The sequence below is a fragment of the Canis lupus genome, chromosome 4 (assembly GCF_003254725.2).
Source record: "Canis lupus dingo isolate Sandy chromosome 4, ASM325472v2, whole genome shotgun sequence".
Taxonomy (NCBI): Eukaryota; Metazoa; Chordata; class Mammalia; order Carnivora; family Canidae; genus Canis; species Canis lupus.
This window is the reverse complement of record NC_064246.1, coordinates 51,103,746-51,175,834: the sequence shown is the minus strand read 5'-3', so window position 1 is coordinate 51,175,834 and position 72,089 is coordinate 51,103,746. Positions and strand designations below refer to the sequence as shown.

Below are 72,089 nucleotides of genomic sequence, written 5' to 3'. Positions count from 1 at the left end.
CTGGCCTAAGCCCAATCCACTTCCTCTCACCTGGCATTGCCCTTCTAGACCAGAATGGCAGGAAAGACCAACTGGATCCATTTCAAAACCAGCCCACTACATCTCAGAACCAATGGGACCTTCACCTTTTTAGGAACCTGTCCAGAATGGACTCTGAAGAAGAAGACATGCCACCAGGTACTGTGCTAAGTGCTTTACCAACAGAACTTTGTTGAAGCTTAACAACCCTGGTAGATGCCACAGCTACCTTCATTTCATAGAAGAGGACACCAAGACTGGAGGAGGTCCAGATCACAAAGTCACCAGAAGCAAAGCTGGCATTCAGGTCTTAGGCCTCCAAAGCTTGCACTCGACATTTACAGTCCCAGCCTTCCCTAATGTCATCCCCATCCTCTCCTAGGCATTCCAGAGACCTGTTCTATGCAACTGCACTAAAATCCTAACATAGCAGTTTGCTGGGGTTGTGCATGTGTCTTCCTCACCCATCAAACTATGAGCTCCTAGAAGACACAACTCATGTTTTAATGGTCCCAGAAGACTCTAAGATCCATGAAAACAGGGATCCTTTGTCTTGTTCTGTGTCCCCTTCATAGAATGTAGTGCCTGATACCCATAGGAGATGCTCAGTAAATATTTGTTGAATGAATGAATGAATGGATAATGGGCAAAAGGATGGCTGAGTGTCCACCCCATGAATCTGGTATCCTGGTACCCAGTGCAGTGCTTGGCACATACAAGGATCTCCAGGAAGATTTGTGGAATCCATAATGACATCTGTTACTTGAAGATTAAGCAGAACAAAGATTTTATAATTTTATTTCCTAGAAATGAATGCAGTTTAAATGGGGCATTCTTCTGCTTAAGTAAATAAATAAGCAAACAAGCACCGACAGGCAAAGGAAGAAGAAAGAACACTTTCCAATTCAGTTACTCAAGATCAATGTAGACAAGCTTAAAACCTTAAAAGCCTTGGATCTGAAACCAGACCTGAGCCTGAAAGGAGTCATCTTTTCAGCACCATGTTGCCACAAGAACGCTCGCTATAATTCCCACCGCGTGCATCAATTCCCCAGAGACGGATGGCATCGACCAATTTTAAGTGATTAAATGTGTTCCTGGAATTCTCAAGTGTTCCTTCTGACTCAGATGGAAGGTTCATGCTCTGGGAGGAGAGGACACATCTGATGATTTATTGTTCAGGGAATGTGGGTGTGGAAGTGTGGGGAGGAAAGGTAGGGGCACAACAGGTCCCTTATTTTGCAGGATTTGGAAACATAATATTATGTGAAACCAAGTGCATATTGAAGAGCACATTAAGTCCTCTGTCAAACCCATTCTTGTTTTACGATGTGATCATCTCAGGGTAACATACTCATCAGCCTCGCTCCACTGGGATCTTAAGTGTAACCACCCCCTCGACAAAATGCTCAAGGACAGAGAGCACCGCCCAGCACAGGGCAGGAAAAGCACCTATTTCTCCTAGTCACCACAACAGAATCTCAGTGCCCCGTACATCAGAATCCAAAAATTCCCTTCTGTGATAATGAAAGAGCTCCATGGAAGAATTCTGTCCAGATCCCAAATAATTATTTACATAATATGGAGCAATTTGGAAATTGCTTGCATTTTTTTTCCTTTCCTTTTTTTACTCCCCAGCAACCCTTTAAGGCCAACTGGCAATGGTTTAATTGTCCCCCCACGCAACTGAAGAGGAAATCAAGGCTCAGCCCAGCAAGCCGCTAACCAAAGTCACACGGCAAGGAGGTAGCAGAGCCGAGATGGACATGCAGATTCTGGGACTTGGGGCTATTTTCCTGGATGCCTCTGCCTCTCTCACTGGCTTATTTGGCTATGTCTCAGACCAGTCCCATGCATGGATAAAGCAGATTGTCATTGAAGCAGATTTTTTAAAACTTTTCTGCCCCAAAACATGTTTCTTTCAATGGCCTTCCAAGGCACCTGAGATCCCTATCCACCTCTCTCCAAGGTCAAGAGTCAACGCATTACCCTCCACAGAATGGTTCCATCTGAGTCTTCAAAACAGCCCAGGACTATCTCTGTTGGTGGAACATCTGAGTCAAAATTTGGCTTCCAGGGCAGCCCGGGTGGCTCAGAGGTTTAGTGCCGCCTTCAGCCCAGGGCATGATCCTGGAGACCCGGGATCTAGTCCCACATCAGGCTCCCTGCATGGAGCCTGCTTCTCCCTCTGCCTGTGTCTCTGTTTCTCTGTCTTTCTCTCTCTCTCTCTCTCTCTCTGTGCATCTCTCATGAATAAACTAAAAAAAAAAAAAAAAGATTTGGCTTCCAGGCTCCCTTCATCTTTCATATGAAAAGTCTGAATCACACAATCTTCAAAGTCCCTTCCTACAGAGACATTTTCTGTCACTCTGAGGTAAGCAGGCATCTTAGGAGTTTGGCCACCTCTTCTAGGTCCACTTATTAAAGGCCCAATATCAGGATAGGGATAAGGGACACTGGCACCTGAAAAGAAATATCCCTGCCAGAGCCTGGTATGCCTGGACACTCGGAGGTTGGCACAGCTCCTGCCTCCAATGCCCTCGAGCTAATAACACACGCTGCCCCTTCCTGCTCCCTCCCCCTCTCCTCACTCAGCCTGACAAGGCTGGCAAACCACAGGCCGAGAAGTCCTGTGCAAAGTGTCTCTGCTGGCTCTATCTATGACTCCACTCAAAGAAACCAGTTGTCTTAGTATCTGTGACCCTGCCCAAATATGTTTGGCTGCTTCTGGATTGCCAGAGAGAACCACTGAAGGACGGCCCCTTCTGGCCTCTGCCATAACCACAACCCTGCAAGTTTGCTGCTGTCCTCTAAAAACAGAGATGAGAGAGACAGAGACTGAGAGAGATAGAAGGTTTGGGGAAAGAGAAAAAAAGAAAGACTGACTCATGAGATAGCCATAAGACCTAAGGACAGAGACAATTACTGCATAGATTTTAAAAGCCACTGGATCCCAGAACCTGATTCCCAGGAGGGGTATGTGTGTGTCTGCGTGTCTGCGTGTGGCAACTGAAACATTGATAAAGCTCTAGTTCTCAATAATACTCAATAATTTCTGCCTCTGACTTATTCTCATAATCTAGGGGTTAGATCAAGAATATAAACATTAGGAACACCTGGGTGGCTCAGTGGTTGAGCATCTGCTTTGGCTCAGGTCATGATCCAAGGGTCCTGGGATCGAGTCCCACGTCGGGCTCCCTGCATGGAGCCTGCTTCTCACTCTGCCTATGTCTCTGCCTCTCTCTGTGTGTCTCTCATGAATAAATAAATAATTTTTTTAAAAAAAGAATATAAACATTAGGCACTGTTGGCACATCAGATATATGTTTATAGATTCCAACAGGGTGATTTTAAAATATTTTCTTATTGTTTTAAATTACTAACTATTGACTATTTGCAAGATACCCATCACTATCTAAGAACTTCGTTTACATTATCTCATTTAATCCTTAAAACACTTCTTGAAATTATCATGGCAGTACTGATTGCTTATTTTGGGGGGAAGTTTCCTCACTATCTGGTGCTAATATCAATGAATAGAAACTAAGGTAAAAGCTTGGGAGGAGTATCATTCTGAAGACAGATTTGAGCTACCCATTTTAGAACAGGAAGGCAAATAGATATTAGCTTAAGTGCCAGCTACAATTGAAAACTAGTGGGAACCTAAAGTGTTGGTTTGAAAAAGATTCTGTGATTAAGTCTGAGTTTAGTAGGAAAGAGTGACATGATTGACAGGGAATGCATGTCATGGATATTAGCGAGAGAAGTGTCACTACATGCGACAAGTATTTGCCATCCCTGCTAAAAAACAAATTCCAGATCTATTCTCCTGTGCAGGACTCCAAAATATGCCTGTCTAGAGAGCACCATTTATATAGATTTTTATGTAAATGGAACCCCCAGAATTGTGCAGTCCATAGCCTGTACAACTGTACCTGGCAGCCCTGCTCCTATTATCTCTCATGGACATAAAACTTGAGGTAGGAGATGATGACCCAGGTGTAGAGATGGGTCCTTAAAGGGTAGGTGCTTTAGTGCAAAGAGCTCTAAATGGGAATTTAAGAACCCTTGGCTCTGCTCTTAATTTGTGGTGTGCCCTGTGGTGAGCTCTTTTCCTTTTCTAGATTTCAGATTTCTAGCTTATGAAATGAGCTGTTTAGACCACAGGTCCCTGAAATCCCTGCCAAACATGTATGTTGTGACCTTTGCTGCTGATTTTGCCACCCAACATCTCCCCCTCTTGTGACATCATAGCCCAGTTTTGTTTGGGGGAGCTGACCTCACCACTCTCAACTTCTAAGCTTTACTCCAGTTGTGAGCATATCACTAAACTAAACCAAGCAGTGCATCTCATGCACCCCGTAACCCCCAGCCAGTGACTGGTTCAGAGTTGGACCCATAACTCAAATAGGGCTGTGAAACTGAAGTCCAGAGAATTTTTAAAACTAGCACAGAAAGGGGTTTTCATCTTTTCTACTGGATATAAACCTGGAAAGATGTAGTAGCCCCAAGAAGTGTTGGCAGTAATTTGTGGGAACATGATGGGAAACCTTGTTTAAAAATAGATCCCTGGGGTGCCTGGGTGGCTCAGTCAGTTGAGCGTCTGACTCTTAATATCGGCTCAGGTCATGATCTCAGAGTTGTGGGATCAAGTCCCGAGTCGGGCTATGTGCTCAGCAGGGAGTCTGCTTGAGGTTCTCTCTCTCCCTCTGCCCTGCCTCCCACTTTCTCTCTCCAAAATAGATAAATAAGTCTTTTTTTAAAAAAATAGGCCTCGGACACCTGGGTTGCTCAGTGGTTGAGCATCTGCCTTCAGCTCAGGGCATGATCCTGGGGTCCTGGGATCGAGTCTCATATCGGCTCCCTGGGAAGAGCCTGCTTCTCCCTCTACCTATCTCTCTGTGTGTCTCTCATGAATAAATAAAGAAAATATTTTAAAAATAAATAAATAAAAATTTAAAAAATAGACCTCTTATGAAAGAAGCAAATTTTTTTAAAAAATAGAGAATCTGTATTCTGGTACTGTTTGAGCCCTGTATCAAGCTTCACCTGAAGACAGAGATTCTTTGACATGAACCAATAAATTCTTTGTGCTTAAGTAGGCTGGCACAGACTTTCCACTAAAAGAATCCTCACTGAATATATCTGAATTCGTGAATCTATAGAGTGAAATTTGCACCCTTGACCTCTGGCTAAAACTGGCCTTGGTATAACTGACAAGAGCCCAAGAGAAATGGGAAGTCTGCATGTCGCTGTGAGATGCTCAATATGCATCCCAAATTCCATCTATGTGCTTCTCCCACACATATCACTCACATACAAAGGGACTGGGGAAATGAAACAAGTTATTGCCATGCTTACCAAGACTTCCCCTTCTAAGTGAGTGCTCTTATCAAAGCAGCTAACCGGGGAGGGAGGCTGTGGATTTATTTCTTAATGTCAAAAATGCTTCTAGTACTCTTTTTTGAAGTAGTACAGATAGAGTTTGCAAAAACCCCAATGAGAATGCTGTAGATCAAAATTACAACAAACCTTCACTGACCACCCATTAGGTGTAAGGGGTTAGGACAAGCACTAGGAAATGAGAAACAACAACAAAAACATCCACGGCCTCAGAACATTTATAATTTAGAAGGAAAAAATAAGGCAGCTGCCCAATCCATCCAAACAGTGTACTCCTGCTGGCTCTTAATAGTTTTCAAGTACTGAGTGGTTTTGTAGGCAAACCCTTCCTGCTTTTCTCTCCTCCATCCCATTTTGGATCCTTATGTGCTCTAGTGAATAGCTGTGAGGCACCTCTTTCTATGGTCACCATAGAAGTCATCTCAGAATAATGTGACACCCCCCTTTCCCCTGACAAAGGTGGATGGCCCGGGGCTGGTTACTTACCCAACCTGAGCCAATCATAAGACCCATTTCCCAGAAATAGCCAACTGGCCCAGAGGCAGAACCTCTGACCCAAGCAGACTTGTCTGAGCCCTTCTGTGGAAGTTTGGGAACAAGATGGAAAGAAGCCAGGCTTTTTGTGGCTGCCTACATTCTAAGATGTAAAAATGGGAGTTGTTTTGTGGTTGTGTTTCTCATCATGTGGATCAGAGGAAAAGAGGTTTCATCCTGTGAAGGGAAACAAAGCTGAGATACAGTATATGAGGATTTATCCAAAGGGTCTTGAAGCCCTGGTTCCATTTGCTACTGAAGCCCAGATACATGCCAGGTTTTGAATTGCTTATTATATTCAACTGACTTATAATAAATTATTGGTTTTGCTTAAGCTAGTTGCAGCTGATATTCCATCAACTAGAGCAAAGAGTCCTTACAAAAATGTGGGCCTGATAGATCTGATGTCTAGTCCCAGCATAAGTCTGTCAGCCAGCCAGATTTGGTTCTCTCCCTAATTCCTGCTTTTGGACTTTTGTGGTTGTAAGCATTGCATCCCCCTCCAACATGATGCCTTCCAATATCCCAGGTAGGGCTTCCCCACCTGTATCTCAGCCCATAAAACTCCACTTTGATGCTCCTGCAAATGCAGGGTCGGGGGTATTAAGACAAGAAATTCCCAAGAAACTACTGCACCCAGCTGCAGGTGTGGACTGTGCTATAGCAGTGTCTGACGTGTGCTGGGAGCACTGAAGAAGGACAAAGCAAATCTGGCTGCAAGGCTGGGGACGGTGTTTGGGAGAGGGGAGTTCCTGCTGGGATTTAGCCAACCCTCAAAGGCTGAGTGGGATTTTAATAAGTGGAAAAGATTGGGATTGTTAGGGGGAAGTCATCTTGGAAAGAATATTTCTAGCTAAAGGAACAAAATGGGCCAAAAAGTTTGTGGAAAAATGGTTAAGTACCATTTTAGTGAAGCTGTAAATTAAAAAAAGCCTCCCATCTTGATTCCAGATTTGGATACAATTGATTTTGTCTTTCCAAAATTATTATTATTTTTTTTAGAAGAGGAGGACAATTGATTACATGTCTGTTTTAAAAGGGGAGGGGAAGCCTTTAGAAAACAGGGGAAATTATGAAACCTTCTATAATCCCTCTACCTACTCCAATATAATCCCAGCTAATGTATTTGTTATATGTTTATCACCTCTTTTAAAATCACCTACACATTTCTATATGTATTGTAACAGCAGACTTTATTCGTAAAGTTTGTCATCCTAGTTTTTTTCACTTCCAATATTTTCTGGAAAGGCTATTCATTTAGTATATACTACATCACAATTTTCCATCTCTGTCCTCTAAATGGCTGCATTGCCTTCTCCGAATGCTTTAAGCAATTCCCTACTAGCAGACTTTTAGGATGCTTCCAACTAGGTGTGAGTGTGTTTGTGTTGATTTGTTTTTATATCAAAACTGTGATAAACAGATCTTTGTGCATTTGTTTGCTAGTTTCTTTAAGGTAAATTCGAAGAAGTGGAATTGTTATGTTAAAGAATACACATTTGCAAGTCTTATAACACCTCTTGTCAAACTCCCTTGACAAATGTGCCGATTTACACACCTATAGACACTGTATGGGATGATCAATTTTCTCTCACTCTTTCCAGACTTTTCAGACTTAATTTTATTCCTTTCTATCTGTCCAGTAGGTAAAAACTAGATATTTATCACTACACAAATTTGTATATGACTATTGATCATCAATATATTTTATTTAAGATTTATCCATTCACGTTCTTTTCACATTTTTATTTGGATGCTATTCATCTTTTCCTTGTTGATCTATAAGGATTTTTGAATATCTAGAATATTAATTATCCTTATTCATGTAAGTTGAAAATCTTTTTAATACTTCCTTTGTGTTTTAACTTCATAATGTAGGAAATTTTGTTATATGCTTCACATTTTTATTTATATTTGTAGTTGTTTATGTCATGATTTCTAATGTTGATTGTTAAAAAGAATTTCACTAACCCTAAAGAACTAAAACTATGTACCTAGACTTTCTTCTAATATTTCTATGATTTAGATATTTTACATTTAAATCTCTAATTTATCTGGAGTATATAATTCATGTAAAGTGAGAAGTAAGGCTCTAACTATTTTTTTCCAAATATTTAAAATTTTCACCATTTGTGAAAAACGGAAATGTCATCTTTTTACATACTAATTTTCATGCATTGTTGAATCTAGTTTTAGATGATCTGTTCTATTCTGGGGATCTGCCTGCCTAACCTCTGCCAGTCACATGGTCAAGCATTTTAATCTGGTAGGGCAATTCCCTGCACATAACCTTCCTTTCTCCAAATTTTCTTGGCTATTCTTAAGCATGTATTCTTCCAAAAGCACTTTGGAATCATTTGTTAACTTCCCTCCAAATCTCATTGATATCTTTTTTATGTAATTGTCTTCAATTAATAGATTAAACTGTGGGGCATTGACATCATTACAATACTTCCAGAAGTGTAACATATCTTTCTATTTATTCAGGTCCGCTTTAGTGCTGCTCACTGAAGTTTTGTCATTTTCTCCGTAGAGGTCCCATACATTTCTTGTTAAAGAATAACTTCTGTTTCTCGTCCTGCTGCCATGCTCCCCTCTGACCAAACCCAGCTGGAAGCAAGGGAGGTGGCAAGGGAGCCTGGAGGATGGGTGGGGTCAGCCCTCAGCCTTATAAAACAGCACAGGGGAAGTCATGGATGGATCTGAGACAGACCAGAGCTAGGTACCTAGGACTATCAATTCTAAAAATCACATCTGCTCTCAGATAATGGATATTTGACTCCACCATGATGGATGCAAGAATGTGCATTGGTTTGAGAACAATATTGGAAGAGGAGGAAAACATAGTTTTAATTGAATTATTGAAACAAGCTTATTGCCTGCTGAGGTTACTATTCTGAAAGAGAAAATCTACATTTGGGTGTATTTTTTTAAAGATTTTATTTATTTATTCATGAGAGACACAGAGAGAAGGCAGAGACATAGGCAGAGGGAGAAGCAGGCTCCTCAGAGGGAGCCTGATGTGGGACTTGATCCCAGGACTCTGGGATCACATCCTAAGCCAAAGGCAGGCGCTCAACCACTAAGCCACCCAGGCGTCCCCTACATTTGGATGCATTGAAATTACTTTTAAGTAAGTACATTAATGTAGACTTATTTACTATGTAAACTATGTGTGCTATTCCAACAAGCTCCTAAGGAGTGGAGACCAAAGATGGTTCACTCTCTACAGCAACCCAGTCAAATCTTCTTTTTCTCCCTCTGTCTTAGAGCAGCATGTTCACCTTCCTCAGAGGGAAAAGTGAGGAGACTTCTCAGCAGGTGCATCCCCTCCTGCCTCCAGCACCAGCCAAATAGGCCAAATAGAATCCCAATAGGAACAATACTTTAAAAATAAATAAAGACGTGCTAACTACCAGCATGAACAATGAACCTGCTGTAAAATGTAATTTCAGTTCTGTAACATCCAACTATCTTAAAATCATCCAGATGTTACCTTGTAAAAAAAAAAAAATCCCAAAACCTTTCTAGAAGCTTCTTGAGGGATTTCATGTTCATCTCAGCTTTCCTTAGGACCTAGTAGATATCAAAATAATGAAATGAAATTGAACCTATTTTTTGTTACTGGCAAAATGATTTTTGTATTGACACTTGGTTCTTATAATAACATCCAATATGCATTCTGTTCTTCCAGTGCTGCAGCTGGGACTGCATCGGATCAAGAATGTATGTTGCCGGAGTCTCCCTTGAGAAGTATGGGGGAAGCTGGTGGTAAGAGAGACACGTTGAATTCTCTTTGGGACCTATATGCAGCCAGGTGGAGAGTTGCAGCAGGTGCCTTGGCTCTGATAGGGGGTGGAGAGGCAATCTCAGCCCGCCTGTAAAGAATTCCTTGCCCCCCAGCCCAAAAACGTGAACCTATTTAAATAAAAATGATTGGCATGCTAACTCTTGAGGCCTTTCCACACTTTTCACATCCCACCCTGGTGACAATTCCCTGTTGCACAGCGTTATTCCCTTTGCTTAGTCAATAGCATCGTTGATGGCAGTCTGTGCTTTTTCCGTATTTGTGATTCCCAGGCCATCTAACATAGCCTGGCACCAAGTTCAACCAATGTTTGCGAAATAAAGGAGCAGATGGAATAGGGCCTCAATGTCCCCATCTATAAAATGGGAGCCTTGAGCATCTGACTTTTAAACAGTCTGCATGATGGATCCGTTCCTCTCGGTAACTCCTCTCGGTGTCTCTGTTTGTGGGAGGTGAAAGTGGGGGTTTTCCTTCCTTTTGTGCCACCCACATGTGTCTGTTCCCTGCCCAATGAGTCATCTGGGAGCCAGACACCATTGCTTTCGGACAGAACATGTCAGATACTTGCTCAGGAACGGCAGGGCCATAAATCTGTGCCGCGTCCCCCGTGGTTACCTAGGGAACACTGGGGCACAGCCAGGAAGAAGGATGCTGCAGACAGAGAGGGCTCTGGCCAGTGTCCCAGCCCTCTCAGCGACAGCCCAGCGGGCACTTCCCAGTCTCTAGTCTGGAACCAATGTCCTGTCCCCTGCAGAGGGCAGAGGTGGCTCCCAGCCAAGAGGCCCAGAAAAGCACCAAGATCCCCCTACCTAATGTTCAAAGAAGCAGGAGGGATCAGTTAGCAAAATGACTGACAGGAATCAGGGCAGCTGGAATCTGGTCCCGCATCTCAGTCCTTCACTGTTACGCAAGCAATCACACACAACAGATCCCCCTTCCACTCTCTGTGGGTGTGAAGATTAAGTGAAACAATATATTAAACTGCTTGGCATAAGTCCTGACCACAGCAAACAATTAATAGAGGCAGCTATAAATTTAATCATTATTATTGCTATTGGTAGTACTAGCAGTAGTATATTATCTTCACCGTAGTCTCCCAAGTATTATCCCATTTTACAGAGGCAGAAACTGGGCTCAGAGAGATTAAGTCACTCATTCAAAAGTTCTACTAAGAATTGGATGCACTTGTAACAGTCAACTAGCCACTTTAACGCACAGGAATTATTCTGGTGACTCCTGTGGGAGTGTGTGAGGACAGACGACATCACTCAGTTCCATTCATGTCCACAGCCCACACTGTGGTCACATGATGAATGGAATACCCGGCCATACCTTACTCCAAACCTTCATCCCCACATCTTCTAATCCCTTACCAAAAGGGTCCTTGAGCTCTCTCTGGCTCTGATGGGGTCAGTGTCTCCCCCTCTAGAGCCATAGGGGACCATCAGCCTGGGTCTGGCTGTGGGGAACTCGGGAGACAGTTGTGGGTACAAGGGGAACAGGGGCTAGGCACCCAAACAAGATGCGCTTATATGTGTGTGCATGCATATGTGGGCATACCTGCACATGCATGTGCATATATGAGTGGAAAGTCTAGAAACCATTTGCCAAAATATTTACAGTGATGTTCTCTCTGGTCAGTGGAATAAAGGGCAATTTCTCTTTGGTTCTCTGTACCTTTCCATAGCTTTTACCATAGGAACAATTTACTTCAATAATTGTTTAAAATCTATTTCCTTCGGTTTAGTGATTAAATAATGCAAATAAAAGTTATATTAAGTATATCTATTTTTAAGAGTCTTGGGCTAGACCTTAGAGGACTCAGTCCTGGTTCTGGCTCGGAGTGACCCTAGTCACATCATTTGTCTTGCCTTGGTTTCCCCATCTGTGACATGAGGGAAGGGCCACACAACCTCTCCAAGCCCTTCCAGCTTTGGTTCTGAATGCCTCTCTTCTTCCAGTTACATCGAGCAAGTGGATCAGTTGGGTTCAAGGGGACCAGATTGAACACAAAGAGAATAATTGTTTCTAGATAGATATTCATTCTGAATGAAAATGGGTGCATTTATGGAGTTGAAAAAAATTACTTTGAGAGTAGAATATACTCCCCCAGAGCCCCAAAGAGAGCACCCCTCCTCTGCAGAGACCAGCTAACCTAGTCAGCCGTGGGAAATCTCTTCCTCCCTTAGAAGGAAGAAGAATTGACATTATTGAGTGGACCTACTATGTGTCAGATCCAACACAAAGCACATTACACACACAGTCTAATTCAAACTCATAGCATTTGCGATTGCCATCATTTGTGTGACAAATGATGAGATACTGAAGATTTTAGAAGTGTTATTTAATGCCACACTGTTATTAAATGCTAGTTTATGACCCACCTTCCCATAAAGATCCTTGTGGGGAAGAAATATTCTTTATTCATCCTGGACCTCACTTCAGACCTACTGGATCAAAATCTCTGGGGCTGCATCTTAAGGCTCACTCTAGGTAACTCAGGCCCAGTAAAGCTTGAGCATCACTGGCTCTCTAAGCAAACCTTTGCCGGCTCAGTGGCTCCATATTTCTTCCTTTCTAAATTTCTAGGCTTCCAACAGAGCAGCACCCAGAAGGACTAAAGTGGGCAATACCCCAGACTGAGCAAAAGAACATTCTAATGTTTTAAGGTGACAATGAACGACTGAACTTTTATACCTGGAGCTGGTCCAGCTGTTTTAGGGACAAGTTCTCCAGCTTAACTTGAGAGAAAATAGCTCTAGACTGAATACCTCATTTTCTTTTCACTGCTCTACTCAAACCTCAGAATTTAATTTAAAATGTGTATTCACTGGAGTTTGTTCCCTGCCTTTTCCCACCTTCTCTTCTTCCCCTTCTCAGGGATCTAGTCCTTTCTGCAGTGTCCAGGGCAGGTGGAGGTTCATGAGTCCCCCTTTCTTCCCTATCTAGGGCACAAATGGTTGGCCTCTGATATGATGGTTTATGGTTTGTGACCCTCTTCAGTCTGATACGCGATGAAAATTCCTGTTGACACTAATTATACCAGTGGCCAAGAATTATAGGCCAAGAGCCTGTCGCCCTGCCTGCCAGACCAAGCTGGTTCCCTTTACCTCTGCACACAGCAAGCTTCTGGGGCTAATGGCCTACTACTCCCCACTTCCCGAGCCCAACGGTACCTACCCTGGCTCAGTCTCCATTATCACTAGGAGTTCTCTGCATGAAGAAATATTTCCATCAAGCCCTGGGCTCTGAGTGTAATAGAGTTATTTTCATAAGTTGCATCTCAAAGGTCAGATAGATATTTCCTCCTACCTGATAGGATTCTAGTGTTAAGATGAGATGGGGTGTGCAAAGCCCATAACACAAGCCTAGCATGAAGTAATTTCTCAAAAAAATGATAGCTATTGTTGTTTATATTATTGCTATTTTTCTAGCCACTGTTTTTTCAGAGCTATTTGTATCAGAAAAAAAAAAAAAAAAACAAAGGAATCAGTTGCATGAACTAGCAAGTGAAGGGTTGAAAGTATCACTGAGAAATTAGCTAGGAAAATTTGTGCCTAAATACTCCAGATACTGAGAAACTTAGTCTGTATTTTTAGGATGATAGAAAATATCGATGATAACTAATATTTACTGGGAGCTTTCTAGGTGCCAAAGCCTCATTTAATCCTTATAACAACTTGATACGGGGTAAATATTATTAAAATCCCCATTTTACAGATAAACAACTGGGAGCTTAAATAAATGAAGTAACTTTGCCCAAAGTCACAAAACTAGGAAGTGGCAGGAACTAGAATTTGATCTGATATTTGATAAGCTACTTCCTGAGGTCCAGCTGGCATCTCTCATGCTCTTTGGAGTTTATATATGTGCTTATACTCTCTCTCTCTCTCTCTCTCAATCTTTCCCTTCAATAGTTGGTTACCATAATGGGACCAGTAACATAAACTTTGCAGTCCTTAAAGACAATTATTGGATCAGGTCTCCCACCCTTCCACTTGGAAGAATTCAGATTCAAGCCTGAGCTCACAAGGATGAGTTAGCAAGAGAGATGTAGTCCTTAGATCCAACTCCAGAAAAAGATTCATGTTTGTATTGTGTGGTAGCACATGGCCCAAAGTGACTTCTGCCTCTCTAGATCTCTGTGCCCAGCCCACTGAGGTTTGCCCAGAAATTCCTGTAGTTTTGTTTAGCAGTGAGGTCAGCCTGCAGCCAAATTTGGATTATCTGGGAGGTGAAAAGCATCAACTTTGAGTCAAACTGCCTCTGCACTAATCTCATCTCTGAGTAACCTTAAGCAAGTTTATTGATGTCTCTTATCCTCAGTTTTCTCATCAGTAAATTGGAACCAACAATATCTTCCTCCAAAGTGCTGTTTGGAGAATCAAATAAGATGAAGCCTGTGAATTAGCTTTGCATATGCTTGGTGCAGAACTGTACTTATAGTTAATTAAAATAGGGCCATGGGAAGAAGGCAATACTTACCTTTAAATGGAGAGCACTCCAAAGGGCTGGGAGACATTTGGAAGTCCCTCCAGAAACTTGCAATTCATACCATGTGGCTAATAGCCATTATACTAGGTGCTCTGTCTAGAAGTTTCCACAACATCTTCCCCATACCACCTACCTAAAAGCACTTACCAGGGAAGTCCCACAAAAGGCAAGAAAAATAAATAAATAAACAAACAAGGCTCCTCCTCCTTCTTCCTTCATCTTTTCAGGACTCCTGAGGCAACCTTCCAAATTTGTCGGGTTGGCGTCCAGTAAATAGCTGAGAAACGCTGGACATTTCCTGTCCCAGCATTCTTCAGTCTATGGCAGAGATAGGCAAAGAAAACTGCCTCTTTCTCACACTCCTCCCTCCTTTGCCATGCCCACAGGACCCACAGGGATGGCACACTCTTTTCCCAAACATGCCCATCCTCACCCCAGGGCCCTACGCTGTCATCTCTGTCAGAGAATGGAATAAGAAGACAGAAATCATCCTCTGACATCACTTCCTCGCTTTGCTCCCCAGAGGCCGGGTCTGCCCTCTCCAAAGCTGGTCTCTAATAGCCGATACAATTTTTAGATGCCCCAAGGAAAAAGCTTCCCACCACTTCCTTTAGACCTTTCTGAACTTGGTGGCCAACGCAAGTGAAAATCCCCCAAAAAAGGTTGGATGATTTGGTTCAGACAGTACAAAAGAGGAAGAAGAAGGATGGAGAAATTCAAGACCTATGCCATGTATTTGTTTCTTTATTTAACTCACATACATGTTCAATGTCAGACACAATTCTCTATGCACCCTCAGATGCACATTCCCGTTATTCATCTTAGACCATGAGGTCTGGAAAGACAGAGTAAGTCAGCATCCACTCACTTTATTCAGTTCAAGTGTTGCTCCACGATGAAAGGTAAAACACTGGATTCATTCTGTTGCCCAAGAGTGAAAGATGTCACACCAAGATAGAATTAGAGGGAGAGAAGCCTAGCAAACAAAAATAAGAAGTAACAGAGTGGAGATCAATTGATCAAGGGGACCTGACAGGAACCTGGCACTGAGAAAGCTCCTATAAAAAATTCAGGCAAAGTGTGGAATAAAGCAATGTGTCCACAGCTCTCAGTAGACCCCCAACAAAGTCTAGGACCGAAAAAGTTAAAGAACCAGTGGTAAGGGGTAGCCCTTTCCTTCATGAAATGTGGCAGGGGTAGGGGATAAGATTAATACATATAAAATCACAGAGGACACCAATAATAGTAGCACACTTTTTTTATTGTGCTTTCTTATGAGCCAGTTCCCATCCTAAAGTGTTATATACTATAGCTCCTTTAATTCTCACAACCACCTAGTATGTGCCTTATCTCAAGGATGCATTATCCCCAGGTCTCGGGTGAAAAAAATGGAAGCTGCAAGAGATTACATAGCTTGCCAAGGTCTCACATCTCATCAACTATCACTGGGATTCAAACTCAGAACCCGCACCAGGCTGCAGAAACAGAGGTAAAAAACAAAACAAAAAACCAGTGGCAAAAAACAGTCATGGGGATGGGGTCAAACATCTAGGCTACTAACACTGGCTCTGTTTTAGGCAAATCCCTTCCCCTTTCTGTGCCTTTTGTTCCCACATGTAAAATAACAGTGTTAAACTAGATCAAGGGTCAACAAACATCTTCTATAAAGGATCAGAGAGTAAATAGTTTAGGTTCTGTAGGACAGATCATTCTACTGCAGCTACTCAACTCTGTCTTGGTACCATGAAAGTACCCACAGACAAAACATATGTGAATGAGTATGACTGTTTTCCAATAAAACTTTATTTACAAAAACAGGCATGGGCTGGGTCTGTTTCACCAGCTATAGTTTGCTGAGCCCTGAACTAGATGGTCTCTAGGGTCCTTCTGATTCTGACATCTCAGAAGTTGGTGATCCTGACTATACCAGAAGAGCTCAGAGGGGCCAGTGACTTGAAAGTCAGCTGTAAGGAGCCTATTGCCATAAATTTTGCTTTGTGATGTTTTCCATTAACTTTGATGGTTTTAACAAATCTGGTTGGAAAGTAAATCCTGGCAGTGGCAATACACAGGCATCTTGGGAAACTCCCAACAGCTCCCCACCCTCGGTCTTTGTTATGGACAAGGGCATCGGGCTTGTGGAGAGCACAGCGCAAACACAGCCGCCACCCGCCTTCCAACCAGATCACAACTTAAAGGCTCTTTCTGGAGAAATTTTGGAACCACCATAGATTCCTGGGCAAAATGATGGGCGAAGCCCACAGCCATAAAAGCACAGCCAGAGTCATTTGAGAAAACTGCACACACTCCGCTTTGCCCTCCAGGCTGCAGCACGCGGGTTGGCGTTGGCAACCTGTTTACCTTGTCCTACCAGAGGAGCTGCTGGGGCATAAGGAAGAAGGGACCGGTTCCCTGGTTCCAGAGTACGCAGGTTTTCACACTCTGTGTTCTGGCACCCTGTGCCCTCACACTCCAGCCCCCAGTTCAGGGTTTCCAGACTTTCCCTGAGCACGTGATATGAATTCAGCCCCTGGATGACTTGGCAATTAATCTTCACCAGCCTACTGCACAAAGGACTGCTACAGAGCTCTACCTTAGCGGGCAATGCTGTGCTACCGGAAGTTCAGGGCTGGGGAACCCACACCAAAACTGACAAATTGTAATTACCAGAGAGGACAGGTTTGCCCAGAGGGAGCTGGAATCTCTCAGTTCTGGGATCCTCTGACCTGCTGCCTTTGGAGGCAAAGGAAATGCCTCTGCTGTAGCCAGTGTCCCCTGTCCAGGAGAAGGGGTGCTTCTCATCTCTCCCATCTGTGCTACATCAAAGGCAAAAATTCTCCTTCAAGTCCCTAAGACCTCAATCTACCTCATGAAGCAGACGCCTCACACACCTCCAATTCTTTTTTCATTTTTACCCTCATTCGCTGGGTGCATTGTATTCCAGCTCTGCCACCTGCTAGCCCTGCAGCCTTGGGCAACCACTCTGAGACTCATCTATAAAATGTCATTCATAATAGCAAAAGCACCCACCTCATAATATTATTATCAGGACTAAATCAGGTAATGTATATATGGCATTTGGGGCACAATGCCTAGCACCTAGTAAGCCCTTCATAACTCTTGACTGATACTGTTACTATTACTCTGTCCTAAGCACTTTACACACATTGTCACATTCAATCTTCACCTCAGCCCAATCTGAGTTAGGGACTATCCTGATCTTCATTTCACAGATGAGGAAACTGGGGCTCAGAGTGATTAAGCAACTTGCCCAAGGACACACAGCTAATAAATTAGCAGGACTGGGCTATAACCGAGGTTTGTTTGATGCTAGAGTTCACTTTATTATCTTGCCCAAGGTCACATTGATAGCTATTAAATGAGGGAAGCAGGATTAGAATCCAAGTCGGCAGACCGAGTGCTGTCCTAGGCAAGGAAGACTGACCTCAAGAGTCCCTCTGCAGAGCCCTCTCTTCTGGACAGCTCTGCCTTGCCGTCCCCTCCCTGACCTCTGCTTTGCTCAGGACCCTGATCACATTCTGTTTTCTGCTGTAATTTCCTTCAGGGCTAACAATGAACCTTCCGCCACTTTTTTTTTTTTTTTTTTTTTTTTATCTCAGTCTGGTGCAGAGAGAAGGATGCAAGCTTTGGAGCCAGACAACAATGCTTCGAATACCAATGCTGCTTACTCAGTGAATGAACCTCTCTGGACTTAAGTTTCATCATTTGTAAAACGGGAACAATTCTTACCTTGCACCATTGTGAAGATTTGAGTAAACACACATGGGGTACATAGTACAGTGCCTGGCACATAGCAGGTACTTTCTGAGGGGCGCTTTACCATCATCATCCTCTCCCACAGCACCTAGCTCAGGGATAGGTCATCGCTTGCTTGATTTAACTTATCTTTGATTTGCCCACAGTACCTAACATGATACCTTACACAGAGCAGATGTCGCTGTTTGCAGCTGGTTGAGAGAGTTAGAGAGGAAATGCCATGAAAAACTGCTTGGTCACAGGTGAGAGATCTCCTCCCATCAAGCGTATAAGGTGATCTCGGGACCTCCCATAGCTTTGGTCTTCCCACAGGTCAAACTCAGTGACAGCTTCTCCTAGAGGGCTCACAGAAATGGGAGTCTGCAACATCAGAAGTTTCTAATGTAATCAGATGGATAATGAAAAGGTTCTTCTTCCCCAAGCCTCGAGTGAGTCAGAGCTCTATGCTTGGCTCTGCCCCAGGGAGTACCGAGAAAATGAAATATCGTCTGTATCCTCATGACACCTAAACAAATGGTCAATTCCATGGGTCAGATATCAGCCAGAGGGGTTAAGAGGCATCTCCAGCAAAGGGAGGGGAGGAGCAGCAAAGGTTGCTTAGTGGGGTCCTGGTACCTGACCACTATTAAAGCTAATACCTGTTTGCCTTATGGTAGGATGTTTGTTTTGCTTTCATAAAAGACACGGGTAAATGCTAATATGTCTAAAATCTACACGGATTTTGAACTTTTTGATCTGGCTCAATAATCTCTTCCACATTCTGATACCTGAACCAAGTCGTGAGTGGCTATCATGTGTGACTTCCCTCTGGGGCAGAGGAAGGAGCACTACTCTGTGGTCTAGGGGAAATGGAGTTTGATAACCAATTCTATACTTGACTATCTATGAGAGTTTACCAATTCCCTCTGCCTCCTAGACCACCTCCAAAATGGGAAGATGGGCAAGTGAAAGCTCTGTTAGCTCTTGAAGAGCTAAATCACTATAAACCTGTGAATCTCTTATTTTAGAATCTTCAGATACAATTTAAGCAACTTTAATTGAAATAGGAAAAAAAATCTGTTTTCAGGGCTACCACATATTTCTTAATCTTAGGGAACCCCTTGAAACTGTATATTTTGTGCATTTGGGAATCTCTGCATTTTGGTGGAGAAGATTAAAGCCTTAGATTAAAACCTTCTATAGATGTGCAATAACTACCTACTCCCCAAATACATATATAAAGGTGTTTCTATTTTTATTATATGTTTATATAATTTTTAAAAGAGGTTAAGAACCTACCTCTAGGTTGAGGAGTTTAAATGTAAATCACCCTGAGTGACTTTCCTCATTCCTCACCCCTGCATATCACGTTATAGTGATTATCAAGGGCAGACAGTGGGAAGCCCTAGATGTGGGCTTCTGGACAACAGGAAAAGAAGGCATCAAGCTTTACCTTTCAGTCTGCATCTGTCACTCTGTTGCTCTGCCACATGACGTCAAAAATGTACTAATTCTCTTAGAACCACAGTTTTCTCATCTGTCAATGGGCAATGGTTATGCCCCTCTCAAAGCATTGTCATGAAGAATAAAAGAAAATGAGTAAATGCTTGGCTCTCAGTAGGAGCTCAATAAATGTGAATTCCCTTATAGCACTAGTCACTCAGGTCCCAAAGTTTACTACTTGGAGGACAACTCCCTCTACTCCCCCTCTCCAAATGTAAATTGGTAGAGTCACTTCCGAAAATAGTATAGAGGTCCCCCCAAAATTAAAAATAGAACTATGACCTAGCAATTCCACTTTGGATATATAGCCACAGCTAATGAAAACATGATCTCAGAGAGGTATCTGTACTTCCATGTTCATTGCAGCATTATTCACAAGAGCCAAGATAGGGAAACAACCTAAGTGTCCATCAACTGGTGGGCAGATTGAAAAGATATGGTACACATATGTAACGGAATATTATTCAGCCGAGAAAAAGAAGGCAATCCTGCCACTTGCGACACCATGGATGAAACTCGAAGGCATTATGCTAAGTGAAGTAAGATAGAGATAAACACTAGATGATATCACTTATATGTGGAATCTAAAAGCCAAACTCATAGCAACAGAATTGAGTGGTGGTTGCCAAGAGCTGGAGACCGTGAAATGGGAAGATGTTGATCAAAGGGTACAAACTTCCAGTTACAAGATAAATAAGTTCTGAGGATCTAATGTCCAGCATAGTAATTATAGTTAATAATACTTATTATATACTTGAAACTTGCTAAAAGAGTAGATCTTAAATATTTTCACCACCGAAGAAATAATATTTATGTGACATGACAAGGATGTTTGCTAACACTATGATGGTAAATATTTTGCAAATATATCAGATCAACACACTGTATACCTTAAACTCACACAACGTTATATGTCAGTTATATCTCAATAGATCTGGGGGTGGGGTGCGGAAATCCAGCCCCTCAGTGGCTTCTAGGGGGGAAATGTGACACCGCTGCTTGGTGCTCAACTCTAGATAGACCTGCAGTTGGGTTCAATTCCTAGTTTCTCTCCATGATGGTTGTGTGGACCTGGGCAAAGACAAACTTCACTATCTTGTCCCATCCACGAAATGGAAATAATGATAAGAAGAGCCCTTCTTTCTTAGGATTGTGAGAAAATGCAAAATGTACCTAGCGTGCTGTTTGGCACATAACAAGTGTTGAATAAATGTTAACTAACCTAAGGCTGTCCCTCAACCCGTATCTTCTCTCCTAAGTACCATACACCCACCTCTGGGAGTGTGTCCCTACAACTGCATGTCCAACATGAATATCAGACAGAAAAGGAAAAATAATCAATAAATAACCCAGATTTCACAAGTCCCTTCCCCAAATGCCTGGAGATCTCTTATGCTGTCACCACCACCGCCCCCCTCACCCGCAGATAGTCCACTGGTTTGTTCCTCCCTACTTTCAGGTCTTGACTCAAGCATCACTTCAGTGACATGGGGAGAACCCATTTAAAACCTCCAATACCCTTCCCCGCAACATACATCACCACGCCACTTCTCCTTCCTGGCTTTATTTTCTGTCACACCTGTCAGTGGAGGACGCACCTCGTAATTGGACCACTTATGCGCTCATTGTCTGTCTCCTCCCAGTAGAGTGCAAGCTCCTGGAGGGCAGGGGTCTTTGCCGACTTGGTTCAATTGCTATGTCCCCCAGTGCGGGCAGCGGGTCCTGGGTTAAAAATTCGTTGAATGGATGAATGAGGGAGGGAGAGAGAGAGAGCAAGTAAACGAATGAACGAAGAGAAGCGTCTGGGCTTTATTATGAGACCAGAGAGGCTTCCCAGGGGAGGTAAAGGCGGGGGGTGGGGGGTCTCAGATGCCACTCAAGTCCCTCTCACCTGCCTTGCCTCGCGATCCTTTTCTTTCCAGGCGCCACGCAAGTTGCGCATCCCCCCTAAATCTGGGTGCCGCCTGCAGGCGCGCCCCCATTAGCAGCAAGCGCCCCATTCCACTCTTGGGACTGCAGCAGGGGGACTAGAAGGGGCAAGAATCCCGCCAGGCCACCTCGGGGTGGGGGGACACGGGTCCCCACTCTCGGGTCGCTCCTCCCCCCTCCTCTGCCCGGGGCTCGCGTCGGTTGGGGGTTGGGGCGGGGGCGGGGCGGGGGGCGCGGGGCCGGCGGCCGCCCGGGGTGGCGGCGGCGTCGGGGCTGCGGGCGCCTTGGCTGGGCCCGCATTGCCCCCTAGTGCCGCGCGGAGTCAGGGCGCCGGGCTCCCCCGCCTGATGTCACCGCCGAGCAGTCAGCCCAGAGGCGGCTGGGTGCGAGCAGACCCTCCTCGGCGCAGGCTGGGCCGGGCCGGGCGCCGCCGCCCCCGCCCCCGCCCCCGCCCCCGCCCCCGCCCCCGCCCGCGGGGCGCCCCCCGCCCGCGCCCCCGGCCGGCCCCCGCGCGCCTGACGCGCACCATTAAACTTGGAGCCGGCCGCGGCCCGTGCGTCGGCCGCCTCCCCTGACAGCCGGCGGGCGGCGGGCGGCGGGCGGCTCGGTGCGCGCAGGAGCCGCGCCGCCGGGGAGATGCGTCCTGGCCGCGAGGGCGCCGCGGGGAAGCCGAGCGCGGGCCACGCCGAGGCGCGGGGCAGCTGAGCCGCGCGGCCGCAGCCCTTCCAGCCCGCTCGCCCGCGCTATGGAGCGCCGACTCTAAGATGAATCCCGACCTGGACGCCGGCCACAACACATCCGCACCTGCCCACTGGGGAGAGTTGAAGAATGCCAACTTCACTGGCCCCAACCAGACCGCGAGCAACTCCACACTGCCCCAGCTGGACATCACCAGGGCCATCTCCGTGGGCCTGGTGCTGGGCGCCTTCATCCTCTTCGCCATCGTGGGCAACATCGTCGTCATCCTGTCGGTGGCCTGCAACCGTCACCTGCGGACGCCCACCAACTACTTCATCGTCAACCTGGCCATCGCCGACCTGCTGCTGAGCTTCACCGTGCTGCCCTTCTCGGCGGCCCTGGAGGTGCTCGGCTACTGGGTGCTGGGACGGATCTTCTGTGACATCTGGGCCGCCGTGGACGTCCTGTGCTGCACGGCCTCCATCCTGAGCCTGTGCGCCATCTCCATCGACCGCTACATCGGGGTGCGCTACTCGCTGCAGTACCCCACGCTGGTCACCCGCAGGAAGGCCATCCTGGCGCTCCTCGGCGTCTGGGTCTTGTCTACGGTCATCTCCATCGGGCCTCTCCTTGGGTGGAAGGAGCCCGCGCCCAACGATGACAAGGAATGCGGGGTCACCGAGGAACCCTTCTACGCCCTCTTCTCTTCCCTGGGCTCCTTCTACATCCCGCTGGCGGTCATTCTGGTCATGTACTGTCGCGTGTACATCGTCGCCAAGAGGACCACCAAGAACCTGGAAGCCGGAGTCATGAAAGAGATGTCTAACTCCAAGGAGCTGACTCTGAGGATCCACTCCAAGAACTTCCACGAGGACACCCTCAGCAGTACCAAGGCCAAGGGCCACAACCCCAGGAGTTCCATAGCCGTCAAACTTTTTAAGTTCTCCAGGGAGAAGAAAGCAGCCAAGACCTTGGGCATTGTGGTCGGTATGTTCATCTTGTGCTGGCTACCCTTCTTCATCGCTCTACCGCTTGGTAAGTTGGGGACTGCTGGAGGGGAACCGGGTGTTTTCAGATCTTGGGCTCACCGATGAGCTTACCGTAAAGTTTTGTGGGTGTGGGTGTGTGTGGGTGTGGGTGTGGGTGTGTGTGGGGGGTTGTTTTTTATGCAGTCTGTGTGTGTTTGGAGATTGAAGAATACGGTTTGTTCTGCAAAGGCTTTGCAGATTGGGCAGCTGGCTAAGAACCGACTCAGGTGTTAGGGGAACACAGTAAGTAAGGTGCTAGTCACTCGAAATAGAACCACAGGAGGAAAATCTGGTACGTAGCATGACTCATTCAACAGCGTCAGTTTAATAATTAAAAAGGACACTGGACTTGAACATCACACCAGCGTTATCTCAGTAGTAATGATGTGCCGGCTAAGGCAGCGTCACTAATGCAGCATACAAAATAGTTTGTAGTTACCGCAGACGCGGCATTTGGGAAGCAGGCAGGCAGCTCGTGTACGCAGAGAGGCAGTTTTCATTCAGCATTTCCAGGGCTCTTGCAGAGACCCACGCTCCCCGTGAGCTTTGCAGAGGCTGCGTTCTCCCCTCCTCCCTTCACTGCCTGCTCTCACCTCAATGCACTTCCCTTCACTATGAGTTAATAAGAACATTTTAACACCCGCACTGCCCCAATCAGCCTTTGAGTTATCCAAAGCTTGAGATTTGAAAGAGAAGGAGGACAGCCAGAGGGCCACATGTTTTCAGTTTTTACCCAAAAATGTTCCTAACTCTGGTGACTCATGGAATACCCGGGTTTAAAGTACGGCGGCCCCTCACCTTAGGCTGCCAGACACCAAACCCTGCTGGGATGAAACGGAGTTCTTCCTCTCCTATACAAATATGTCCATCTTCTTTTGTTTAGTGGTCTTACTAAGTTATTCAAAAAGCTTCCTGATTTTTCCTAAGAAGACAAGGTCTGGTTAGGAGGTAAACCTACAGGAGGGCACCGTGACATGCTGTCCACAAGGCTTGGGAAACACTCGTCCCTTCTCTAAGGCACGGATCTGCTTTCGTTTCCTCTCCCATCCCTGGGGGACACTCCAGAAAATGAATGGAGGGAGGTGATCATTGCAAAGTCATGTGCCATGATATCAGAAGAGGTAACGGCTGCTACATGCCATGCACCATATATGCCTGTGATCACACCCGGGGCTCCATTAGCACTGAACATAACCAAATCCCTCAAATAACTAAAATTCTGGAGACACACTGCTTTCACGAGAAAAAGGGCAAATGGAAAGAAAGCAAACTGACATCACGAGTTTCCATTTTAAAAAGATAAAGGGAAAAAAAGGTGTTTAACCTACTCTCCATGTTGTCATTTCTAAGGCAGGCTTGCAAGTTAAGTTAATGCCTTTGGGAAATATTTTTAGTGTGTTACGTGGAAAGCATTTGAAGCTGTACCCCACCCCCAGGAGTGGTCACATCTCACTGCAGAGAAGCTTTCTTTTTTTTTTTTTCCAAAGTCTTGGGGTCCTCTTGCAGGCTTGTTGGGTTAAAGTGGGTAACAGTTCACACTGGTTTGGGCTATGTAAAGATCATGGTTGTACATGGAAGTGATTTGGTCATATACTAGCTATAGACCTTGGGCAAATGACTGATGGTCTGTGAGCCTCAGTTTCTCCATCTGCAAAATAGGGCTAATTATTGTTTGCTCCATGGGGTTTGCACTAATGCATGGAGAGGACTTAATGCAGTGTCTGGTGCACAGCAAAAGCTTAATGAAAGTTAGCGTTGTACTACAAACCAAATCCCAATCGCCCCTCAGCTATAATTGTGTTTCTCCTTCTCTACTCAGTTGCCAATCCCACACCGCTATTAAAGGCTCAGAAGAGAATTGAGTCTTTCTCCTTTCTTCCTTCTGCCTCTGCCCTCCAGCCTGCAGAGGCTATGACCAGAGCATCCTCAGGAAGGAGAAGGCCACAGCAGGATGCAGGGAATGGATCAAAGGTGCAAGCTTTCACTTTAGGGGGCAATGGAAACAGGTCCAAATAGGCGCAGAGGCTGCCTGCATGCTGAAAGGGAAAGAGCACTGCCCTGGGGGCCAAGCGCAATGGAGTCTTCCTGTGAGGTTTGCCATCAGTCAGCTCTGTTACCCTAGGTTTGTTGCTTAACCTCTCTGGACTTCAGATCTCACTTCCAGGGAACAAGAGAGTTGGACTTAATCAAGGGCTCTCAGATTTTAATAAAGATCAGAGTCATCTGTGGAACTTGATAAACATTCACCGTCTTAGACATAATCCACAGACAATCTGATTCAGTAAATCGGATGGGTCCCAGGAATCCTCATGTTTAACCAGCACACCAGGTGATTCTGAAGAAGTGGTCCACAAATCAAGGCTTTGAGAATCACTAGCCAGAGGACCTCTCAGCAACCTTCAGGCTCCAGCCTCCTGGACACCAAGGTTTTAAATGCTGCAAAGCTTAACCCTTCCCCAGGCACGTGGTGGTACAGGATGATGTGGTTTCTCTGTGGGTCCTGCTCTTCAAACTCAGTTTCTCTCTCAGTTTCTTCTCACCAATGCTAGCTCCTCCACTTTTCCTCCCTTTCTGTTCATGACTTTCTGAGACTTTAACCCCCTGACGTCTCAGGTCCCTGGCCTCCGTGGCATGCTCTCAGAATTTGTTTCTCCTCTCCTTGCCATGAAACCTTTCTGAACACCCCTGACACTGCCTCCTGGAGATCTCTTGGTGTGCTATCCCTAAGCTACTCTACCCACCTCTTCTCCCTTGGCTTCCCAAGTCTTGACAGGTACAAAATATGGACTTCAGGCCTTGGGTTTGAGATGGACTCTGAAAGGTACTCAAGAGCTTCAAACAGAGAAGGTGCTTAATTAACGTGTTCTTAATAACTTAGGGAGAGTATCCCAGCAAAAGGGAGATATGGGTTTCTACTTCCCCTGAGTTCAAATAACACCCAAACAAAAGGAGCATGATGTAGAACAATAACTCTTTGGAATCTGAACAAGGTTGCAAATTCAAAATTTTCCATGAAATGCTTCTCACTCACAAGGAGAGAAAGCGGATCTAGGGGGAGCTGGTCATTGGCAAGCAGAGAAGTGCAGGTAGGAGTACCTTCCAATTAGTGACAGACTTCCAGGTTCCTGGATGGCATGAGATTTCCATAGCTGTGTTTGTCTTCTCTGTGGGAGAGAAGGGTTGGGATCCCTCCTGGGAAGGAGAGAAAATATCCGTGCCCTCTATGGGGTACTGGTCAGGGGGCCCCAATTGTTTTCCTTCCTCCCTTATTTTTATTTTTGGGAGCAGGGTTGGGTTGCATGCAGGGCTGGGCTTCTCATCTCCTGTGGTGCTCTCCCCACCTGTAACACCCTCCCTACCTCCTCCCCACCCTTCCCCTGTGGCCTTAGACCAAGTTGGGCCAGGGACCAACTCTCACTCAGGAGCAGGGATGGACTCCACCAAACAAGGACCTCTTTATGCGGCCCCTGGAACTGGGCCATGGAGGGACAGGAAATAATTGGAATATAATACAGCAGCATTTCTACTCAATGGGCCATGTGCAAGATGTCCAAGGAATCTTCAGCTGCCAGGCCTAAGAATGAAGCCTAGCTCCCACCCACCTGGGGAAGACCTGGGCTGGTCAGGGTCTCAAGGAGCAGCTGGGCTACTGAGGGATGTACACTGCATTGTGGGGATAGATTGGCGGGTGGGGGGTGTGGGGGCAGGAAGTGCTGGGCAGCCAACTGGTAGCTGAGTTTAGTGCGTTGTTTAGAAAACACTGGAACCTTGCCTTGCTCCAAATCTTTCTTCCGTCTTTTAAAATGCTGAAAGGCACCAGGAAGCCATTATTGAACTAACTGCTTTCCCCTCCAAATAAATGAAGGTCAATTTCAAAGAAACAGTTGTGTTCTCATAGTGCTGGGACCAAATAGGAATCCCTCTCTCCGTTGATTTGTTTCTCTGCTCCTCTCATTCAAATCGAGGCTGATGAGGCTGACGAATCCCTGCCTCCCACAAGAGCACAAGGGAGGGCAAGGGTCTCAGAGATGACTCAGGACAGGGCCACCGCCACAAATATACACACTAACCCTTTGGCTCTGAGGTTTCAAAACACAGGAATTTGAGTTGCTCACAAAGCAGTCGGTTTGAATGAGGGAGAAATTTTTAGACACAGGGAATCCTTCCTGGAAAAGGAAATCCTTCTGAAGGAAAATACATTCAAGCATTTATGAAATCATTAACAAAGACTTCCTAACACACCTACTAAGTGCTATGTGGCCTCCTCCTGCAGGATGTTTACAGACTCATGAGATCGTATTTTTATGAAGCATGTACTATGTGCCAGACATTCTTCTAGGCTCTCCACAGACATTATCTCATTAATCCTCACAGCTACCCTGACAGGAGAGAGTAATTGCTCCCTCTCTAACGATGAATATGCAGGAGCTCAGAGAGGTTAGTCTTCTTGTCCCAGGTCGCACAGTAAGTAAGTGATAGAGCCAAGGGTTGAATCCCAGTCTGTCAGGACAGGCACAGACCTATTCCACTGCAGCTGGGAGATGTCTGGCCTTCTTGGTCCCTAGTCCCAATCTGCTCCCATGGCAAATATGCTCCAAAACTCCAGAGCCACCGTATCGAAAGCTGGGTATTGCGCTTCTCTTACAAGACCCTGCCTTTCTTCCACTCTCTGCTCATCCCTGCAAAAAGACTCACCCAGAATATGTCAGCAAAGTCATCTACATTCTAGCTCAGGGCTACATTTGCTCCACACCTCCAGTACTGCATAGGATGTGGGTCTCCCAGTGCTTGGCCTTTCATCACCGCAGCCAGAGGAAACAGTGAGACCTTGCCCTTCATCTAAGAATCTAGATCTACATCTTTAATCATTCATTCATTCATTCATTCATTGAATAAGTATATATTTATTGGATGCCTACTGGGTCCAGGTGTTATGCTAGAGATACAATGGTGAGCAAAACATCTATGCTCCATGTCCTCATAGAATTTAGTTCTAGTGGGAAACAGATCATTGGAAAAACACATGCACACAATTAAACATGAACACAAATTGTAACAGGCAACCTGAAAGTAAAGGGGTGAGATGCTATTAGAAGTAAATAACAAGGGCAGCCTGGGTGGCTCAGCAGTTTAGTGCCACCTTCAGCCCAGGGCCTGATCCTGGAGACCCAGGATCGACTCCCACATCAGGCTCCCTGCATGGAGCCTGCTTCTCCCTCTGCCTGTGTCTCTGCCTCTCTCTGTGTCTCTCATGAATAAATAAATAAAATCTTAAAAAAAAAAAGTAAATAACAAGAGTCAGCATATCACAGGGGTCCCTGAGTGACATGGTGTGGAGGGGCTAACTCAGTGAGTGAAGGCGGCAGGTAGAAGAAGAGGGTCCAAGCAGAAGGAAGGGCGTGCCCAAGAGTCCTGAGGCAGAAGCTGGTGGGGAAGTAGCAAGCCTGGACAATATGGGGAGCCAGGGGCAAGTCAGGGCTGCAGGTGTGGGAAGAGGCCAGGCCAGGCAGGGATTTTAGGCCACTTCTAGGACTTAGGATTTTATCTTAAGCTACACTGGCCACGACTGAAGCATTTGAAACAGACAAGAGATACCATCTGAATTATATCTTGAGAAGATGAATCAGGCCTCACTATATGGAACACATGCCAAAGGCACGGCAATTAGATGTCCACCATCCCAGTGAGAGCTGATGGTAACTTAGACTCAGCTGGGGGCAATGAAGGTGGAGAGAAATGGACAGATACAAGGACTTGGAATTAGTTGGTTCTATGATTTAGGAGGGTTAGTGAGAACAAGAAATGTGTCTGGAATAACTCTGAAGTTTCTGAGCAATGCAGGTATCATTCGTTGAAATGCCAACAAGACACAGCCAAGAGGATTCCTCCCGGGACCTTCCTCAGACCCTATTCATCAGGGTTCATAGGACAGCATGCTAGGAGTGACCTGCCAGACATTCTTCCGAGTAGATAAAATGTCCCAACTCAAAAGCTTGGAGCCGTAACCAATTACTGACCAGCTATTCATCAGAAACATCTAGCTCTTCCCAAAAGCATAGATTCTTGGGCTCCATCACAGACCAACTGTTTCAGAATTTCTCATGAGGGGGTGGAGAACTGCCATTTTTAACAAGTTCCCAGGTGATTCCAATGCAGCCAGAATAGCGCCAGTCCTCCCCATGCCTGGGAAACCCTGGAATGAACACCCCATGGGGAGCCAAGAGAACTTGCTTATGCTTCCCCCAGTGAGGCCAGAAGTACTTCCAATCCTGCCTAGTCCCTTGGGTTAGTCCACATGGAGAAAGGCAGAAGGCTGGCAGGAAGGAAGGTGAATTCTTTAAACTAGAGCTTCCCTGGAGAAGAGAAGAGCAGAAGAATAGAAGCAGCTCTTCAATGTACTGGGTACACTGCTCAACACTGAATGTGATGTATTGCTCATAATTCTCACAACCCCCCTCTGGAGAGCAAGTATCATCATCCTTGTGTTTAAAGGTGAGGGAACAAGAGCTCAGAGAGGTTTGGTAACTTGCCCAAGGCCACACAGCTAGTAAGTGGTCAAGTCTATCAGACTCCACATTTGACACTCAATAAGCATTTGTTATATTATTCTTGTCGTTACTGCAGTACTTTCTGAACATTTGTCTGGGGTCTGGTGCCGATGGATGTAACATTTTCACTGGCTCATGACAAAATGAGAAAAAAATTAGAAAAATTCTGTGTTTTTCCAAATGTATTCAATATAAATGACTGTCCTTTTATTCTAAAGATTATGTCCTTTCTATTTTGGGACGCTGAAATAGCATTTCTTTGATGGAATGATGGTAATAAGTAGTGATGATAGTCATGTGTGTACGTGTGTGTTAAATGTCCTACTTGGCAAAATAACAAGTTGGTAGCCCTATGCCTATCCACACCAAAAATGTTTTGAAATTTTACTGTGAGTCTCATAAAGTCCTGGAATCGTAGAAGATACCATGGTAGTTAGATGCAATACATGTTTGTGGAAGAAAGCAAGACAAAAAAGGAGGGAAGGAGGGCAGAAGGGAGGGAGGGGATGGATAATGAGTTAGCCTCCCTTTTGTAGTGACATTCAAAGGACTGGGGCAGAAGGGCAGGAGGGGGAGGGACAATATGTGAAGGATACGACAGGATGGGGGGCCATTTGCGGAGGTACCGAATCCTGCTGGGGCAAAACAGGCCACAGAAATGCCAACGGGTGTGTGTGTAGCTGCAGTGCCATCACAGATGGGCCCGTTCGGATCTCTAATGCAGGAAATGCCTTTACCTGAGTGTGTGCGTGGCTCATAAAAATAACTGATGGCCGCTGGGCCACACTGGGAAATTGCTTTCTCCGATATCTGCAAGATGTTTCCGCAGTCACTGTGCTCCCAGACCACATCTGATAATAATAATACTAATAGATCCCATTTATTAGGTCTTGCTATGTTCTGCACCCACTGTGCTACACAGGGCTGAGGGGTGCTTCTCTGCGTTCTCTCATGAACTCCTCTCTCCAAAGGTTTACGAAGCAGGCACTGTTACTGTCCTCATTTTACAAATAAGGAAACTGAAGCTCAGAGAGGTTGAGTGATTTGCCTCAGGCCACTCAGCTGATTAGGGATAGAACCTAGATTCACATGTAGGCAATCAGATAATACTAAAGGGTCATCACTGGGGGTACCCAAAGTGTGGAGCTCTGAGCTTCAATTTATGAAACCCCAAAAAAGGAGTTGGGGGAAACCAGAGTTTATTCAGAGAGGAGGAAAGGAAGGGCAAGTGACTGCCTATCATTTGGCAACTGAGAGGCATCATGTCCCGGTGAGAACATAAATATAAAAATGATTAGGTCTTTCCTCTAGCAAGATAACTCAAAATTTACCTTTTATTATGGATACTTAGACATTTTGCAACCTTATGATTGGTAATTTCACATACTTTTTTAAGGATTTTTATAAAATTTGAGGGCACCTAGGTGGCTCCCTGGTTAAGTGTCTGACTCTTGATTTTGGCTCAGGTCATGATCTTGGGGTCATGAGATCAAGCACTACATCAAGCTCCACGCTCAACATGGAATCTGCTTATCCCTCTCCCTATGCTCCTCCCACTGCTCTCTCCCTCTCTCTCTTGCTCGTTCTCACTCTCTCTCAAATAAATAAAATTTTTATTAAAAGATTTTTATCAAATTTGGGAAAATACAGAACTTGGAAGACTTTTGCACAATTTAGTTTAGTTTCTGTCTAGATATATTTCAGACCATGATTCACCTCTGCTACCCACATACATGTGGTTGTAGCACCATAGGACTTATCATATCATGACTCAGCCTCCTACCCCTCTTGATGCTACGACCTCTTGATGCTACGAGTCCAGGTGAGTCAGCATCATGAACAAGAGAGTATTTCGAGAAGCTATCTTTCCACCTTACAAGTTAGTGACTAGTGATGACCAAGCTATATAGAATGAAAAGTCTGCAAATTATAAATATATATATATATATGTATATAGTAGAACTCAAATGAAATACATCTCAACTCTTAATAGCTCCCAAAAAATGCTTGTGGCCCCTATCCTAACGCCGATGTGAGGGGAAATATGACAGAAGTCAAAGTGGAAACAGACAGTGGCCCTAATCAATTGCACCTAATAGATCTTACTTTCGAAAACTTTACAAAATCATACAACTATGAGGAAAATTCCTGAGGGTCCCTCCCAAGACCTTGGAGTTCTCATAAAGAGAGGAACCCTGGGGTGCCTGAGTGGCTTAGTTGGATAAGCGACCAACTCTTGATTTTGACTCAGGTCATCATCTCAGTGTCGGGGGATAGAGCCCCACATGGGGCTCTGTGCTCAGCAGAGAGTCTGCCTCTCTCTCTTTCTCTTTTTTTTCTCTCCTTTTCTCTCTGCCCCCCCAAATAAATAAATAAATCTTTAAAAGAGAGAGAGAAAAGAACACCAAGGCTAGGCAGATGCCCTTCATTCACACCCCAGCACTGCAGGGATGCTCTCCCTAGCAACCTGGTAACTAACTGATCACTTACCTCTCTCCTCTACAAACTGTGACTGTCTTGTCGTGTAAGCAGTGACTTCATCTTTCCTCTCTGCCTAACATGAGTGTTCACAAAAGCTAAGCAAATGAGTAAATGAGCAGCAGTGTGGGTTTAGCAGAAGAATTAGGAGTGTACTATAACTCAGAATTAGTTGTAGTTTCCCAAATACACCTTGCATCTTCTTTCCCAGTGCATTTGCTCAGATTGTTTCCTCTTTACTAGAAATGCTCTACCTGTACTCTCTGAATATCCCAATCCTGCCTATGTGTAAAACCCCGGTTCTGTGGACACCTCTCTCATGGAAGTTTCCTTGGTTCCCATGCCTTTCCTGGCAGTGACCCCCCCCCTCCGGGTTTCTGATGCTGGCTACATCTGTCTATGGGGACCAGGACGATGTGCACATTGTTGGCAGTGCTATCAGGCTCAGACCTCTGGAGGACAGGGTCCAGGTTTGACTCATCTCATCCTCCATGCCTAAAGACATGTACCTAGTAGATTCTTGGTAAAAATATCAATTGCAGCTATGACTCATATAGTGCATTCCAGACTTTATCTACCACTTTCCCATCAGATAGGTATTAGGGTCTTACCCGTTTTATAAATAAAGAAATGGGCTTAGAGGCATTAAATGACTTATCTCATTCCCAGAAATGATCACAAGCACATTGAAAGGAGACTATCATGAATGCTTCTAGTAAAACCAATGCCAATATGGGCCTGGTCATAGGGCCAATGAAGAAAGATGGGATATGTAAAGACCTGAGGGGACACAGGCATGAGCTTGCAAATTGAACAGCATCTTCATTCTTTATTAGAAGGTTATTATTCCACCCACCTTAGAGGGAGACTTTGTCCGGTACCAATTGACCCCATTTCCACTCACCTTACTGGCCCCTGTCAAGTGCCTCTCACCTCTTGGAAGGATATGGCCAAACATGGTCCCCAAAGAAGAAGGGGAGGAGACAATTCTGGTGACTTTATGGCAGGGCCAGATTAAGACCTTTAGTGAGGCCCAAGGTAATGAGAAGTGAATGCTGCTCCCACCTCCAACTATAATTTTAAATTAAAATACATACATGCACACACATGCATGCCCAAAATAAATGTTAGGTCCACAACATTCTGATTAATTCATGAAAACTATTTGATTTCTTTAATATCAAACTACTTCCCAAAAATGTGGACATGTCACAGGTTTGCTAATGCACTAAAGATCACTGGGTCTGATTGTTGGGTAATACAGTATTGCTTTATAATGAAGTGACCAGATGTCCCAGCCTCCATTATTATGTTACCAACACATGATCATGATCATGACGATGATAACCCCCTCTTATTCTCAGAGTGAATTTATCACTCAAAATTTGAGTGCTAAACATACCTCCCTACCTGAAACCCTAGAGTAAGAGCATTTACAGAGAAGCATATAACAGTGCCTCAGGTCACTGAGCACCTGAAGTGGGGAGAAAAGAGAATCTGGTACCCACAGCCTCAACCATCTGAAGAATGACGAATCATGAGAATGAAGTGAAGAGCAATTTCAAGGGGAAAGATGCAACTTCATTTGTCTATTTTTTGTGGGAAAGAGGAGTTACTAAAAATGTTGATTTGAAATTTTTAGATATTCATTTAGCTGACTTACCCTGGTTACACAAGTGATGTAGGTGGGGTCTGAAACCATGGCTGGCTGGCCTTAGATACTTAGTAAATGAAGGAATGGATCCATCTCACCCAAGAGAAGTGGTGTGATCTAAAGGACACATGTCTCCAGAATGCAGAATAAAGACAAGGGGTAGGGCGAAATGATACGATCTGGGGAGCAGAAGGGAGAATAAGCTGTGTCTAAAGGACTCCAAAGGCTGGAATATGTGTGGGCCATCTTCACTCCATCCATCACCCCCATGGATGGCATGACGGAGCATGGCATGACAGCATGAGTCAGCCCAGGATATAGTCCTCACTGGCAGGCCTGTGTTCCTAGGACTCTGTCAAGATTACATCTAACCACACCCACCACCAGCAGCACATCTGAGCCCCGTTTGAACACTCAAGCATCCCTCTGGTGTGAGCACACAAACTGTGTGCATCAAAGAGCAGTTCAGGCCAAAAAGTTCAGAACAGAATGTTCTAGCACACACAAGGGACCATTCCTCACAGAGCCCCATTTAACTTTTTCCAGGGGTATCTGCTCACAGCATCTTGCTCCCCTAAAGCTGGGATGCATTTGGGGCTCTGGCTTCACGATTTTTGAAGTTCTTCTTTAAGATAGAGTTTCTTGCCAGGCTGACGTGCACTGCTCAGAGGCTGAGCTCAGCACCCTGGCTGTGCCCCAGAAGAAGGTTAAAATGGGACCAAGGGCAAGCCGGGCTTACTGTCATTCGCCGGCACGGGCCCCAGGGCTCACACCACCAGCACAGCCGGGCAGAGGTCCAGGGAGGCAGCTGGTGGGGGGAAGGAAGGTCCACCAACTGGAACAACAACAACCAAATTACATCTCCAATTTATATATTCAGGCCATAAATCGCCCCCTGGCATCAAAAGAATGTGGTAGGGCCCCTCTCCCTGCTTGCAGGTATACCCTCACAGCATCCCTTTGTGACTTCTTGTCTCCAACCCTTCAGAAGGTATCTTAACACAAGGGCTCCTGGGCCTTCTTGCTCCCTGGGCCCCTTCAGCAATCTGGTGAAGCCCCTTCTCACCAACAATACATAAAATAAGAGACAAGATTGCAAAGAAAACCAATTATGTTGAAATAGTTATTCTGATGTTGAAAAAAAACCAAATTTATGATTGAGTAAAGAATGTTCTTCTTTATTAACATATTAAATAAACAAGATCTAGCAGCAAGTCAAATAAATAACTACTATAATTTTGAAGTAGTGACAAGTGCAAATATTTCAAGATATCTGCAACAAATGTAATGTGATATCATAAATCTGATTTCTATTGGTGACAAATCCTGCTAGTAATTCTGCTATGGTTTGCTGCCCACATTCCTACTGAAGGAAATGCTAACTTTCAGCCAAAAGGTTAGTTTAAAAAAATTTTTAAGTGATTTTCCCATCCAAGTTCACAGACCCCACCCCGCAGCCCCAGAATAAGAGCCCTGCCACACAACATTGTAAAGATGTACTTCAGGATGTGAAGTTCTCTAATACATTTTTCTTTCAGATGGTGCAGTCTTAGGACACAGGGAACTTGGACTATGTCATCATGCTTTGTAACTATTTTTCATAATAGTTGTAGCAACTTTTTATCATCTAACTTTTTTATTTAAAAATAATGCATAAATTTTTAAATCGGAAAGAAGAAAAAAAAAAGCAATGAATAAAATTCTTCTGCCCTCAGGAGACCCAGGTCTGCCTATATTGTGCACCCTAAGTCTTTTTCCCAGAAGCAACACTATTATCCCAGATTGTGTATGCTTCCAGAAATATTCTATTTATTTGTAAGCATACATATACATAACTGTATGTCCATATACTTGAATGTATATGTGTATGGAATCTGTTTCTACCCTGTTTACCTTTACTAATGGTATCATTTTGCAAAAGCTATCAGATAATGAAGGTTATGTTTTACACTCAACAAGGTGTCTTGGACACAATTCTATGTCAATGTATAGTTACTGCTTTCTTTTTCATGACTATATAGAAATTCATTTTATGGAGCATCCTATTGTACTTACCAGTTTCCCCATTGATTGACATTTAGGTTGTTTTTGCCCTTTTACTGCTACAAACACTATTGCAATGAATATTTTTGCATACATGTCTGTGTGCACATATGCAGCATAAATTTCTAGGAATGAATCACTGGTGCAAGGAATGTTCAGTATTTTAGGTTTAGCCTGATTATGTTCGATTTTATGTAAATAAGAAATTTAAAATATAGTAAAATAAGGGTATCATTAAAATAAATAAGTTAGGGGCCACTGGGTGGCTCAGTCGGTTAAGTGTTTACTCTCTTCATTTCAGCTGAGGTCATGATCTCTGGGTGGTGAGATCAAGCCCCTCGGCTCCACCCTCAGTGAGAAGTCGGCTTCTCTCCTTCTCTCTCTCCTTCTGTCCCTCACCCCACTCACGCTCTCTTTCTCTCTCTTTCTAAAATAAACAAATAAATTTTTTAAAAAAATAGCCGTAATAGGTTAGATCTATGTCTACCAATCTGTTATTTAGGAGGGTGGCTCAGGATACTTAGTTTAAAAAAGTAACTCATAGAGTAACATGTAATACCATTTTTCAAAGCCATTAATTCAATCACCGGCAGGGTTAGAATGAAGGGAAAAAGAGTTGATTATTAACTTTTTTTATATACTTCTGTATGATTTCACATGTTACCATGAGCACATATTCTGCTTGTGATTAAGAAATGTGATAGAATATAAATTGAGTTTCGATAGAGTTATGATGGGGCTCTTCATTTTTTATGATTTTAAAAAAATAATACCAATGGCCAAAAAGAAAAAATTGCACTTTGTGATTTTTAATATAATTTCACTTTGCTTACATTTTATATATTTTTCTTGATAAACATATACATATATGTGTGTATATATGTATATATGCTGTTATGTGATCACCAGCTCTAGAACACTTAAAAATTACTTTGTCCCCTCTCTGTTGGATACAGCCCTGCCCACTGCCCCAGTTGTCAAGTTGTTTGTTGATTTTTGGTTTTGTATATGTTTTCCAAAATGGGAAGAATATTGTCACTTTTGGTAGCAAAAAATAATTTGCTACAGTGAGAAATAAAAAAGAAAGGAAAAGTCACCTATAATCCTCTATATAATCATGTTTTAATATTTTTTCCTATGGAACTTTCCAGAATTTTCTATATGAGTGTGTGTGTGTGTAAACAAATTCCATCACCTAGTGCTTTTATCACTAAGCATCAAGCATCTGACTTCTTTCCATTTTAATAAATCTGAATCTTTTCATTTTCTTATTTATTTTTCACATTTTTAATGCTGCATCGCTTTCCATAATGGAAGGTGCCCTAATGTATTTAACCAATCCACTTATGACAACCCATTTAGGTAAGGAGGTGAGATACACGAGGTATCACATTCACGAAGTGTAGAATGAGAAGTATGTCCCTCTCACTTCACTGGCCCCCAGCCATCTGCTTCCTCTCCCTGGAGGCAGTTGTTGTCAATTTTCTGCATAGACACTCAGGGATATTCTATGCATATAAAAATATAATTATATGTTCTTTTTAATGGAAATCACATACTAAAAAACACTTTTTGGCACTTCAGTTTTTTTTTCACTACATGATTACCTTGGAGATCTTCCCACTTCAGTATAAATACAGCAACGTCCTTTTTTAATAGCTACATAGTATTCCATGGTGCTTTTTTTTTCTAGTAGGCCTCTATGGAAGGATATTTAAGTTGTTTCAAAATTTTTGTTATCACAAGCAACACTATAGTAAGTATTCTTGTACTCAATTCATTATTTTCTACATCATCTATAAGACAAAAATCCTGGAAGTGGACTATTCTGAGTAAATTTTTACATTTTTATAAATATTGCCAAATCATCCTCCATAGGGATTGTACCAATTTGCATTTCCATAACTGATATTTGAGAGTGTCCACACATTCGCCAAGCATTCTGATCTTTGCCACCTTGACAGGGGAAATGAGTCTAAGCATCTTTTTGTATGTTTAGAATAATCCATCCTCTCTTGATGTACCTTTATTTTGAGTTTTCAGCTGTGACAAATATTCTTCTATACCCATTTTTCCTTTAGGATCTTTTTGTACCTGCCTTTTAGGTTTTCCTTGGGATAAAGTCCACTTTGAATGGCTAGATCAAAAGGTAGATTGAGGTGAAAGGCATCAGACATACATCATCACCATACACCTTCCTGTAGGAAGGGATAGCAATTTCCACTCCCACTAAGTGTGTTTCAGCATAGCTGAGGAAACTACTTTTTATACTGATATTGCCACTGGAGAAATTTCAGGCATCTGCATGACAAGTCAGCTTCTCCTCAGAGGGGATAAGATGGCTTGAAAGGTTCAAATCCTTCCAACTAATTTGGTGTCAGCTTCCCAAATTCAGGGCTAGCAAGCTGCCCTCTTGGAATGCAACACCCCATCCATCAGGGGAGCCAGAGCAGGCAGCGGCTTTGGAATGTGTGTTATTTTACCCAGGATGTAAGAACAAAAAGCAGTCACCCACGGTGTGTAAACGGATTTGATCTTTTGCAAGGCTGCCAGGCCCACCATTGTCCGCATCAGTGGTTCAAGGCTCCAGGGCTCCTGATGTAAATCTATAACAATATAAAACAAAATGCTGCCCCCCCCCCACCCTCCAGGAAAACACTTGAGTTTGAGGCATTTGGAGGATGAGTTAACAAGAAAGGATTCCTCTGGGCATCCAAACTTGCCCCACCCCACCATGGGGGCCTGTTGCAGATCCAGGGAATGCAGTGGACGGTCTATATTTAGATGAGAGCATAGTAAATGCACCACATTTTACTTGCAAAATTCAAATTGGCTCTGGAAGATGCCAGCCTCATGAACTAAAAATTGAATTGAGCACTGCTCAAGAAGCAAGGAGATGGCCTGTTGAGCACATTCTGCTGTGAAAGGAGGCTTTTCTAGAGGCAGTCAATGGGTCCTGGTCAGCCAGGGGTGAAATTTAATACTGACCTTGAACTGCTGATCTGGAAGGAGAAGCAGGGTTATTTTCAGACTGTACTAAATCTAGAGGTGTTGGAACCAGCATCTAGGACAGGGCAGGGACAAGACGAACTTTGACCCACTGCCACAGGACCAGAGATGAAGAAGAAGCTAAGCCAGGTGCCTGCGACCAGCCAGTGATTCTCAGAACCTGACCAGGAAAACCTCTCCTGCCACCTGTCTTCTGCCACTGCCATCTCAGCCAGTGGAAGGAGCTGGCACCTTCCCTTCTCTGGGACAGCCTCACAGCCCTTGGTGACTCCTGTTTGAGTGGCCACTTACAGTACTAGAAAGAACAGGGACATCGGAATCAGACAAATCCAGGTCTGGAGTGCTGGTTCTGCAGCTCGTCTAAGTCTCAATTAATTTATCTGTAAAATGTGACCCAAATCATCTGCTCATAGGATTGTAAGTGAGGAATAAATAAGGAAGGATGAAAATGACTCAGCTGGGCACCAAACACTAGTAAATATTTCATAAATATCAGCTACTAATATATGTGAAGGCTCTAACACACTATCCACTTTGGAGGAGATATTAAGTTCCTGTCGATATTGTCATGATTATGACTTCTGCAAAGGAGCTATGCCTTTTGGGGAAACAAAAATATGATTGATTCCTTCACACAAGAAGGCTGGGGGATCCCTCTGTTAAGAAAAAGGAAAAGAATAAAAAAAAAAAGAAAACTAGGTAAACAGCGTGCCAAGTGTGATGATCACATGCTCAGAAAACATCAGAAGATATTTACATTTCTACTTGTGTTTCACTCTTTTTAAAATTATTTTGATATTTAATTATGAGATATCTCAGTCATTCCAAAAAAGTACAAAAAATAATTTGAGAGAGACACCCATGACTCCTCCACCCAGATTTAACAAATGTTAACATGTTGCTGAATTAGCTGTTTTTTCTTTTAAGAAATAAAATGTTACAAATACATCTAAAAGCCCCTACTGGGCTTCCAGTTCACCTCTCTCCTTCTCGGAAGCAACCACCAGGATATATGTATGCGATTAAATAGACTCTCCTCCCTACAATTTCTTAAATGTATACTCTTAGAAGCAAGAAGAATAACCAAGACTGAGGCTGTGGATTTCAGTCCCGAGTTCAGATTCTGTTCCTGCTCCTTTACTAGCTGTGTGGCCGTTGGCAAATTGCTTGACCTCTCTGTTCCTCCTTTCCACTCTAAACTGAGACAAATAACACATCCTCCATTGGGTCCTTGTGAGGATGAAATAAGATTACTCATGTAAAGCAACTGTTCTTTACCAAGGATGACCGCCCCTAACCCCTAATAGGACATTTGGCAAGGTCAAGAGGCATTTTTGCTTGTCACAACTAGAGTGTGCTACTGGCATCTAGTGGGAGAGGCCAGGGATACAGCTAAACATCGGACACTGCAAAGGACAGAAAACTATCTGGCCCAGGATGTCAATAGTGCCAAAGTAGACAAATCTTAATGTAAAGCATGCTGTCATATTTTATAAAGGCTCAAAAAACATTTGTCTAATAAACATAGCAAATCATTTTTTTATTTCACTATCATTCTCACATCTACTTTTATTTCATTTCACTGGTATCTAGTAAGATGTCCCTTCTTGATAAAAAGAATGATAGAAGGCAAGCACTGTTGTTTCTCCATATCTGAGAGTATCTTCTCCTGTTAAGCCAGTGATAATGTAAATTTTCAGGCTAATAGATCAATTACAAATTGTTACTTAGAGCCTAGACCCTCCCTGCTCTCTGTGAAGAACAAATTGTATCAGCACATTCTGCTACAAAATTGGTTCATTTAAACCACAAATACCCCTTCCACCTTAGCAGGCCCAAAGACTGGTATGGCAAAAAATAAGTAAGGCTGTCATAACTAAGTGAACATTTTTGGCCCCTGTTTGCAAGAACGGGCTCCCAGTGGCTCAAAAAAGCACAGAAGCAGAGTAAAAACATGGGGAAGAGCTCTGCTTCTCTCCTTCATCCCAGGCTCTGAAGGACTCAGAATATTATGCCCATGGCCATCTCCAGGGTTGGAGCGACCATCTATGTTGGTTAGAGACCATGCCCTATGAGTGACCTTATCCAATGAGTTTCCAAGTGTGCTGCAGGGTCAAGCAGCACCAGCACTGCCCAGGAACTTGAAAGAGATGACACTCTTGACTCCTGCCCCAGACCTACTGAATCAGAGACTGAGGTTGCACCCCGGGGTTGGTGAGGTGTCTCCTGAGCCCTGCAGGTGAGTCAGGTGTGCACTCAAGTTTAAGAACCACCAGCCTAATAAGACATGATCCTCCTCTTTCCTGCGGGTACATTTCCTGTTGCCCATGGCCCTCCCACTGTAGCCACACTGCTCATCAGTTTAGAAGTGGAGGAGGTGCTACTTGCTGGCACTTTCTTTGGACTGGATGCTTGATATACAGCCTGTAACTTTCACAACAGGAATATGAGGAAGACACCTGTATCTCTTTTTCCAGATGAGAAAATCACAGCTGAGAGACTTAAACAGCTTGCCCAGGTTCATATCTACAGAAAAGAGCTGGAACTGGCCTCTGAGTGTGTGTCAGCCTGAGGCCAATCCCATGCTCTTAATGATGCCAGCATACTGCCGGTTGATGACAAAGAGAGACAACACAAACACATCAGCTCCACCAGGGCAAACCTGGAGCCCAGTCAGGTTTGTTTTTAGTGCCCCTCAATCACTTGTCCTGGGTTTTACCTCCCATAGGTAATTCCCTCCCCTCCCAGTCCCAAGTACTTAATTCAACCCCCAGTGTCCTGATACTGACCCCTAGAGGCCAAGTATCTTCCACCCTCTCTGAGCTTTTCCCTGATGTCCTAGGACTTCAAATCCCCATTTTCCTTCTTGCTAGCTGTGCACCTTTGACACTGACTCAGCCTCTTTGTGCTCTGTTTCTCATCTATAGATCAGTTATAATAATGCACGCATATCAAGGTTTTAAGAGGATTAAATGGGGGATAATAAATGCGGAAGTATCTAGCCCAGTGCCTGATACATAGTAGAAACTAACTCTTGGTTTTTCCCCATCCTGCTCTACACACCAACAACTATCAAAACTACTCACTCCCAGGATTTATTTTCTTGAGTCTCATTTATTGGCCAATTAGCTAATATTATGAGCTAATCTTCAGTAAGATGTTAATTCATAATAATGGTGTTTATTTCCACAACACCATTGGCATTTCAACCAGGGGCCCTTAGTCCTCAAAATTATGCCATTTGGGAGTGATTTAAGGTAAAAATATTAGGGAATATGGGAGGCCAATGGGATAGCCTTTCTCTATCCTTCATATCATTCCAATACAACTCCAGTGTACAAGGAATCCCAGAGAAATAGGAAATTAGATTAAAAAGGGAAATATGCCTTCAAGGTTGCACCTGGCTTTGAAGAAAAAAACAAATCAACCACAGGCATCTGCATATCAGGAGGGGGAGGGGAACCATGCAAAAAAAGTAGTGAAATCAAAGACTAATGGGTCATTTGCCAACATTTAATACAATTGCTTGGGATCTGCGTAGTTGAATGTAATAAAGCTTCATTAAAAAGTAGTTATAACAGCTAATAAGACCTTAATTAAATTAGCTTTAACTGGGCAAGCTGCTTGTGAGGTCCTAATTAGGTTATTTGCTTCTATTGGCCTAGTCTGCAAACAAAAGAAGATTCTGTTAAATTTTCAATGATGCCTAGAAAGCCAGATCTCTGGCCTCGTGCAGGAAAGGCCAAGAGGCTCTAAAATCTGGGGGCAGCCAGTCTCCAACTATCTCAGTTCCTCCAAAAATCATGGTGTGCAGCCACAGCGGAATCCCTTAATAGGTCCCACTGCTTTTAGGAGAATTTTAAAGATGGAAAGGGTGTTTGAACACAGAAATTCCAACAATTTCATTTTGCAGAAGAGGAAACTGGGAAGTGATTTGTTCAAGGTCTCCCGGCAAGGAGCTATGTCTTGTGCCCCTCAGCCTTCTTCCACTGTGGTCTGGAATAGACACAGAACTCAGGCTGCTGGTACAGAGCTTCACTGCAGAAGGGAGAAGGCAACAAAAAGTGCTGGATTCTCAGAGGCTCCTATCATTGAAGCTGTGGTGTGTGTGTGTGTGTGTGTGTGTGTGTGTGTGTGTGTGTGTTTCAATCCCAGGTAAATTGCTGACCTGCTTACAGTATGGGTAGAGCTGTCTGTGCATTGCAGCCACAAAGAATCTCTCTAAAACGCAGACCCAATCACGCCAGGATCCTGCTGACCTAGCCGCGAGGTAACTTCTCAATTCCTTGCACACGGCAGAAAAGTCTCTTCACAACTGGGCTTCAGCCTACCTCCTTTCTCAAGACTGAGCTTTGTGCTCAACAAATCAGAATTCCAGCTCTGCCCCTCACAAGCTGTGCAACCTTGGGCAAATTACTTAGTCTCCCTTAGTTCCCACTCTCTGCCTATAAAAAAATGAGAATGACAACATTTTATTTATCTCATCAGGAGAATAGGAGAACTCAATGACACTAACGCAGATAAACCACACGTGACCCATACTATTAACCCCTCCGACTAACAGGAGCAGTCTCTTCCCTGAACATGTCCAGCTTATCGTTATCTTATGCCTTTTCACATGCTATTCCCTCTGCCTGCAACAGCCTTCTCCTTCTTCTCTTTGTCATAAATTCTTCCAATTCAAATGTCTGGCTCAAATGTCACTTCCCCTTTGCAGACTTCCACAACTCCCCAGGCAGAAGCTACTCCTCTCCTGGGCTTTCTCTGCTCTCACTCCTCCCTACCCCCTATGAGCACCTAATCATGCTGGGATGGAATGGATTTTTGATATCTAGCTCCCCTCAAGAGACTTCAACTCACCAAGCACGGGCCTGGCACACAGTGAGAACGCAGTAAGTGCAATGAAATCTTCTCACAGGAACTGTGAGGAGGAAGACTGGTTCCAGTGGCACTTCTATTCCTGTCCCCAAAGCTGAAATAAAAACAGATTCTGTGTAGAAACACACACACACACACACACACACACACACACACACCAAGATATTAACAGTAGTTGCCTCGGTCATTTTTATGTTCTTCTCATGCTTCTCTACAGTGAATATGTATTCCTCTTGTAATAAGAAACAAAACAATAAAACCAGTTCTTTAAACCAAGTGAGCTTAAGGAGATATACAAAGTGCCAATTTCCCAAATAGTCCCTGAAAAAGTTGAGAGTTACCTGAATGTCAATGTGGTGCAGTTCTAATTTAAGGCATCATAGTCTCCAAATCTATTCTCTGTAATGTCTGTGACAGGAGCTAGTTTGGAGCTGTGAGATACAGACCAAGAGGCATATCACTCTCCCAGTAAATTAAGGCAACTATTTTGGGAACTATACAGACAGGAAAGATTAAGGACTCTGCAGACCAACACAGTAGCCACTAGCCACATGGGGCGAATCAAATTTAAATTTGTTAAAATTAAATAAAATTAAAAATTCAGTTCCCCAGTCAGACTAGTCACATTTCAAAAATTCAGTAGTTGCATGTGCCTGGTGGCTGCCACATGAGACAGCGAAGATTTGGAACATCTTCATCGTTACAGAAAGTTCTACCAACAGCACTAAGTTAGTATGTTTCTCAGCTTATTCCACACATGGTTGATGTCTCAAGTTAATCAACACATCCATTTGTCCCATGAATATATTCTTTCTTGTTTAAATATATATATATATATATATTATATTCATGGCAATGTAAAATGATGCAGCAACGTTGGGAAACAGTTTGGCAGTTCCTCAACAAGTTAAACACAGAGCTGCCTTAAGGATCCAGCAATCCTACTCCTGATATATACCCAAGAGAACCAAAAACATATACTCACCCAAAAACTTGTACACAACTGTTTACAGAAGGTTTGTTCGTAATTGCCCCAAAGTGGAAATAAACCAAATGTCCATCAGATGAAAAATGGATAAACAAATTCCATATATACACACAATGGAATGTTACTTAGTGCAAAAAAGAAAAGCACTGACTCATGCCACCACATGGATGTAGCTTGAAAAGGATACCTGAAGGAAAGAAGCCAAGCAAAAATGTCCTCTGTTGTATGATTCCACTATATGAAATGTCCAGAACAGGCAAATCCACAGAGGGGAAAAAAGTAAATTAGTGGTTGCCAGAGGCGGAGGAGAAGAGGGATGGTAGGATTTGCTAATGGGCACTGGGTTTCTTTTGAGAGTGATGAAAATGTTCTGGATAGATAGTGGTGATGCTTGTACAACTCCTAAACACACTAAAAACCACTAATTGTACACTTTAAGATGGTGAATTTTTTGATATGTGATATGTCTCAATAAAACTGTTATTTGAAAACAGGGCACTTGAGTGGTGCAGTTGGTTAAGCACCTGACTCCTGATTTTGGCTCCTGTCATTATCTCAGAGTCATGAGATCGAGCCCTGTGTGTAAAGCCTACTTAAGAATCTCTCTCCCTTTCTCTCTCTGCCCCTTCCCTGCTCATGCTCTCCCTCTCTCTCTAAAAAAATAAAAAATAGAAAAGAAAAAAGTTATTTAAAATAAAATATTCTTCATATTGGAAAACAAGCCAAATGGCCATGTATAGCAAGTGAGGAAATTAATCCCGACATAGCTGAACAGTGGACTTTGTGCAATAGTTAGAAAGAATGAATTAAATGTGTATACTAATTAATAAATATCTTCCAAACAAATTGCTTGGGGGAAGAGGGAAGAAAATTTCAGTGTTGCATATAGTATGAAATGTTACCAAAAAAAAAAAAAACACAAAAATTCCAAATATTCTATTTTCTATGAGTATATATGTATGAAAATGCATAGAAAAAAAACCTGGAAGATTATGCACAAAAAGATAACAAGCATTTCCTCTGAAGGAAGAGTTCAGAATTATAGGTAGTGGTCAAAAGATATGTTGTTAATTTTTAGAAAGAAAAACATTATGTGTGCAACTAACAGTTTTAAAGCCCTCTCTATTTAAATAAAAGCATAAATTAGATCTCTGTGGGGAAGAAAGAGAAATATAATAAAGAGCAAGTTTCAAAGAAATTCTACCTCAGTATAATCAAATATTTTGTTAATCGAACTCTTCTATTCCCCCAGGGAGAACAAACCGCTTTTAAACATTGCCTTGCTCTGAAAATACCCACACAGGGCCACTTCCTCTGGTTTCCCTGACGAAAGAGCCCCAGACCTAAAGGTCCCTGACTCCCTAGCTCCAAACTGATTAAAAGCTGTTAGTTGGATGACTTCCTCTCTGTGTCACCTGTCATCATCTCTCAAGAACCAGATCTATCTAGGTAATGCCTTGAAATTCTTTCATGCTTCCTGTAGCCTGGGCCCCCACAGAGATGATTGAGGATGCTGCATGTGACCTAGTTAGGGGATTTTTTTTTCCTAGGGGTTGGGGAAAAGAAGAGATTTGCTTTTCATTTGACTTTTTCCCTTTTTTTTTTTTTTTTTCAATCTTTTCTTCACTAGATCATAAGGGGGAGAAAAGATAAAATGAAAAAGAACACAATGAACACTTTCTCGTTTTGCAGCTAAAATTTCGTGATGATTTTCTTCCAATCAGTATATTATTACCTGGGTGGCTGACTTCCTATCCTACCACAATTGGCTCATTTTCATTCTCTCTCTCTCTCTCTCTCTCTCTCTCTCTCTGACTCTTGCTTCACGGATTTTATTTTTCTGGGTTCTCTCTTGCTTGCAAATCAGTAGCTTTTATCATTCAATGATATTCTTCACCCAAGATCTGCCCATTAATTTACATCAGCATCTCACAGTGACCACTCTTACCTCTGTGAACTTCTTAAAGCACACAGGTCCTGTCCCCTCTGAACTTTTGAACATATTTTTGGTGGTTTTTTGTTTGTTTGTTTTTACAAAACACTTCTAAAGATACCAGTTTACTCCAGTCAAGAGCCCTGGCAATATGCTTTCTCACCAGCCAGCCGTCTCCTGGCCCGAGTGTCCTGCTCCTGTGTTTTCATTTCTTATGTATCTGGTCATAGCCAGGGTCCTGAATGCTGCTCATTCTTCTAGATACAAATCCCATCTACCCTGTCTTATAAAGGATGAGCAAAGTAGCACAAGGTCTCTATTAATCAGTCAATAATTGCTCAGCACACAGAGAATCACTAACAGCCAAAGAAACATCAGAATAATGTTGGGAAAGCTGGCCTATCAACATGCCATATTACAATTTCATCAAAGTACCCCTAAAAAACATGGGTTTCTTTTCTCATGATAAATAAATCAGAGGCCTCTGGTGGTTATAAGGCTAACAAAGCCCTGCAATTAGCACCCAGGGAACACAGCCACCATTTATACAATGTGCCAAGTATGGTACTAAGTGCTTCACATACTTTATCTCCTATCACCTTTACAACAACCCTAGGAGTAGGAGGAGAGGCTTATTAGTAGCCTAATGTTACAGATGTGAAAATTGAAGGTCAGAGACTGAGAAGCTTATAATGATCATACAGATTCTATTAAGTACCTACTCTGTGTCAGGCACTTGTAAGCAGTGTAGATACAAAGTGAACAAGACAACAAAGTCCCCACCTTCATGAGGCTCCCAGCTTTGGCGGGGGGTGGAATACATGGACAAATAGTACATATACAAATGAACCATATGATATCAAATCATTGCAAGTACCATGGAGGGAATAAAATGAGGTGGTATGCTAAAGAGGGACAGGAGGGTGAAGATCATGAGAATGCCCAAGAACATGAGAAGGGAGGGAGGGAGGGAGGGCTGGTGAAGGCCATGGATGGGAAGCTGAGTGAGACTGGAAGGAACCAGCCCTGCAGGGATCTGGGGGGAAGCCCTGTAGGCAGCAAGGATAAGAAACAGAGGCCCTGATGTAAAGATGTGTTTGGCATGGTTGAGCGGGAACAATGGCAACCAGAATGCTGGGGTGAAGAGAGAAAGGAAAGAGGTGACAGGTGATGCCTGATAGAAGGATAGCATGGACATTTTGTAAGGTCTTGTAGGTCATGATAAAGAGCATAGGGTTTTCACTACATGCAATAGTAAGTCACTAAAGGGCTTTCAAAAGGGAAGTAATATAACCAGGTTTATGTTTTTTAAAGACTACTGTGGATTATAGAGGGTCAAGAGTGGAAGCAGGGAGGCCACTCAAGAGGGCATAGCAGTGGTCCCAGAGAGAGTCGAAGGCAGCTTGGGATTGTCCTCTGTTTTTTTATGTATACCCAGATCAGGAGTGCTGAGGTGGCACGGTCTGTTAAGTGGCCGACTCTTGATTTTGGCTTAGGTCAAAATTTCAGGGTCCTGGGATCAAGCCCTGCATCAGGCTCCACGCTCAGCAAGGAGTCTGCTTCAGGATTCTCTCTCTCCCTCTCTTTCTTCTCCCTTTTTAATTTTAAAAAATTAAAGAAAAACCTAAACCACCGAGGAACAAGTATCATCTAGGATTTACAGAGAATCTCCCACCTTTCTCAATACACTGACTTGAGACATTTTTAGGCCCTCCCCATCTAGTACTGAATGTGTGCCAATGGCTTGCCACTTACTTTTCTTTAGACTTTTTAGCAAAGTTTACGTACACACAGAAAAACCCACCAGTCATAAGGATAACACCCTATCTGCTTTCACAAAGTGACCACATCTTCTGCAGCCAGAACAAGAAAAGGTTATACCCCCCTGCAGGGGGGGCTCCCCACATGCTCCCTTCCAGTCACTCACTAGCATTCCAAGTGCATTTTGCCAGGATGATATTCTGTGAATCAATTTTCTCAGTCTTGTTTAACCCATGACCCCTTTACCTAAACCAAAAGTCGCATGCCCTCTGCAATTAGAGATTCATATACCACCAGACAAGATTCATGCTTTGTATTTTGTGTTGTGTATTATGAAAAACAACAGGTTTTCACGTTAAAAAATTAGAGTATGATATGGAATATGCTCTTTTAAAACTTGACACAAATTCCCAATGCACATTCTGTCAAGCCCCCTCTTAAGAATCACCTGGTTCGAATTCCAAAAAGATTGCCAATAGCCTTGTCAAAAAAGAACAGTTTGAAGTCCAGTAGCACAGACAGCAGACCTCAGATGCACGAGTTTGTCTTATAGAATGAAGAAGTGATTTCAGGGCTTGGTTCAGGGGACAGAACACTGACAGAGAACCAGCAGTTACTGAGCACTCATTACGTCTCTAGCACCAGGCAAGGGGTTTCCATATGTTATCTTATTTAACCTGCCCAACCCTTTGAAGATGGCATCATTGTCTTTATTGTATAACTAAGGAAATCAAGGCTTGGAAATGTAAAATAACTGGCCCAGGTTCTCAGGGCTAAAAAGTGACAAGAGCTGAGCTTGGAGCCTCCTCTGTCTGTTCCTGTATTCCACACTCATTTCACTCCACCCCAGCAGCCTATCTCTCGCTTTTCTTCCTTGATCTGTACTAAATAAATTGAAAATGCTGGTCTCAACATTAGGTTGCTGCAATAAGCCTCATTTCTTCTAATGGTTTCCTTTTTACATTCCTTTTTAATACATTGACTTTCAAATTAACAGTGAAGCTATTCGTAAATGAAATGGGAACCCTGGCTATTACTTTGCTTCTTTCCAGAAAGCAAGGGCTCTTTAAGCCTGATCAACTTTAATGCTTGCTGTAAATCCAGGAAAGAAATGAATGAGCACAATTCAAATCGCCCAACCCAGAGCCTGGCCACGACATGGGAGCCACATTGCGTCACCATATCATCCATTATTGAAAAGGGAGCCGACAATTAACAAAGCAATCTCGATTAACCATGTTAACATCTCGGGAGAGCGATTCACGTTCTCTGCCTTTCTGGAAGCTCTTCCAAGCTCAAGCTGTCCCTGGGTTCTTAGGCTTTGCGTCACGAAGGGAATTGATTTGATCAATTTACATTGCTGCTACCTAATTAGTAAGCATGGCCACACTTGCCCATCGGTTTCACAGAGATTAAACTTGCGATCCTGACTGCAGACTAATTTTCGCAGCTGAGAGTCACTGTACCTTTCATCCTCGATCCATACCAAGTTCCCCAGAGTTGATCATAACAGGACTGTAGCCCAGAGCCAGAAACAGGTTTTCCAAGCCCAGACAGCTGGGCCTACGGGGTCCTGCATGACAAGGCAGATTGTTTGGTGAGAGCTGCGCTGGTTAGGAGCGCCCGCTTTCCCGCACGCCACGCCAGGTGTCACCCTTCCAAAGCACACTCTCCCTCGCTCTGTCCTTTGAGTCGTCTCTCTCTCAAGAAGGTGCAACTTTCATTTCAGACCTGCAGAGAGGAATCCTCACAGGAATGACTACTCAAGGTCACAGGGTTTCTCAACTCCGATTCGGCATCCTTTTTTTCAAAAAGTAACTTTTACCAAGGTTAGTTTTGTCTTTATTGCAAGAAGTTATAAATGCTCATTGTAGAAAATTTCGAAGACATAGAAAACTGGAAAGAAGAAAATAAAAAGCCACCCTTTCAACGTAATCATTGAAATATTTACTGCTTTTTATTCAGCTACTTTTCTGTGGGATGGTATAATACATACTATTTTGTAAACTGCTTTGTCTTCTGGTATATTATGAACATTTTTTCCATGATGCTAATTGAATCTTTACTAGTCGAGTTGTATGGATCATGAAACCAGTCACTTATGTTGGATATTTGGAGTTGTTTCTAATTTCCAGTTATGATAAATAATGTAACAATAAAATCCTTGTGTCTGCATAATAATCACTGATATTTATTGTGTCTTGGGCATCATACTATATGTTTTATGTGTATTATTATCTAGATGGACAAGTAACATTACCTCCATTTTATAGGTGAGGAAACTGAGGCCCAGAAAGTTTCAGTACCTTGCCTACAGTGACATAGATGATGATTCCAGAGCCACCACCCTTAATCATTAAGATCAATTTCTAGAATTGTAATCTCAGGGTAATTGAATACATAAAATTATAAAGTCTCTGCATCATATCACCCAGTTGCCCTCCAGCAGGCATATCCCAATTAATGCTCCCACCATCAGAGTCTGAATGCCCATCCACTTGCATCGTCACCAACACAGGGCGCCATTAACTTTTACTGTTCATTAGAGACATGAAGCCCAGACTCCCCATAGTTTAATCTGTGCCCTTTAGAGCATGCACACAACCCAGTTCCAGACTGAAACATCGATTTTCTTTAAATCAATGATTCTTATCCTTTTTTTTTTTTTTTTTTTTTTTTTTTTTTGGTACATGGAACCCTTTAAGATTCTGACGGAATCTATAAAGCAGCCACACAGAAAACACACATGTGCCCATCAAATAACCACTTATTTTAAAGGAATTCATGGACACCACTAAGAACTGCTGTGCTTGCTAAAGGATTGATACATCAACAGCATTGGAACTAAAACTAACAACAGGACCAAGTCAAATGCAGGTTGACCAGATTGTTCTTTTTAACAATCCTGCAGCATACAGAACCAGATCGGAAGAGGCTGCAGTAAGATGCCCAGGCACGACAATTTGCCACGTTGGGGTGGAGGCAGGTATCCAGGTCAAGACTCTCTCCTGAGGTCATGCTGTCCTCCAGCAAAGCAGCAAGAGCTCAGAGCAGATGGGCAGGCCAGCCCCGGCCTGCCTCCACCATGCACTTCCACCAGCCTCCAGAGAACAAGTGCGGGATCCTACTGCCAAATGCTGCTTCTTCACACGCTGGTGTTTTTCATGATCTCTCCCCACATCCTGCTCCTTTATGGTTTGGAAAGCCTCGTCCCAAACCAGTCAAACCTACACCAACCCTACCCACCCGTTCCTGTCACAAGCAGTAGATTAGGACAAGACGGGAGGGAACATGCCAGCCAGAGCCTAGCCAGTCCATCCACCGTGAATGCTGCTTTGCCAGGCAGGTTTTTCTGGGAGCCCTCCTTGGCCTGAGCACAGGTTTCTGGAAGTAATGGGACCATTTTTCATAACGATCCATTGAGGTTCAGTGACATCTTGAGAATTGGGAGGGAACGTCTGGTCCCAGCCTGGAGGGAAGGAGGTGGACAGAGGAATTAGCACCGTTAAGTGAATTGCCCTTTTGGGTGACCTAGTGGAAAATTTAGCTCCATCTGGATATACAGGTTGGGGCTGCCAGACCACCATGAGACACACACAGAGAGTGCAGGCAGCTCCTCAGGCTAGAACCTGAGCTGCCTTGGACTTGCCGCCCAGCCACGGCCAGTTTTGGGGTCTCATTTTGCACAAGACAGCCCCATTCTTGTCAGAAATATGGTCAGAGTCATGATGGGAAAAGCGGCTGTTCTGCCCTTATGGTTTCATTCCATCTTTTGAACTCTATTTTTTTCCAGCCTACAAAAACTTTGCCCTAGTCTCTCGCTTTTGCTCTTGGCATTGCCCCTCTGCAGATGATGGAAGAATCTGTGTTTAAACATCTCTTCTCCCCCCATCTTCTTGGGCCCCTAGGACTTTTTATAAGGCTCAGAGGTGGCAAAAGGACAACTTTTCAATTCTGAATAATTATAGTGCCTCCTGGACTTGGCTGGGAAGATGAGTCATCTGAAAACTAGTATATTCACACCCAAACATGGCTCTTCTGTTTCCCTCTGCACCCCAAACTACCCTGTGGAATCTGTTCCACTTTTTTTTTTTTTAATTTTTATTTATTTATGATAGTCACAGAGAGAGAGAGAGAGAGAGAGGCAGAGACACAGGCAGAGGGAGAAGCAGGCTCCATGCCGGGAGCCCGACGTGGGATTCGATCCCGGGTCTCCAGGATCACGCCCTGGGCCAAAGGCAGGCGCCAAACCGCTGCGCCACCCAGGGATCCCTGTTCCACTTTTTAAAATGTTCTTTTAGCCCTCGGTTTCTTGGTGGCTTGCCTCATAGTCAAAACAGTGGAATGAGGGGAGAGCAAGAACCCGTGGATTGCAATAAAACTCTACTATCTCATAGCTCTGTGATTGAGCAACTTACTTCTCTTTCAAGCCTCAATTTCATTGCCTGTAAAATGGGGACAGTAGCTGTACCTCCCACGTGGAATTGTTTGGGGTACTAAATGAAATTCTGCACATCAGAATTAGATACAGCCTTTGCCACCTATAAGTTCTCAGCAGGTGGTACCTGCTAGCAGGTTGTCACCATTGTGCTTAAATTTGGATCACCACCATCTTCTGTCTTTTCTTTGGAACCATCATAAAGATTGAGTCCATTTCTAACTATTTTGAGAGTCAGCATACATTCTCCACCTTCCTTGTAATCAGGACAGTGTGTAGGAAGTCGAACCTACCCTCAAGGACTAAATAACCTTAAGTTACAAGCTCTCTAAAACACACCTGCTTCATCGCCTTTGCAACCTCACCAAACCCCTACCAAAAAGGGGATGCAACTCCCTGCCCTTCCAGTTTCTGGCTGCTTTAAACGTGTGAGGAGGGAATTGTTTTTTGCAGGAAAGTTCCCTGAAAGTACCAAAATCAAATAACACCTCCTTCCCAAACCATCACCCACATACATCTCTCCAGGCCCACACATTACCAGCCCCTCCCAGTGTTCTCCCAGGCATTCTCACACCCAATGTTTCAGGGAAAGAATGAATCTCTAGTCTGTGAGAATCAGCACTGAAGAAGCAGAAAGATGAGTTGTTCTGGGGTCAGGCCTATAATTGAATCCTGTCTCCACCACTCTGTAATCTTGAGCAATTTCCTAAATTCTCAAGTTTTTCATCCATAGAATGGGCACCTCGTGGCTTGGGGGGACTGAATAAAATAATCGTTGAAACCTCTTTGCTTCCTCAGTCAATGTTAATCTTCTGGATTAAATTCTCAGCTGGTTCCAGGCACCTAGGAAGAGCTCAGTAAAGACTTTGCTATGAAGTGGAGCAAAGCAGGAGAAATATTCTACAAACCTACACTGAATGGAATGGAGCATTTATTTACAGGGGAAGAGATGGAGAAAATTGTATTTTCTGGAAATTCAGATTTTTCTGTGAGGAAAGGAGCTGTCTTAGGGAAATAATTAGAGCTGAGGGTGGAAAGTGAAACCCATCTCCCTCAATCACTGTCCCCAAGTGTCCCCTCTCCGCTGCCCTCCATAAAGCTGATGACGAAGCAACTGGAAGAGAGAAGAGAACTGCTCACCTTAAGAAATAAAGAAAAGAAAACAAAAAGAAAAGAATTTGGACCTCTTGGAGCAATCTGGGGAGGAGCTGAGATGGGAAGGGCAAGGAGGGGCACAGGGAGCCCAGTATTAAGTAGTACTTCAAATGTTTGGTGTGGGTGATTTTTCTCTGTGGGATCATTGCCTCCAGGTAGTATAAGCAAAGCAGGCTGTCAAGGTAAATGGAGCCTAAGAAGCAGGAGAGGCAGGAATGAAGTTAGTTCCCCTATGCCACTCTTGGAATCTAGAGACTTTGAGGGAAGATTTTGGACTTGCCAAGGTTAAGGAAATGTGACACTCAAGATAATCCTCCCTAGCTTTCAAGGGGCAGAAAGGCTCCCAGCGGACATCTGGGCTACACATATATAAACAGCACAGGCCATAAATATTGAGCCCATTCAGTCCTGTTTTCATGGAAATGCTCAGAAAACATTCTCATATGGCCTCAGCAAACCCAGCCAGTTCTCTGTCCTTCAGGCACTTCTAACTGGAAAGTTTCCTAACAGTGAGGAGACTGTGAACTCTGAGAAAGGGCTGGAATTTCAGGGTCATTTTGTGGCATGTTTGTGAACCTAGATTGAGAAGCAAGATAAAGTCCCATTTTGCTAAAATCTGGAGAGTGGCATGCATTCAGCAGCAAAGACTAATCATTTTATTATACAATATTCAGGAGGCCAGCAATGTGCCAAGCTCTCATGATGCACAAAGGCTAGAGAGGGCTCTGGTGAGAAGACAGGACAGCCTAGAGACAGCGGAGTAGCATCGCCACTCGCTCTGTAGTTGAGAAGTTCTGAAGGCTGCAGGCCCCCAGCTGGGAAAAGTGTGTCCCAGACCAGACCATGCAAGTGGAAAAGAGACACAGCGCTGTCTGTGGGTCCCAGGTCTGAGCCTGCAGACCAGTTTGGAAATAGGGAAAAACTTTGATTACCACCAGCCACAGGACAGAACAGAGGGATGAGTCAGAGACAGGAAGGCAGGGAAGTAGGTAAACAGCTACTGAAGGAAGGGATGAAAGGCCTTGCACAGAGCCTAATGGCCTAAGTGGCCCAATCTCGCCATTTTACCATCTGATTCCTTAAGGCCAGTAATTGTCCCTGTTCTCTCGTGGAGCCTTTCATCCAAACACACCAAGCCTCTCTGCCAAGTGGCAGGTTCACATGCATCTTGGAAGGAAGGAGCAAGTGCACACAGCCTGTTTGTTCTGGGCTCAGAGGCATTCTGGCTGCAGGTATATGTTTGTACATTTTCCCCTAATTTTCATTCTGCCTCTAAAACCAGATGAACACAAAGCTTAGACTCTGAGAAGGAGAGGGCCTGGTAGCTAATGCAACCCCCTCATTGCATACGTGAAGGAATGGAACCCCAGAAAGATGATGATCTGTCCTAAAGGTCTGCCAGCTATTCCCCCTACTGTATGCTCAACCATTCTCTCTCTCTCCCCCTCCCTTTCCCTACTCCTCTCTCAATTTCTCTCTTGCTCTCTCTTTCAAGACAAAATCAATGTGTTTTCATTGCAAAAATAATTCTAAATACAAAGTGAAAGTCTTCCTGTAAATTCATCCTTCAGAAATAACCACCCAGAACAATTTGGTATATACTCACCCAGATTGTTTTTTCTGTGAACATGCTAATACACACTCACAGCACACAGACACACAGATACACACAGTGTTTCTTTATAAAAATCAGATCACAGAAGGCATTGTTTCCTGAAACTTTCTTCTTTCTAGTTAATTCTGTCATGGGTATCATTCCTTGTAGACTTAGCTCACAATTTTAATAATGTGTGATTTTTTTATTGTGTGATAATACAAGGCTCATTTCACAATCTTCTATTGTTAGAAATTTAGGTAATTTCCTATGTGGGGTAACATAACTGCAGTTCCTTGTACTTTTATCTTTCTCTCTCTTTTAAGAGTTCTTCTATAAGATAAATTCCTGGACATGGAGTACGTAGATCAAAAGCTATGCTTATTCTAGTTTTATTAGATAATGGCAATTTTCCACTCAAAATCTACACTTCCAACCAGAATATACAAAAATGTCCCTTTTTCTCAGACCCTTGCCAAATTGAGCGTAAGCAATATTTCAATAGATTCCAAACTAATAGACCTGAAATATTTTGCTATTTATTTATAACATTTAATTAATTTATAGCATTATTTATTTTGTAAAGGAATTTTTTTTAAAGATTTTATTTTATTTATTCATGAGAGACACAGAGAGAGAGAGAGAGAGAGAGAGAGAAGCAGAGACACAGACCTCTGTGAAGCCTGGCTCCACGCAGGGAGCCGGACGTGGGACCCAATCCCGGGACTCCAGGATCACACCCTGGGCTGAAGGCAGGCGCTAAACCACTGAGCCACCCAGGGATCCCCAATTTTGTAAAGGAATTTAACTATGTTTTCACTTATTCACTGGCTGTCTAATTCTTGTTATTTGCTTATCCATAATGATTTGCTTTGTTTTCTATTGAATTGTTTTTTCTGTGATTGATTTGAAAGATAGCTTTGTGTTTGGGAAATATTATTACTTTTACTACTGCTTTGAATTATATTTCTCTCAAGTTAGAGGAAGCCTCTGTGTTTTTTCAAAGTTTGCAACCTTATCAGAATGTCTAGGCAAACTCATCAGTGCTTTTCTCTACAGATCCTGAACTTCTATCATGCTTTAAAAGTTCTTTCCTATTTCAAAGTTATAAAAATATTCACTTATATCTTCTAATGCTTTAATAATTTTTATACTTAAAATCTTGGATGCATGTGGGTTTATTTTGATTAGGAAATAAAGTAAAGATCTGGTTCTATTTGTTTCCAACTAGTGAGCCTAGTGTCCTAACACTGCCTAGAGAATCATCTCTTCTTTCCCATAAACATTGAAATGGCATATAAAATTCTCATGGATATTTGGCTCTCTTTCTAAACTATATAATTTCATTGATCTATCTGCCTTGTCCTGCACTTCCTGCTCTGGTATTTTTCTAAAAGCTTTTATTTATTTATTTGAGAGAGAGAGAGAGAGACCGTAAGCAGGAGAGAGAAAGAGAGAAGCAGATTCCCCACCAAACCTGTGTCAGACTCTATCTCAGGGCTCGATCCCAGGACCCCAGGATCATGACCTGAGCCATAGGCAGACACTTAACCAAATGAGCCACCCCGGTATTTTTTTAATTACTGTGATTTTTATGATAGATTTTAATATCTGTAGGAATGGGTTTACCCATCTTCCCCACACCACCATTCTTTATTTCAATTGACCTGGCTATTTCTTTCATAGTTATTCTTCCACATTCCATATTCTTCTATATATTTGGATCATTTAGTGTCCACCCCCCCCCCAAAAAAAAAACAAACAAAAAACCTCTTGTGTTGGCATTTTAATGAGGTTGTCTTGAATGTACAGATTCACTTGGGGAGAACTGAAGTTCTCTTGAATAGAGATTTCCTATACTAAAGCAAGCTATGTCTCTCCATTTAAATATGTCTCCCTTTTATGCCCCTTTATAAAGTTTTATAGCTTCCTTCACATAGGTCCCACTAATACTCAGTTTCTAAAAGTGTTCTTTGGAGAAATTGCTGTTTGCAGTAAGGTCGAAGCATGGAACACATTCAGTTCAGCACCAAAAGTGGAGCCTTCAGTACTGTGGAAATCTCTCTATCCCATCTGCTCTCTACTCTGGGCCTAAACCAGGAGGTAACTTCCTTCCTGAAAGATGAAATGCACCAGTTAATCGGTAAATGGTGGCACTAACCGTATGCCCAGTGCTAGAGTACAGGACACAGATCTCATCTTCAAGGAGTGCTGATGCTGTCCAAGAAGACAAGTGGCACAACCTTTAAGAATGGCATCCCATATTAACCTATGAGTTGCAGCTCTATTCTGATGGGAAATAAAGAAAAGAAGAGGCCTGGAGCAATTGGGGAAGGCTCCAGGAAGGAGGGGGAAACTGAACTGGCTGTTGTCATGTGGTTACCACTTAAAGAAAGAAAAGGAAGGAAGTGAGGTATAAGCAAGGGAATCGCTCACAACCATTTATTCAGCACCTCCTATGAATCTGAAACTGGCCTAGGCACATGAAGAGGACATTATATGCCCAACAGTTGTTTTTATACATTCACTATAAAGCAGGCTCAGTGTTAAATGCTAGAGAAACCAAGACAAGTAAGATAGACCCTGGCCTGGAGAATCTTGTAAGTAAGGGATGCAGACTTTCGCCTAAGTCCAACAAGTGTTATGATAGAAATCTGTGGAGTGAATAGCAAAGACTCTTAATCTGGTGACTGTGCACCTCCTGAGTACCCATGGATTGGATTCAGTGGGTCTGTGGGCCCCTCAAATTTGTGGTGCCAAGTTACCTGCATAACCAGCATTGGCAGGTTAAGAATCACTGGAGTAGAGTGACGTAAAACTCTTGGTTTCTAGATCTTGGCATCTTCATGTCCAGAGAAAATATATGTAAACCATTATACCATTACAAATAACAAGTAAAAAACTCTAGACGCCTCCCATCACAGAAGTGTTCTAAGAGCTCAGAGCCAATACTGTCTTAGAGAAACTGCCCAGCTTTAGGACCAGGCAGATTTGGGTTGGAATCCCAGCTGACAGTGTGTAATGACAGTGTGACCTTGAGTGAGTTCCATGCCCTTAGATACTCGATTTCCACATCTGTAATTAAGAATTGAGAATTAGAGACACCCCCTCCTCCTCCTGCCTATTGCAACGGTGAAATTAGGTAAGATGTACGAGTCACCTGGATCTTAGCAGGTCTTTATGGACTGCTCATTCCCTCCTCTTGCTTTTACACTTCCAAGGAAACCATGCAGCATGGGCTGTAGTTGTGTGTACGAGGACTCTGAGTCAGGCCTGGAAAGGATGGAGACGAGGAGGGGAAAGTAAATGCATCTCAGACCAGTGGACAGTGTGAATAAAGGGAAAGGAGCCAGAAAAGTCAACTCATGTTGTGAAGATTCAGTCCATTGCAGCCAAGTTGAGAAGGTCTTAAATTCCAGGCTCAGCAGTTTGAACTTTATCCTATAAACTATGGGAGCCACTGGAGGGTTTGGGGCAAGGGTGTCAACCCCTTGGTGAGGTGGCTTTCAGCCCAGCCTCTGCTCATCCATGAATCTCGAGATACTCAGGAAAACAATTTTAAAAATAAAATTGTAACATGAGCTAAAGCAGTGCCTTTCACCTCAGGATCTTGTTAAAAAGCATATTCTGATTCACTGGATCACTGAGGTTCTGCATTTCTAATACGCACCCAGGTGATATGGATGCTGTTTATCTATGAACCTTACTTTGAGTAGCCAGGGGCTAACATATTTCAGTTTTATTATTTATATTACTATTATCATTCCTGCAACACATGTTGGCTGAGTGCCCGTCACGTGTCAGGCACTGTGCTAGGCCCTGGGGAAAGGGAAAAGTCAGACATGAACCCTCCTTTGTAGAAGCTCACAGTCTAACCAGAAGAGATGAGCCCTCAGCAACTGTGATTCAAGGTAGAAAGTGAGGAATGCTATATTTTGGCATTCTGATAAAGTGCTTTGACAATTCAGCAAAGAGAGAGATTGTTCCCAGTTGAGGGAGAAATTTGCCTGGCGCTTAAGGAAGTGAATAGAAGCTTCTTTTTCTTATTATTAAACAATGAGTAAGAACCCAGACTTCAAAGTTGGATTTTCAGCCTTTTTAGACATGTGACTTTGTTAATCTCTTAAACCTCAGTTGCTTCATCTGTAAAATGAGATACAGTAATAGCAGAGGTGCTGGAAGGATTGTATGAGCAAATGAATGTAAACGTAGTACCTACTAACTGGTTCCTCATTCACTGCAAATGGTGGCTCTGGTGAGTATTATTGTTCTTGTTTACTTTAAAGCTTAGCGCGGTCTGTTGGACCCAAAGATATTGTATTTGTTGGACAACTTTATGATCTCATTTTAGGGTTAAGTGGCAAATGAAAATGGAAAACCTCAAAGGGAATTTCCAGATCCAAGGAAACTCCTTCATAAAACTGGTGCTGAAAGAATTAGCAACCATTTCAAATTTTTTGAGTTTTTATTGAGCCAAACTGTTTCAGCTAGGGAGACTTGGCTTGGCTGTAGGTGTAGTTAAAGGCTCCTACTAAGAGCCATGTTGAAAAGGAGTTTGATTTGATTTACAAGCTGATCAAAATAGTTTTACCACCCACTGGTTCCCCTGAGGTCATCAGCTTGTCTGATGCTGTGAAATAAGTCAAATCAAATCTATAATCCTAAAGTCCCAGAAGTAGGGATCATCCCACTTTGCTCATAGGCTATATGGGAATTAAATAAAATACAGTATAGGAAGTTGGCTGGCACATAACAAGGACCCAATAAACACAGTATCTTTGGTTTACCTCTTATTTTTTAAATAATATTCATTGGACTTTTTCCCAATTACAAAAATAATTCATGTTTCCAATTTTGGAAAACACAGAAAAGCACGTAGATGATAAATTCTGTTGATGTCTCCTCAATGTGTATCCTTCAGTCCTTTGTCCACATCCGCATGCATATTTTGTTTCCCTGCGTACTATACTAGTAGTGATTGCCAGCTTCTGTCAAAGGCGGCCTGGATTCAAATTCTAACTGGATCACCCACTAACTCTGTGACATCCAACCACTTACCTTCCATTCCCCTGCGTGTAATGGTCATGGCCTTCAGGGGGCTCATGCAGGTTGGCCACAGTCATCTAGAAGTGCTGTAGAGAACTGTGTGGAATGACACTGCCTAGCGCTGCACCTGGCACAGCCGTGCTGGGCTGCCTTAGAAACGCTGGCAGTTGAAAGCAAACTAAGGTTAAGTATTTACCCAGTGATTGGCACAGAGTCAGAGCTTGTCAAATGGTAGCTGCTATTCCACAAACACTCCCTCTGGTTTTGAAGACTGGAGGTTCACAGGGGTTTGAGACCTTGTATTCACTGTTCTGATTTGTTGAGTGGCACTTTAAGGATGACCCACTGGGACCACATCCAGCCAAGAAATGCTTCTCCCTGAGCTGATCCTGCTCAGCCTTGGCTTTTGATTCTTACACTTCCCAATCCCTCTAAATCACCCTTGCCCTCAGGCAGGCAAAACCCAAGTGGCGTGGGTGGGCTCAATGCACCATCTGCTAGCCTGTCTACCCCTAGGGGGAGCTTGTGCTCCCCCTCCTACACTGCTTACCCAGATAGAAGTGTTCCTAAGTGTTGTCCCATTGGATCTGCTTAAAAGGCCTCAGTAGGGGCAGCTCAGGTGTCTCAGCGGTTTAGCGCCACCTTCTGCCAGGGGCATGATCCTGGAGACCCGGGATCCCACGTCAGGCTCCCTGCATGGAGCCTGCTTCTCCCTCTGCCTGTGTCTCTACCTGCCTCTCTTTCTCTCTCTCTCTCTCTCTCTCTCTCTGTCTCTTATGAATAAATAAATAAAATCTATCTTAAAAAAAAAAAAGGCCTCAGTAGGAGACCACCAGGAAGCATCACAGTAGAGCCACAGAATTTCCCAGGGCTGCTCCTAGATGGCTGCTCAAATTCACTACGGATTTGAATTGGTGTGCAAGATAGCTGGAAATGACAGCTAGAGATGGCACAAGAAACTCTGAGTCTCAAATTCAATCAGTTGGTCATTGAGCAAATATCTATTCAGCATGTACCCCAAGGCTGGGTTCTATGAGAATATTTTTCCCTGTTCATTTTTCTTTCAATCCCTTAGGTTCCTCAAAGTGGAATTCCTCTTAGTTTAGCAAGTAGTTAATATCCCCACAATCCCAGCTAATCTCCTTTAAAGAAAAAAAAAAAGGAGCAGGTTGGGATGCCTGAGTGGCTGAGCAGTTGAGTGTCTGCCTTCAGCTCAGGGCATGATCCTGGAGTCCCAGGATCCAGTCCCACATCGGGTTCCCTGCACGGAGCCTGCTTCTTCTGCCTGTCTCTGCCTCTCTCTGCATGTCTCTTATGAATAAATAAATAAAATCTTTAAAAGAGAGAGAGAGAGAGAGAGAGAGCAGGCTTCAGGTCTTCCACTGTCTGGAGCAATCCAGGGATACTAATACCATTTTTTTCATCTAATTTTTCTCTGCTGTGATATTCTATTTATAACAAGTGGAGCCAATTTAAAAATAGTGCCAAAAAGCTTCCTAAAGAATGTTTAGTTTAGATACCAAAAGCAAGTTGATCTAAAGAAAAGCATTAAGAAACTGGTGGTCCAGGCAATCGAGTAACTAATGCTTAGGGAGCCCTAGACTTGAGATGGATTCTTCCCCAGAAAGACACATGAACACTGCATACAATTTCAGCATATTTGAGAATCATATCGTGCCCATCCTTGGGCCTGTGTCAGAAAGAGCAATAGAGTGGAAGTGCCAGCACCAGGTCACCACAGTAGATCCTGTCCTTTTTGCCACATTCCTCATCTTTGTAGCAGCAATACTGGCGTTAACAGCAGTGTTGGTAGTACTAATAGCAGCTTGTTTGAAGCAGTCGGAATAGCTGTACTTACTGGGCGCTTTCAACATGCCCGGCACTCATCAAGCCTAGGTTCATCTCCTCCACGCAGGAAAGAATTATCACTGTCCCCATTTGCCAGGAAACTGAGCCTCACTGAGCTCAAGTAGCTTCTCCAAGGTCACACAGTTGGGAAGCCAGAGTCAGCATCTGAACCCAGATCTACCTACCTTTGACATCTGAACAGGTCCTTAACCACTGACCAATAAATGTTTGTTGGATCCAATGAATGATGCCTGAATATGTTCTAGCAGTTTCTGCTAGTCACCAGCTGGGTGACCTTGAGCAAGTCACTCACTCTCACTGAACTTCCATTAAGGAAAGTTTCCCAGCTCTGTCAAGCCAGGATTCAAAGATACAGGGGCAAGGAGCATCACAGCATTTCATGAGCAAGAGAAGTAGGGCCAGGCTCAGGACATGCACCATGAGTTGGTGCCTGTGTCAAAAAGGCTGCCTCAGCCCTGACCTAAAGCAGAGACAGCAGGCTTCCAGGAACCCACATTTTCTCTTGATATTTGCTTCCCTCTCCACACAGCCTTTTTCCCCCCTGCCAAAGGTCTGTTTGGATGCCCAGGAGAAAAGATTCTTTTCACTGATCCTCTTTCATGCTCAAGAGGCCCAGCACCTCCCCTAATTCATCAAGGCTTCCTGGCTGCATCAGGGCCAGCCGGTGTAGCACACAAGACACCTCAGCCCAGTAGCTTTGTGAGGCTGAGGGGAGGGGAAGAGAGAAGCAAAACTATGCTGGCAATCGAGAAGCCGCTGGTCCAGCCCTTGACACACACTGCCCCTCTGCGGTAGGTCTAGAGAAGAGGGCACTTCCCAGCAAGGATGGGCAGGGCTTGCATCTTCAGCTTCGTGGAGACTGTATTTAAATGCTGGAGAGAACCCAGATAAAACCAGTCAACTAAAGGAAGGAAAGTGAAGCCCAGAAAGGGAAAGCAACTTACTCTGAATGACACATCAAGTTATCAAACATAGGTCCTGCATATAGATTTCCTGTAATTAGATTTCTAGCCCAATGAGTGATTGACAAGAATAAAAATTATTTGGTTGGGGCACTTGGGTGGCACAGTCCGCTAAGCATTCTAACTCTTGGTTTTGGTTCAGGTCATGATTTCAGGCTCATGAGATCAAGCCCTCAGTCCAGGTCTGTCCTAAGTACAGAGTCCCCATCAGATTCTCTCTCCCTCTCCCTCTGCCACTCCTGCTTGTGCATGCTCTCTCTCTCTCTCTCTCTCTAATAAATAAATAATTTTTCTAAAAAAAATAATTATTTGGTTAATAGCATTAATGCAAAGTTGATTGGGTATCAGGCTCCAGATACCCTGAGTGCTAATAAGGACTTTACATGTTTTATCTTCTTAATTCTCTTTTCATTTTTTTGTATATTTTTTATTGGAGTTTGATTTGCCAACATAGTATAACACCCAGTGCTCATTCCGTCAAGTGCCCCCCTCAGTGCCCGTTATCTTCTTAATTCTCAAAATAACCTAGAGGCATGGTATCAGTAGTAGGCCCATTTTGCTGATGAGAAAACTGAGGTTTAGGCACAGTGTGAAACCTGTTCAAGGTCACTTGGCTGCTGGTGAGAGAGCTTGTATTCTATCTTAAGGAGTCTAGTTCTTTGTGTGTGTGTGTGTGTGTGTGTGTGTGTGTGTGTGTATTTTTTTATTGGAGTTTGATTTGCCAACATACAGTATAACACCCAGTGCTCATCCCGTCACATGCCCCCTCAGTGCCTGTCACCCAGTCATCCCATCCCCCACCCACCTCCCCTTCCATTAAGGAGTCCAATTCTAATAAGGAAAGAGACTTTTTATCAGAAGTCACTAAAGGTTTGCTCAGGGTGGGTATGCAATAGTAGGGTCTTCCGGAGGACAAAATAAAACAAAATGCAAGGGGAACAAGAGGGCAAAGTCATTACTTAGCTTTTAGACAAGTAAGGATTAAAAACTGACCAAACCCAGAGTTGTAGAGAAAATATCACAATCATACACACCCAACAGAAGGTAAATTGATATAACTAATTCAGAAGGCAATCTGGCTAGCTGTCAGCACTTAAATGTGGCACTGACTCAGTGATTCTTCAAGTAGGAATTTATCCTACAGAAACACTCAAACATGCAAAAAGCAAAATGCATAAGGCTTTTTATTACTATAGTTTGTAACAGTCAAAATTGGAAATCACTACTTGACTATCATTAGAAAAGAGTTAAGTTTGGAGAAAGTTAAACTAGTGTATATCCAGACAGTAGGATGTAATGTCCTGATATGGGGAAAGGTTTTATAGATATAAATATATATATTTTTTAAGATTTATTTATTTACTTTAGAGAGAGTGTGTGCATAAGCATATGGGAAGGAAGGGCAGAGGGAGAGGGAGAGACAATCCCAAGCAGACTCTGAACTGAATGCACAGTCCAATGTGGGACTTGATCTCACAACCCTGAGATCATGACGTGAGCTGAAACCAATAGTCAGATGCTTAACTACTGGTACCGACACCTGTCTTAGATATATTCTAAGTGAAGAAAGAAATTTGGGGATCACTTTTTTTAAGTAAGTGAAGTGGTTGCTGTTTTTTATTTAAGATTTTATTTTTAAGTAATCTCTAATGCAATGTGGGGCTCAAACTTACAACCACATGCTGTACCAACTGAGCCAGCCGGGTGTCCCAAGTGAGGTTTTTTTAACAGACTATTTTTCAAAGCAGTTTTAGACTCACACCCAAATTGTCAGGGAGGTTCTGAGATTTCCCATACTCCTGCTGCCCCCACATATGCACAGCCTCTGCCATTATCAACATCCCCTACCAGAGTGGTACACCTGTTATAGTGGATGAACCTCACTGGCATGGCATTTTCACCCAAAGTCCACAGTTTACATTAGGGTTCACTCTTGGCGTTGTATATTCTGTGGATTTAGACAAATGTATAATGACATGTATCCACCATTATAACATCATACAAAGTAGTTCCAGTGCCCTAAAAATCCTCTGGTCTCCCTCTATTCATCCCTCCATCTGTTATTTTTGTAATAAAAATATACAAATCTGGAGAGGAAAAGAATAGAAATGAAGAGGTAGTTCTTGCCCAGAAGGAATTTAAAGTCTGGGTGGTGAGAAGGACTCAACCATCCCTGGGATGGCTTAACAACATAAACAGGCAAACAGTAAAATAATAGAATAAGATGTGACTGTATACCTTCTGCGGGGTACAGAATAAAGAAGTCAGTGTGAGTTGGGTGGGGTCCATCAGAGCAGAGTTCCTGGAGAAGGCTCCTGATTGGGCCAGGATATAAAGTATTTTTGGAAAAACAGCCTCTATTTATTATTTATTATACCTATGTCAAATATTTTACATGGATATTTTCATGTGTTCAAAATAACCCTATGGAACAGATACTGTCCCCGATTTATGGATGAGAAAATTGAGTCTGAGAGGGCCAATTAACTTTTCTAAAGCCAAACCATTAGTACACAAAAAAAGGGATTCAAAAGTAGGTCTGAGATCCCACACCCTGTGTTCAAGCCACAGGATCACACTGCCTAAATTGGCGGAAGGGTGACAAAGGCAGGCAAAGAATGGAAGGCAAAGAATGACCTTCTTCTCAGAGGAACAAGTAGCTCAGGGAGTCCAAACTCACAATGTGGCTATAAATAAATGCTATGAAAAAAAAGTCAGCATAATTCCCTTACTTTTAGCTGAATACTTCTCAGAGCCATAGTCCTTGAAAATACTTTGTAAGAAAATCAAGGCAAAGATCCAGCCCATCTTTGTCCTTACAAGGGGCTTCCAATATGATGGCAATGAAGAACCAGAAAGAAATGCCACCTGGGCATAGGGGGGGACACAGTAACATTTATGCCACTCTCATAATGCCATGTGTGCTCTGTTGCAATGACCTGTTACTATGTCTGTCTCCCCACTTGCCTGTGGGCCGCCATGGGGCAGAGACCACACCCCAAGTCATCTCTGTATCCCCGTAGCTTGGCTTCATGCCTGGCACTTAGCAGGAACTCAGTATTTGTGGAATGAATGAATGAGCGAATGAATAAATGTATAAAAATGTAAAGAGCTATTACTATCATATGTTGGTGCCCTGATCTGTAAAACGAGACCAACAATAATACCTTCATCAAAGGATTATTTCAACAATTAAATCGGCTAATGGTATAAAGGGTTTAGCACAGGACCTGTACAGAGCACACATACAATATAAACAGTGGTTCTGATGAATATTAGCAGTTAGCATTATGGTTGTGTATCCTTTAAAAGAGCCAATCCCTAAGGATGTATCCCCATCAAGCCATTCACATTTTACTATCGTCTTCAATGGGGTTGGCAAGCAAAGCTACGAGTCTGTTTTCAGCAAGCATGCTCTCCTAATCTTAATGTCCTTGCTTTTGCCACTACTGCCTATGCATCCCCACACCTGGGGCCTGAGGGTCCTCATTAAGACAGTGTGCCTACCTGTACACACGCTCATCAGCACTTACCCTCCAGGGTAATGTACAAGGCTTCCGACGTTTCTGCCCTCTCTCCACTTCTCCCAAAATGTATTCTCCAGCTTTGCATTTGTCAAGACCAGTGCCTATGCCCTTCAGACTCAGTGACAGAAACAAGGACATCCCCATGGTCAGAGACAACTCATCCAGTCATGGATATTAGGTGTTCACATGCCATGTGTGTATTTCAGTGGGGGCCTTCCATACAGCGAAGGATCTGGGATGGTGGGATGAAAACATAATGGTGCTGACCTTGTCACAAATCAGACCACAAAGTGGTGCCCTTATCTGTCTCCTCTAAAGCAAACCAAGAATGTATAGCCCACTCCCACATTTCCCCCTGAGTTGGGATAAGAATCAGTGTAGTGAGTTGCCTGGCTGGCTCAGTTGCTACAGCATGAGCTTCTTGATCTCAGAGTCGTGAGTTTGAGCCCCACGTTGGGTGTAGAGATTACTTAAATAAACTTTTAAAAAAAGTACATTTATAATTGGCACTTATATCCAGGTATGGGTAGCCCCCTTCCTTTTTTTAAGACTTTATTCATTTATTTAGAGGGGGGAGAGATAGAGGGAGAGAGAATTTGGAGCAGACTCCATGCTGAGCAATAAGCCCAACACGGCACTTGATCTCACGACCCTAAGATCATGACCTGAGCTGAAATCAAAAGCTGGATGCTTAACTGACTGAGCCACTCAGGTGCCCCTGGATAAACCCTCTTTCTAAGTTTAAACTCTTGCAGGGCTTAGCCCTTCACCAGGAGCCCAGAGACATGGTTTGAAATAACAAAAAAGAAAGAAAGGAAAGGAGGGACTGAGGGAGGAAGGAAGGTCCTATAACGTATGATCGCATTTATCAAATCATTTAAAAACGCGTTATACAACAGGGGGAAAAAATCTGAAGGTATGTACACCAAATGTGATTACTCTGCTTTGCAGGGTTATGTGTGCATTCAAAATAATTTTTGTTTGCTTTTTTGTATTTTCTGATTTTTCCACAAAGGGTCTTATAAATACCATTTGAAAACCATATTTTGTATTCAAACAGAACTTAGTTTAAATCCCAGCTATACTGCCAACAGGCTGTGTAACCTGGGGCAAGTCATTTACCCTCTCCAAGTCTTAGTTGCCTTGCATTTAAAATGAAAATTGTTTTTAATTTAATATTGCCATAAAATGTTTCTGGCTCTGAAATTAGAGGGATGAGTTAATCATGTTTTTCCATCATAGCATCTCACTGGAAGGCCTCTCTCTTACTTTATTGATTTATTTCCTTGTATTCCCATTTCCCTCTGCCTACCCCCTCAGGCAACCGTTTTGTGTTTGACATTATTTGAAAGTGTTTTTTGCAAAATGTGTGTGGTTGTTTGGTGTGTTACTTAAATAGTATTATGTTGTAAATCTCCATTCTGTTTCCTATTTGTTCATAAAGAATGATGTTTTTAGGATCTTTCCATATTGCTACATGGACATGCCATCCAGGGCTCTAAGTGTGGCACAATCGCTGCACTAGGCATCTAGCCCACTCACCCTTTCCATAATTCCCAGTGAGGGACACCTAGGTTCTCTCTAACTCTCCATCATCATAAGCAACACTGCTCTGAGCATACTCATGCATGTCCCCTTATGGACCTGTGTGAAAATTCTTTGAGATCTATGCCTTAGTGCAGAACTTTTGGGTCAAGAGGTCTGTAAATATACTTAATGAGACCAAGTGGGGCCAGAGTCTTCAGCACTGCTTCACAGCCTGTGCCTCCACTAGCCCTTAAGAAGGCTCCCCATGTCCCCACAACCCTGCCTACACTTAGCGCTCTCCAACTTCCTGATTTTTGCCAGCCCAACAGACACGTTGTATCTCTGTGTGGTTTTCGTTGTAATTTATTTGACTCCCTAATATTTCGAGCATCTTGGCCCTAAGGTTTCCTGTTTTGTAAATTGCCTATTCATTTTCTTTGCCCACATCGGGAATGCTCCTTTTTCTTGTCGACTTGCAGGAGTTCCTTACATATTCTTAAGTACCCATCCCTCGACCAGCTTAAACATTGGAAATACCTTCTCTCATCCTTGCCTCATAGTTCATGTGTCTGAAGTGTTGAGTCGTTTTTCTTTCACCCCCTAGATCAAAAACATCGTCCTTTACCTTGCCTTCTCTAACTTTTCAAGTGTCCCGTTTCACATCTAGGTCCTTAAGACCTCTCCTATTTGCTGCGGGAATAAAGCCGGCGTCCGCTCCGAGGCCTTTTGTAGGACAAAATGACGCAGCTACAGCGCCTACCTGGCACAATGCCCGCGACCCACGGGCTGTGCAAATGCAGGTGGTGATAGCTACGGCTGAGCTCGGAGGCCGGTGAGCCAGACCAGGAACGGTCTTATAGGGGTGACGGGGGCGTTGCGGAGGCTGGCCCCGGAGACGAACGTCGGATTCGCTCCCGGGGAGACGGAGAGGCGGCCGCGCGGCGGAGAAGGCGCCCGGCGGGGCGCGGCGGGGCGGGGCGGGCCTCACTACTCACCACCTGCTGTCTCTTTCTGCCCGTGCCCCCCCCCCTGCAGGCTCCCTGTTCTCCACCCTGAAGCCCCCCGACGCCGTGTTCAAGGTGGTGTTCTGGCTGGGCTACTTCAACAGCTGCCTCAACCCCATCATCTACCCGTGCTCCAGCAAGGAGTTCAAGCGCGCCTTCGTGCGCATCCTCGGCTGCCAGTGTCGCGGCCGCCGCCGCCGCCGCCGCCGCCGCCTGGGCGGCTGCGCCTACACCTACCGGCCGTGGACGCGCGGCGGCTCGCTGGAGCGCTCGCAGTCGCGCAAGGACTCGCTGGACGACAGCGGCAGCTGCCTGAGCGGCAGCCAGCGGACCCTCCCGTCGGCCTCGCCGAGCCCCGGCTACCTGGGCCGCGCCGCGCCGCCGCCCGTCGAGCTGTGCGCCGTCCCCGAGTGGAAGGCGCCGGGCGCGCTGCTGAGCCTGCCCGCGCCCCAGCCCCCCGGCCGCCGCGGCCGCCGGGACTCGGGCCCGCTCTTCACCTTCAGGCTCCTGGCGGAGCGCGGGAGCCCCGCGGCCGGAGACGGCGCCTGCCGGCCCGAGCCCGACGCGGCCAACGGGCAGCCCGGCTTCAAGACCAACATGCCCCTGGCGCCCGGGCAGTTTTAGGGGGGCCTGCGGGGGGGAGGGGGGCGAAACCACCGTGGGGGGAGGGCGGGCGAGGGGGGAGGGCGGCGGCGCCCGGGGGAGGCGGGGGGGCGGGGGGCAGCTGCTTTGCTGGCAGGGGCATGGGTGCCAGGTACAGCGGAGGGCTGGGCGAGCATGCCGAGAGCCTGGGGGCCCCGACGCCGGCCGGGATGTCCGTCTGTCTCTCTGTACATATCCAAACGAGTCCCTGTGTGCACGTATTTAACCGTGGGTACACGTGCGTGTGTCTGTGCGGTGTCCGTGTGGTCTGCGTGCGCGCGTGGGTGCGGCCACCGGGGGGGGGCAGCGGGGGCGCCGTCGGCCCGGGACCTCGCGCCCCTCCAGCCGCTCCCCGGCCCTCCCCGAGTGGCGGATGGCCCTGGGCCCGGGTCGGAAACAAATCGGACATTAAAGGTCGTTGCTCCCGTGCGCCTTCGAGCAGTTTGTGAACTGGGCGGTGGGCGGGATCTGGAGTCCCTCTTCCTCTTCAGCTCAGTCCCCGTCGGTGCCACGGGTCCTGGGTCCTGTGCGGGAGCCCCTCGGCGCCCGCCGCTTCTGCCCCTGCCAGTCCCGCCTCCCACAGCTAAACAAATCTGACCCGGTGGCTGCAAAGTGAGCCAGCCCGTGGGAGAGCTGCCTTGCTCTTGACCTGTAGCATATCTAATCCTCCTGCTGTGGGCAACACTGGGCAATGCCTGGCCTGGTCCTGGGGACCCCGGTCTCAGCTGCGGTTCTGTGCCCAGGACAGCAGGTGGGCCTGTCGCTTGAGAGGGGCCGGGACTCAGGCAGAGAGGGGGGTTTGTTCCTTTCACCTCCTCCGCGTCCCTAGGCCAGACACTCCATTGCTTCCCTATGTCCACCGAGCCCGATGCAGAAATCCAAACTGAAGAATTTTCTGGGTAAGATATGGATCCATGTGACCAAGCACTATGCCTGAGCACAAGGACCCTCTGAAGCTCAGCTAACTGAGGAGCTTGCCTGGGCAAGAAGTACTGAGGAAGTAGAGAGGTGGAGCACACCTGGGAGAAGGTAACCTCAGGTTTTCTAGGATTCACTGCATGACCTTGAGAAAGTCACATTCCCTTTCTGGATATTGGTTTCCCGTCTGTGTAATGATGGGATTGATTCTAAAGTCTTTTCTGCCTCTAAAAGCCTCCAGTTTGCTATAATAATAATTATTATTATTGTCATTGTTGTTGCCATTATCATTATAGGATGGGGAACAAAACAAGAAGCGTTTTTCTTCCCTGAATTTCAAAAAACAGGACAGAAACATACCCACCTCAATCTTTTTCTCTTCCCAATTTGCTTTTTCTATCCTGAGCTTCATACTTTTTCAAATGGCAGGAGACTTTTCCAGTAAGGTTAGTACATCAATCATTTATTCTGTAGGTGATTGAATAGAAAATGCTTAGTGAAAAGGAGCAATAGTTTATGTAACTGAAAAGTGTAGGGGTATCAGGCAGAGCTGCCTCCAGTGAAGAAGGAAAGGGACAACAGAGCCTCAACCCCTTGATTGCTCTCCTGCACAGCCCCTTGCTCTGGCCTGCCCCAAGCACCAGAGGAGGGCTCCACAGAATGAGGTTTGAAAATCACTGGTCTTGGGCAGCCCAGGTGGCTCAGTGGTTTAGCACCGCCTTCAGCCCGGGGTGTGATCCTGGGGATCCAGGATCAAGTCCCACATCGGGCTCCCTGTATGGAGCCTGCTTCTTCCTCTGCCTGTGTCTCTGTCTGTATGTGTGTGTCTCTCATGAATAAATAAATAAAATCTTTTTTAAAAAAGAAAGAAAGAAAAGAAATTACTGGTCTAGTGCAAGCAAGTGAGACTTAGAGTCAGTAGGACCTGGGTTCAACTCTTGACCCTGTGCGACCTTGAGCAGTT

General features: G+C 44.2%; 1 protein-coding gene across 1 annotated transcript; it reads left to right on the top strand.

The window, feature by feature from the left end:
• The first annotated feature begins 22,080 nt into the window (after positions 1 to 22,080).
• Positions 22,081 to 70,189, top strand: ADRA1B (adrenoceptor alpha 1B). The gene is made up of 2 exons (XM_025434669.3): positions 22,081 to 23,158; positions 69,597 to 70,189. Exons 1-2 carry the CDS (start codon positions 22,210 to 22,212, stop codon positions 70,187 to 70,189), a joined length of 1,542 nt encoding a protein of 513 aa, XP_025290454.3. The 5' UTR covers positions 22,081 to 22,209.
• The last annotated feature ends 1,900 nt before the right edge of the window (positions 70,190 to 72,089 follow it).

Bases quoted from the DNA above. Each gene is read 5' to 3' on its own strand.
- ADRA1B (XM_025434669.3), top strand. From the start codon at position 22,210: ATGAATCCCGACCTGGACGCCGGCCACAACACATCCGCACCTGCCCAC. The intron at 23,159-69,596 runs GTAAGTTGGGGA...CCCCCCCTGCAG, and splicing joins CTTCATCGCTCTACCGCTTG to GCTCCCTGTTCTCCACCCTG.